Source organism: Odocoileus virginianus, chromosome 16 (genome assembly GCF_023699985.2).
Source record: "Odocoileus virginianus isolate 20LAN1187 ecotype Illinois chromosome 16, Ovbor_1.2, whole genome shotgun sequence".
NCBI classification, from domain to species: domain Eukaryota; kingdom Metazoa; phylum Chordata; class Mammalia; order Artiodactyla; family Cervidae; genus Odocoileus; species Odocoileus virginianus.
In genome coordinates, this window is record NC_069689.1 from 489,157 (window position 1) to 558,786 (window position 69,630).

The following is a 69,630-nucleotide window of genomic DNA, read 5'->3' on the forward strand; positions in this document are numbered from 1 at the left end:
GGAGCTGGCCAAGGTCTCCACCCTGAGTGACCCTGATGGATCCAGGGACTCGTCCTTGGAGCAAAATCCTCCTCTGGGGACAAGGAGGATGATGGGACAGTGAGGAGAGAGGGACTGGATGTCTACCGCCCTCTCAGGCCTGCTGTAGGAGAAGGGAGGGGTTTTTCCCAGGAAGCTGAAGGAGGCGAGCCGGGGGGATGATCCTTCCAAGCCCCTAGCAGAGACCTCAGTATAGAGCAATGGCCTCCCTGGGGAAGGGGCTCCATGTCACCTCCCAGCAGCCCTACGGCCCTTCTCATTGGAGAGGTTTCCTATAACCAGTCTCCTGGAGTCTGGTGCCAGCTGGAACCCCTGCTCTGATGGAAAGCTCACTGCCCATCAAGAAAGTGAAAGTGTTAGTTGCTCAGTCCTGTCCTACTCTTTGCAACCCCGTGGACTGTAACTCACCAGGCTCCTCTGTCCATAATCACATTCTCCAGGCAAGAATACTGGAGTGGCCATTCCCCTCTCCAGGGGATCTTCCCGGCCCGGGGATCAAACCCAGGTCTCCTGCATTGCAGGAAGATTCTTTACCATCTGAACAACCAGGGAAGTCCATCAAGGCCTCCCTTCAAAGTCGCAGAGGTCCACCTTCTAAGGGTAAGGGTCCCAGGGCAGGAGGCAAAGCAGGACCCAGGACATTGAGGATATAGGAGGCTGGAAAGACCCCACAACCCTGCCTCTCTCAAGATTTAAAATGCCCAAGAAGCTGGAGGGTCCCATCCAAGTGTCTGTCCTTTGCTGGGGTGAGCATACCCTCCCTGACCCTTAGCACACGGCCTGGTTTTGCCACATAAAGGGTGGTCTCCCGGGGGCCTTTCCAGCATCACCCTTCTCGAGAGCCCATCAATGCCCCATCCGCTCAAGTCTGGGCATTGTCTACGGGAAAGCCCCCTGTAAGGGCCAGTTGTCCCAGTCACAAGCTGACTGGCTCTTCTGCCCAGAGAGAGCTAACAGGTGGGGCAGGGAGCCGGGGAGCCACAGCAGGCACCCCAGAGGGGCAAGGAAAATCAGGATGGGGACACAAGGGGGCAGAGTCCTAGCAGGTCCTAGGCTTGCACTCCCTGGAGGGACCAGTGACTCACAGGCCCGGACAGGGGGCATTTCCTCCCGGAGCCGAAACCAGACAAGGAAATGCGGGAGGGAGAAACACTCCATCCGGGAGGCAGGCTTTATTCTGAAGGTGTACGGCCAGGTCCGCATTGTGAGTCACTCAGACCCCTCCCGCTGCCTCATGCTGACGCTGATGTCTGAGTCTGGCCCAGGTCCTGATACAATGGTTTGTACATTATAAATAGGGTGCCCCGCCCACCACCACCCCGACCGCCTCCTCCCCCACCACCCCTACCCCCTCACCATCACCGTAGTTCAACTGCCATCACCTTTGGCAAGGACCATATTAAGAGCTTCAAATCAAAAGTCTCCTCCCTCTTCCAGGGGCTTTCATCACATTGACATTGTCAGTAAGGGCAGGCCTCCTGGGCACCCCCCCCCATCCCTGCTCTAGCCACCCCAGCTCTTCCTCAGCCTCATCTCTTCCTCTCACCCATCTTGGTTCCTCTATTCCCTCTGCCTGGAATTCACCTGCCACCCCCTGCTGTGCCCAGTTATTACTGATTACTAATAATAACTGCTTTGCCCTGTTATTACCATCTTCGAGTTTCAACCCATGTCACTTCCTCCAGGAAGCCTTCCCTGGCCTCCCAAAGCAAGTCACATTCTCCATGACATGTGCGCTGGCACCACGCGTCCCTCTCGCCAGCCCTTGTCAGAGCTGCATGTATTCTGTGAGGTTTAGTTGCATGGTAAGTGGTGAGTGCCTGCCTCCCCTGCTAGATGGGAAGTGGGTCTAGGTTGGCCTCCATCACCTCCACAGCCTGTGGTACAGCGCTAGGCACACAGTGGACACTGAATAAACAGGTACTGAATGAATGGATTCCCAGCCATTGGGAGGTCCCATGGTGTGTCTGCAGCCCCTCCCCTCCCACCTACACCCAACCCCGCCCCACAAGGACCCAGGTCCTCTCTGACCCTTCTCATCTGCAATCCCAGAAACTTCTTTTTTCTTTTTCTTTTTTTCCTAATGATTTTATTTATTTATTTATTTATTTATTTATGGCTGTGCTGGGTCTTTGCTCCTCTGCAGACTTTCTCTAGCTGTGGCGAACAGGGTCCACTCTAATTGTGGGGCGCAGGCTTCTTATTGCAGCGGCTTCTCTTGTTGCAGAGCACAGGCTCTCAGGTATGCAGGCTTCAGTAGTTGCCTCTCTAGGATCTAGAGGGGCCTTTGGCGAGTTCCTCGATTTTCCTGGGACCATTTCCTCTCCTCAGTCCTATCCAACTCTTTTCGACCCCATAGACTGTAGCCCTCCAGGCTCCTCTGTCCATGGGACTTCCCAGGCAAGAATACTGGAGCGGGTTGCCATTTCCTTCTCCCGGAGCCTTCTAGTGGTTGGGCTCTGTGGTGGGGACGGAGCAGACAGCCCACCCCTAGGCCCCAAGATCAAGGCCAAACTAAAGACCCCTGTAAATTTCCCAACAGGCACCAGGGACAGCCTCAGTGACACCAATTACCCTGATCCAGTCCCTCAGAGGATCCCTCCTCCTTGAGTTTGCATATGACGGCTGATTCACACTCAGAGCCTATGGCCCTCAGAGACTGTCTAACCTCCATCTAGAACCAGATATGCAGACAGGGTCAGGGCCCAGCCCAAGGTCACACAGCAAGGCTGCCACAGAGTTGCACCCAGAATCCAGGGCGCCAGCTCCAGCTTAGGGTTCTCCCATGCTATAATAAACGCGGTTATTTTTAGGAAGCTAATTAGCAAGTCAAGTATGACTCCTGCTAATAATAATGCCACCTTTATGCTTTTCAGTCTCTGCCTCACCTCATTTGCTCCTGCGACGCCAGGTGGGCAGGAAAGTAGGGGCTGATCTCATGAGAAAGGCACGGTCCAGAAAGAGGAAGTGACTGGTCCTCCAGCCCATCCCGCAAGCCCAGCTCAGTAATGCTCCCAGAAGGACATGGTGTCCCAACATGTCCCGTCCCCTGCTCCTAGCAGCCTCCTCTCTGTGTCAGCTGCAACCACAACCCTCGTTTCTTTCAGCTCTCAGGTGGGCTCCAAGCCTGGTATCCACTGGTGTTGTGTCCCCTGCAAATCTCTAACACACGTCAGGGATAGTTCATGGGCAGTCTCACTGTGCAGCCTGGGCTAGCTCTCAACTTGGAACCCCAGATAGAGAGAAGGACAGTTTTGCCCCCCAAAGGGGCTAGGGTTGGGTTCAGTGGCCCCACCTCCTGCCCACTGCCCCTTCTCCTGCAGAAGTTCCCGCAACATCTGGTGGCATGAGACAGGACCGGATAAACGCAAACATGAGGTCAGATCCTCGGTTTCTTCCTGAGCCCTTCCCAGAGGAGGGAGGTGTTTCCCACCAGGATGCAGCTGGGTCATGCTGTCTGGGATATGGATTGGAGGGCAGGGTGTGCCTGTCTCTCAGATGAGCAACTGAGGCATAGGTGACTGCTGTCAGCATCACGAGCCCGTCACCAAAGGGGTGGCGGGATAAGACCAAGAAAATACTCAGGCCAGTTCCCAGGAACCAGTCATGGGTCCTCCACCCAGACTGACTGGGGGAACTCTGCAGTCAGGAGCGCTTCGCAGAAAGGGGGCACTGTTGAGTTCAAGGGCCACAAGGAGGGAGATGGTGCAAAGGCGTGAAAAGAGGACAGGCTCAGTGACTCTCCTCTCAGACTAATGCCACTGGCCTGCATCCCACCTGAGCCAGAGAGGCAGCCTGCAGGGGAGAATGTGGGGTCCCCGACACGTGGTAACTGTCCCAGGCACTGCCCCCCATCATGCAGTCCCTTCACTGACCGACAGATCAGGCAACTGGTCACCCTGCTGAGCCCGCCAGGAGGGGCAGCTCATCGGGAGGGGGACAGGGGCCATCCAGGTGAGGAGGGAGGAGGGGCCTCCAGGGTGGCCCACAGCCCAGGGGTGATGGGTGAGTCTCCTCTCCTCCATCACCTAGAGGGATGAGGTGGGCACCCTGAATCCAGTGCCAGACCCTGTCCCCATTGTCGCCACCCCCAGGGAGCTGTGTCAGCTGAGGGCAGGGGTGATGTTGTCACAGCAAGAGCAAGGCCACCGGTGAACAAAGGTGGGGTGAGGTTTCATGTGCAGGAGTCATCCCTAAGGTGGCAGCTAGTACCATGGGCCACGTGGCTGAAGGAGGAGGCTCAAGATCACCTCCCCCTGAGTGTCCAATCAGTGTTCCTGGTCACATACTTGGGAGCAGGATCAGCACAGGCCCCTCCTGGCCACAGCTCAGGGCATGCATCAGCCTTCCCACAAAATCCCAGGGCCCAGGGCCTAGGGCTGGCCTCTCCCCATGGACAAGATCTCTGAGTTGCCTCTCAGCCCCGATGGCCGGGGCTATCCACCACCCCCCTCTAGGGCAGGAGGGGGAAACTACAGTAATGGGAGCTGAGAATGGGTCCTGCCCAGGCCAAAGGCAGGTGGCACCGATGGGGGAGCATGGCAGCCTGTGGCAGATGCCATGCCCCCATGAGGGAGGCACCAAGGAGCGGGACGGGCAGCAGGACAGGTGCAGGATCCCTGAGGTCGGACCTGTCACACGGCATCAGGGAAGGAGCTGCCAGGCCCAATGAAGGTTAGGAGCCTCAGGGAAGCAGTGGCTTTTCAGCTGAGTGAGCAAGAAACATTGGCTAAAGTAGAGTCGGTGTCCCACTTTCCCGGCACAAGCTAGGGAGGGCTGCCCACTGCCTGCAGGGCCTAGCACTGGGAGTGCAGAGAACCAGAGTAGGCAGGGGAGGGTCAGGGTCCTGGAGAGGTGGGGGCAGACAGTGACAGACCCTCTTCCCCGCTCCTCGCTGCATTTTCCCCACCACTGCAAGAGGAAATTGGGGTGTGTGGGGTAGGAAGGGAGGGGCTGGTGCTGGACAGGAGCCCTGGTGTCTGGGGCACAGGGAAGGCCAGCTGCCTGCATCTCCTCACTCCGCTAGAGCTCTGTGTGTGTGTGTTAGTTGCTCAATCATGTCCAACTCTTAGTGACCCCATGGACTGTAGCCTGTCAGGCTCCTCTGTCCATGGAATTCTCCAGGCAAGAATACTGGAGGGGGTTGCCATTCCCTTCTCCAGGGGATCTTCCCTACCCAGGGTTCAAACCTGGGTCTTCTGCACTGCAGGCAGATTCTTTACCAACTGAACCACTGGGGCTGTGGGATGCTTCAAGTCCTGGGATGTAAGCAGGGAGGAGACATTCTCTCTGGAGCCAGGTCCTGGGAGTGTCCCAGGGGCAGCATCAAACTTAGGCTGAGGTGAGAAGGGCCCTTGCCTTGGAACCCGCACTCCAGAAGAATACACTCTGGCCCTCTTCTGGCCTCACTCCCCAAGAGAAGGGGAGAAAGTCCATGAGCCAAGGGGACTCAACTCTGATGGAGGGGTCTTGCTCCTTCTCCCAGTGCAGGACCCCAGAGTTCCCTGCCCCACAGTCTGCATGGACATTTCCCCAAGGACAGCTGTTGCCAGGTGTGGTGGATGGACTGTGGACCAACAGCCTGGGGAGGTGACCTGTGAGGCCCAGGTTGGGGCCAGGGGTGGGGCTGGGGTTGGCTATCCCAGTGCTGCCACATTCCAGCACTGGACTCCACGAGTCCAAGAATTCTGAATGCAACCTGGCCTTCCAGGTGATGAGGAAGATGTGTTTGCCAGTGTAGGAGGCAGGAGGATATTCTGTTTAGCAGTTTGTCTACTTGATTATGGCTTCTCTGCTGGCTCACCAGTAGAAAATCTGCCTGCAATGCCGAAGTCGCAGGAGATGCAGGTTCGATCCCTGGGTTGAGAAGATTCCCTGGAGGAAGTCATGGCAACCCACTCCAGTATTCTCGCCTGGAAAACTCCATGGACAGAGGAGCCTGGCGGGCTACGTCCATGGGGTCACAGAGCATCAGACCTGACTTAGCGACTCAACAATGAACAATGAAGCTTGATTATAACTTAAATATCTAGACATCTGTTCTCTAGACCTCCATCTGTATTTCTGCCCTGAGCTTCACATATGTCAGGGGTGAGCCTGTCAGGGGTGCTTCAGGCAACACTTCCTCATTCTTGCTCTGAAGCTTGTGGCCTCCTTCCTAAGGGAGGCCCCGAAAGGGACATGAACTCTAAAACCCAGGGTGAACCCTAAGCTCCCACGAGCAGGGCCAAGTCCTAAAGCTCCACTCCCCATTTCCTGGCACCTAGCAGCCAACCGTGGAGGATCGTCCCAAGAAATTGGGGCCCTGGGGGAAAGGAAGCAGGATTTTCTGAGCACCCTCCGTGAGCCAGGCTCTGGAACTATCTCCCCTAATCCTCACCAACACTTTGGGGACAGTGTCATCGTGAGCACCCCTCTATAGCAGGTGAGGAAACAAAGGTCCAGAGCACTCACAGTCCTGGCCCAAGGTCACATGGGTGGCCACAAAACTTCACCCCTGAGCCCAGAACCTGCACTCTGTACTCAAGCAGGTAGAGAAGTGGGGAGCATTTCTGACTGGCGCATTTGTGGGGCGCTAGGGCTAAGCAGAGAGCAGGTTGCTAGGAGTCACAACTGGGAGTCTGGTCCAGCCTCCATGTGTGGACCCCAAGTTCTGGCCATCAGGGGTCAATGCTGAGTCCCCAGTGGGATGCCCTGGGAACTGAAGAGTGTCCACGAAGCTGGCCGTGTGCCGAGTATCCCCTTGGAGCCTTTCTCAGGCCCTGAGCACCTTTCACCAGGGTAGGAGGAACTCTCTTGTGTCTGTGAGAGCCACAGGAACCCAAGCACCCGGGAAAGCAGCACCCTAGATAGGAGGGGGAGATTAAGAATGTACGCTGTCAAAAGGGAGCATGAGGCCGGCCACATGCAGATAATGCAGGACAGATAACCCCCTGGCCAGGCCTCTCCACATCACATCAGTGGCCTCACCACTCCCTATGAGGCCGGCTTAGCTTCGTCACAGTGTCACCCCTCAGCCTCCCCACCTGCTGAGTGGGGAGGACAGCGCCCTCTCTGTGGGGTCTTCATGAATCGTCTCCGAGTATGGCACCTATTCACACACAGGTGAAAAGTGTGTATGTGTGCATGTAGTGTGAGCCCCGTGTGGGGATTCATTTAAAGGTAGGTTAATACAAACAGGGTTAGTTAATACCAACAGGGTTAGTTCCTGTTCCCTGAAGTTAAAAGTAGTTTAGATTTTCAGAAAAGAAGAAGTTGGTGGATTCCTAAGAAAGCTTGGGCCAGAGGGGAAATATCCACCCCCGAGCCAATGGGCAGCTCTGAAGATTAAGTAGGTGAGGTCCAGGTGCGCCCAGAAAGAGAAGAGATGACAAAGCAGCTCTTCCCCTTCCCCCAGCCCTCGTCAGCCCCCACCACACCCCCAGACAGCCAGCCTCCCTGCACTTTTGGCCTGGGCCCTAGAGAGGTAAAGAATCCGCCTGCAATGCGGGAGACCTGAGTTCAATCCCTGGCTCAGGAAGATCTGCTGGAGAAGGAAATGGCAACCCATTCCGGGCAGTATTCTTGCCTGGAAAATTCCATGGACAGAGGAGCCTGGTATAGACAGAGGAGCCTGGTGGGCTATAGTCCATGGGGTCGCAAGGGTCGGACATGACTGAGTGACTAAACCACCCTGGAGAGGGCAGTGAGCCCCTGGAGGCTACCCCAGGCCAGGGGCACCAGGTAGATCCAGGGCCGGTGGGCATTTCTGGTTGGGCCACACTCAGCAGAGACTCCTGGGCATCACAGGGTCTCGATGCTGGCTCCTGGTCGGCTGGTCTCTGCAGTCAGGCCTCGGCCTCTCTCCCCGGCAGTGCCTCTGGCCCTGCCTCCCAGATGTCACAGGCTCTCCTGCCTCCAGCTGTTGGTTAAGGCTGCCCTCGCACCCCACCCACCCCGTTTCCATCACTGGTTGTGTAGGCTTGCTCCCACTGGAAGCCCTTCTGTTGGGGGAGCCCTCTGAGGTTCACCAGCTTTAGGTATGAGGTCAGGGCCAGGCTGGGAGCAGGGCTTGAACCTGCATGTTAAGGAAATCTTTTCAAAAGGCACCCCCACGCTTGCTTTCACGAGGTTTCCTTTATGTTCTTACCACAGTGGAAACAACCATCACGTTTTCTGTAAAGGATGTCAACACTTCCCTCTGCACGTGCCTTTGTTCCTCTCTAGGTTCTGTCCACGTTGCCCTCCCGTAACCCCCTCAGGTCACATTCCTCTCCTCCCTCCTCAGGATGGGAACCAGAAGGAAGCAGGACCATGGCACCTCAGACCTGCCCCAGAGAGGCTCTGGGGACTTGTCGGCCTCTGCCTTGTCTCACCTGCATCTCAGCCTCCCCCACCTCCTGCTGCTGCCTCTTGGCATCAAACCCACTGCTCAAGTCTTTCCCATCCTACCGGAACCCTCTCTCAATAGCTCACTCACCCCAACCTCCAGCCTCTGCCTGGCAGCTCTTGAAAGCAAAGTCTCCGCTTACCCCTTCCATCGCCAATCACCTCCCACCTCTTAACTCGAGACCTAACTCCCACTCAACACTCCACCAAGGTCACTGGCAGCGTCCCGATTGTTATTCTGTGCCCCAACTCTGCCCACATCTCTGACTGTGTTCCTCAGCATTGTTCCACGCTTCTGATCACTCCTCTCTCTTGAAACATGGGCCCTCTTGACTCCTGAGACACACACCTAGACCTCCTCCTGCCTCTCTGATCGCTGCCCCTACCGGCCTCTTCTCAGTGCTCCCCCCTGCTCCTCCCAATGCCACCTTTAAATGAGTCCCCACCCAGGGCTCTGTCCTGGGCCTTTTCCTCTCTCTGCCTCCCACGCCCACCCCGAGGAGACAGCCCTCTTTCACCCTTAGCTTCCCCTCCTGCATCCTTAACACACTGCCCCTCCAGCCCCTCTCGGGAGCTCCAGACCAGATAATGTAAGTGCCAGCGGGACCCTGCCTCCCAGATGCCCCTCAGGCACTCACTGCTGGTCTTCTTCCCGACTCTTTCCCTTCCCTCTTTCTCCATCGTGGTTGGCCCAGATGCTGAAACCAACAACCACCTTTCACTTTCTCCCTCCTGACCTCCTCCTATCTCAAGACATCAAATGCCACGTATACTGCTGACACCCGGACACCCAGATGCTCATCCCACCATCCACCGTCCAGATCGCTCCCCAGTTGCCCACTCTATGCCCCGCTGGAGTCTAACAAACGTTCCAGGTGTTCCCACTCCTGCTTCTCTGCCAGAATGCCCCTCCCCCATGTCTCTGCAAGGCTCACTCCCTCACCCTCTTTCTGTCTTCATTCATATGTCACCTTCCTGATAAGGCTCGCCCTGACCACCCCATTTAAACCTTCAGAAGTCTTCTTGACCAGGACTGCCAATCGCTCTTATCGTTATTTAATTTTTTCCACAGTTCTCCCAGACTCTGTAATTAACATAGCTATTATGTGTATTGTGTATTGTCTGTCTCCACCTAAAGCTAAAACGAAAGCACTTAAAGAGCCGAGATTTTTGTCTGTGTTGGTGGCCGAGGCAATCCCAGTTCTTGGAACAGTGCCTGGCACCCACGGGACACTTGATCTTAATAAGGTGAGTGAATGAATGAATGAATGGATCTTGGACTCCTCCCCCTCCACAGTAGCCACACCCCACTCACCGTCAGATCTTGTTTCCACCCCCTAAAATCTTTCAGATCTACACCTGAGTCCCCATCCTCAAAGCCACTACTGTTCCCCCAGACCCTCCCTGCCTCTTGTCTGGGTTGTCCAGGCCACCATCCTGAGAGCCAGGATAGCAGAGCCATTCAGGCGTGGGCTCAGGAGCCAGACTGCCTGGGTTATTTCTCTGGCTCTGCTGGGTGAGTTTGGGCTAGTCCCCTAAACTCTATGCGTCCCATCCCCTCATTTGTAAAATAAGGATGACGATAACATTTCCTTCATGGGACTTGGAGTTGTCGAGAGGTTTAAAGGAGACAATGTGTACAAAGCCCATTATCAGTGGGAGTTACTGCTTTACAGTTGCCAGATCTTATTACCAGAAAAAGTCGATCAGCACCTGTTGAAAACTGTCCCTTAGCTCCTGGCAGTTTTCTGTTTCTTCTCTGAGCCTAGGGGCCCTCCCAAGCTGGTCTCCATCTCACTCACCAGAAACTACCCCTTCATTCCAGGCACATTGAACTCTCTTCACGAACATGAACACATCATACTGCTTTTGGCCCCTTGGCCTGAGCATGATTTTTCTCTGCACTTCAGTGACTTGTAATTTGCTTTATGACTTGACAAAATTCCCAGAGCTTTTTTGCACATTCATACATAGAAAGCATCCACATTTCTTTCATATCTGCATAGTATTCCATCATGGGGACATAACCTCGTCTGAGCAAGTCTCACGTTGATGGGTAGAGAGGGTGTTTCCGATCTTTAGCTCTCACAACCGTTGCGAATGATCTTGTGCATATGCCATATGTCTACAGGTGTCTCTGTGGGACAAAGTACCAGAGGTGGGAGGGCAGGGTCAAGGCCACTAGCCAGGTTACCTTTGTGTTACTGCTGCTTTCACACTATCCAGGTGTTCACAGCCTGGATGTGGACCTAGGACTGGGTGATTCCAAATTCACGCCCTCCCCTCTTTTGCAACCTGCCTGCCCTCAGAAGTAGGACCTGAGCTCATGAAGGGATCAGAGAAGCCAGCCCAGAGGAGCCAGCCTTGGCTGGAGCCACTCCACAGCTCAGGCAGCTCATGTGGGCAGGCAGCCTCCCACTGGCCCTCAGAGAGTCAGAGCTGAGTCAGCTGCCATCTGCCACGCCAGCTTCATGCAGGGCCCTCCCTGCACAACTGTGCAAGGGGTCCAGGAGGGTCCCAGCTCTTCCCCGACACTGCTGGCTTCAGGGAAGTTTCCAGTTCCTTGCCTGAGCCCTAGGGGTCCTTTCTGAGCTGTTCTGCTCACCCTCTGCCCTCCAGTGTCCACACACCCACTCCACTCCCGTCACTCATATGGAAACGCTTACAGTTCCAATAGGCCATTCTGCTCGCTACCTCTGTGCCTTTGACCACGCAGTTTCCCTCTGCTCCTTCTTTTTTTAGCTGACTCCACTTGTCCACAAAGGCAGAATTCAAGAACCACTTTGACCAGCCTAAGGTAGCACCTCATTGGTTTCCATTCTTTTTTATTAATTTTTGTTGGAGTACAGCTGCCTTATGATGTTGCTTTAGTTCCTACTACACGGCAAGATGAATCAGCTATACACCTCATTGGTTTTAAATGCCCCCACCTGGCCTCACTGCTGTCAGGGCTCTAGCCCCCCAGTGAGGGCTCACCCCCAAGGCACGATGCCATCCTGATCTCTGACTTCACAGGGCCACAGGCCCGGCTGTGGTAGCCCCAAGGGCTAATGCTTGGGCAGCTAAGCTGGCCCAGGGGGAGTTTCAGCCATGCTGAGTCCCTGGCGATGTCAAAATCCCCATCCCACATTGCCACAGCAGCAGGGCAGCCCCGAGGAAAAGCCAGTCCCTCAGAGGCCCTTTGCTCAAGAGCCAAAAATCGTCCCCAAAGCTCCACGGGAGCTCCGTGATGGGGAAGTAAGGCCTTGGGCGGGCAGGGTGGCAGGAGGCAGTTCGAGGACAGCATCTTCTGGACTTCCCCCCACCACTCATGTTTCTTCACAGCAGCCACTGGGACAGGCCCAGGGGCTGCCGTGGGACAAGGTCAAGAGATAGCGTCAGTCTCAGTGAGCTGAGCCCCCAGAGAGGAGAAATGAAGTGTGGGGGCGGGGAATGAGAGGGCACATGGCAGGCTTGAGAGACACGTGGTCCCTCCCATGCTTCAGAGCCGGCAGGTTGAGGAGCATGAGGGAAAGTCAAGGCAGGTCTGGGGTCTCTCTGCCGGTGCCCAGAGCCCTTAAAGGATGGACCCCAGCCCCGGAGAGACCCCAGAGAACCAAAGACATGGAAACAGCCCCAGATACCTCTCCCACAGAGCCACGAAGTTCCCTGACCAAGCCAAGGCCCCAAATGGGGACTATCTTTGATAAATCTGGGGCGTGAATTTCCCTCATGCTCCTCGACCTGCTGGCTCTGAAAGATGGGAGGGACCACGTGTCTGTCAAGCCCCCCACCTGCCCTCTCGTTCCCCTCCCCCGACTCTGAGCTCAGGTCACCGTGTGTGCTATGCTGAGTCGCTCAGTTGTGTCTCACTGTTTGTCATCCCATGGACTGTAGCCCACCAGGCTCCTCTGTCTATGGGCATTCTCCAGGCAAGAATACTAGAGTGGGTTGCCATGCTCTCCTCCAGGTCAGGTCACCATGGGAGATGCAAAATGTTGTTCCAAGCTCAGGCAGGGCCTGGGACTGCCAGTCCACCACCCCTGGGAACCCCAGTTAGGCTGGTCCCAGCTGTCTGCTCCCCATCAGCACCACCGCCGCTGGCTTTCCAGTGCCCTGAGTGTGCTGGTGGGGGAACCAGGGCCTCTCCTGCTGTCTGGGAGGACGGGGACTGCATCCCACCCTGTCCCCACTCCCCCACAACACCTGGTGTGGCCAGGGACTTACCGTGGGGACTGGTGAGTCACTGAGTGTGGAGTAAGGGAGTGAGCGCATTTTGACTTAACCCTATAAAGTATGAGTTCATTGAGCAAATATGCCCCCAGCCTTGTTTTGGGGACAGTTACTAGTTCCTGGAGGATCCAAAAGTGAAAGCAGGAGAAGCCATCAACACTGTCACATTGTCGGTCAGCCAGGCCCCACCCTAGCTCACCCCCACCCACTGGGGATGGGCCCAGCCAGGCCTCCGGTCTCCTCCCTCAGGCCGTGGGATCTGGTGGGGACAGGAAGGCAGGCTGACGGATGTGGCCTACAGATGGTGTTGGGCCCGTCCCCTACCCCCACCCCCAAGAACAAGATAGGCTTGACTAAGAGTCACCCCAACATCATCCAACCGACCCCTAAACCCAGGGTCTCAGGGGGCAAGTGAAACGGAACTGAAACTGGGGAGAGGAAAAACTGGTCAGAGCGGTCCCCAGGGACCTCTACTCTTCACCCCTCACTCACACAAATCTGATCAGCATCGCCTTCCCCTGGCCTGGGAAAAATCTTCGAAGCTTGGCCTCCTGCTCCCTGGGCTCCACTTTCAGGTTTCTGCCAACTCCTCTTCCCTCCTCCCAGCCTCACGCTACCCCAAGCCTCATCCCAGAAGAGTTAAGAGCACGTCAGACTGGGGGTCTGGCAATCTGGGCTCTGGTCTTCCCTCTGCAACTGCCTTCTAAGTAAATCATGTCCCCCCAGGCCTCAGTTTCCTCATCTGGCTTAGGCTGCTGACATGGGGCCGCTAAAGATGAGGGCTCAACACAAAGGGACAGGCTCTAGTGGGTGAAGCTCAGGCAAGGAAGGGAATTTTCAGATAAGCGGCACCGAGGCATTTGGCACCTGACCGTCACGCCTCCCAGGGGCAGGAGGGCTGGGAAGGGGGCCAGGGCAGGGACTGGGGGCCAGAGCATAAACGTCACATCTGAAGCCTGCCCTGCTTGTCCCTCGCAGGTTGGGCCCCCTGTTACTCCTTCACTCACCACCAGCTGCCACCGTTTTATGTCTGTGCTGTTTGGCTCTGCCAGAACAGCCAGAGGCCCAGTCCCCCTGCACCCCTTAGCCCAAGCACAGGTCTCGCACCAGCTAGGTGCTCAACAATATATGTGCTGAAAGAATAAAGGCAAAGAAAATAATAAGTGTTGGTGAGGAGGTGGAGAAATTGGAACCTCACATAGCTGGTAGGAATGTAAAATGGTATAACTTCTGTGGAAAACAGTTTGGGCAGCTTCTCAGAAGTTAAATATAGAATCACCATATGACTCCACAGTTCCACTCCCAGGTAGGTAGATCCCCAAAAGGATCAAAAACATATGTTCATACAAAAACTTGCACATCAATGTTCATACAGCATGATTCATAACAGCCAAAAAGTGGAAACAACGCAAGTGTCCATGAGCTAATGAATGGATAAATAAAATATGGCATATCCACACCATGGACTCGTATTCGACAATAAAGAAATGTGAAGAGCTGATACATACTACAACATGGATTAGTCTTGAAAACATTCTGCTAAGTGAGAGAAAATCAGCCACACAGCCCACATGTGTGGTTCCATTTGTGTGAAATGCTCAGAATGGGTAAATCCATAAAGACAGAGAGGCAATTAATGGTGGCAGGAGGAAGGGGAAGTGACTGGTCATAGGTACAGAATTTCTTTTGGGGTGACGGCATGTTTTGTAATTAGATAATGATGGTGGTCACAGCGATGTAAATATAGTGGTAAAGAATCTGCCTACCAATGCAGGAGACTCAGTTGGTTCCATCCCTGGGTCAGGAAGATCCCCAGGAGAAGGAAATGGTGACCCACTCCAGTATTCTTGCCTAGAGAGCCCCCTGGACAGAGGAAGCTGGTGGGTTACAGTACATGGGGTCAAAAGGGTTGGACACGACTGAAGCGACTTAGCACACACTAGATTGTGTACTTCGAAAGGGTTATTTTATCCCAATAAATAAATAAAGGCAAACAACCTCCCTAGGGACAAGTTGAAAGGCTGAACCCGTCTGGCTGGCTTGTTTGCTCATCTATTTGTGTCTGTCTGAAAAGCCCATTGCATAGGAGCCTTCTTTGTCCCAGGGAAGACCACACCCTCACACCAAACCCCTGCCCCCAGACTCAGCCTGCAAGGAGTAGTCAGGAGGAGAAGAGACCCAGAGGGCCTTGTTGGAGGGCGAAGCCCTCTCCTCGTGTCCCAGCTTCAGGGCAGGTGCCCTCCTGACAAAGGGCCTAGGGAACTGGCTGCAGTCTGGGCTCTGACATGGGTCCCAACTCCTCCTCCAGTTTCCCCACGAGGAGTCTGCCTCCCAGCATAGGATGAGGTGCGACAGAGCCTGAGGCTGGGACACCCTGCCGAAGTCCTCTCCTTTGGCTTGCGCTCCAGCAGCATATGGACCAGCAGTTGGGAGGCTCTTCCTCTGGTCTGGCTGCAGTATCCGGCTTGGAGACACTAGCGGGCAGAGGTTTCCACTGAGTCAGCCTGATTCAACCTTACTCAGCTTTGGGCCCCATGGAGGTCCTTGCGCTCAAATGCTCTCAGTATGGTGATGAAGCAGGATGTGGGCTCCCTCCAGCCCCCAAAGCAGCTGTTCCCTGAAATGGTCCTGGTGGGAAACAGCAAAAGGAGAAGGCCCATCCCCTCCCCACCTTCCTGTGACAGCCTTCCAACCAGAGCAGGGGAGCTGGGCCCCCACGCAACCTGTCTCTGTCCCTCAGAGGATACACTGAGGTGGTCCTCCCCATACTGAGCCTTTTAGAATGAATGGTCATGTTAGCTTCCTCTGATGTCCAAGCATCAGGTCTGAGCAGATGATGCGTGGGGAGCTCTGGTCCCTGGGGGCTGACCCAAGCCTGACCTCTTTCATTTTGCCAGAGTGATCCCCCACCTACCTATATGCTCACCTCTGCTATATGTATCCTATGTCAACCACAAGCCCAGCAAAGGAGCTTAATAAACAACTACACAATGAGTGAATTGAGATCAAATAAAACAGCCTGAAACTCCAGTTATTGTAGGGACAGGATTAATTGCCCTTTTTTTTTTTTTTTTTTTTTGCTTTGAAGTTTTGGTAAACCACTTACCTTCTCTGTGCTTGAGTTCCTTTAACTAATATAATGGATAGTAGCAACTTCATAGGGCTGGTTAATAGATTAACTAAAATGATTCATGTAAAACTTCTAGAACAGTCCCAAGCAAATGGCATACAGTCACTATTATCCCGTCTGTATTATTGCCCTCATAATCTTGCCCTTTGAAGACCAGCCAGGTGGTTGGCTGACCAACGCCTTTTGCTGACAAAGAGTGGAGATCTCTGGACCCCTGCTGGGTCAGCCCCCTGGAGGACCACTAGCTCCTGCCCCAGTGGTGACAGGCACCCCCTCCCAGGTGCCCAGCCCTGGCTCCTCCTGCTCCTCACAAGTCTACTGCATGAAGAGCCTGGACTTAGGTGCTCAGTAAGTGGGCAGCTCTGAACACACAGCCAGTATGTGCTGAGGTGGGGTAGGCAAAAACAGCTCCGGGGACCACCCTGAGCTCGCACGCAAGGGCAGGGCAGGCCTTCAGTCCCGGGGCTTCCTGCCTACACAATCCTCTCTCTTCTCACGTCATTGCTTCAACCCTGGGAGACCAGGAAGTCTGGGCATTTCAGGAAAGCCCTGGCCCGCCCAGGAAACCAAAGTACCTGGCCTTATCTGGCCCATTGTCCTGAAAGCATGGGAATAGAGGCCTTCTGCAACCATGACCCTCCCCATGACACTCGCCAGGGACATTCAGCCCCAGCTCTCCATGGGTGGGATACACGTTCAGTTAGCCTTCCTGCCTGCAGCCACCTCACCCTGGGCCTCCTGTGGTCTAGTTCTCCTCTGTTCCCAGTTCCCAGATGGGTCATAGAGCATCTCAGCAGGCCCACAGCGGAGGAGCACAAAGTGGGGAGGGTCTAGAACACCCTCTGGGCCAAGCATCAGCTCCACATGGCATCTTCCTGTTCCATCTCCTCTGCTCACCTCTCTCTCTTTCTCTCTCTATAGGTCTTGTTGGCCCAGTGATCCCCACTAAGTTCCCCAAATATCAGTGGGGGAGGGTCCCAGCCTAGGTCTTCAAGCTCCCAGTTGCCAGAGCCAGAGAGGCAGAAACAGTTGAGAAATTAGATGTGGGTCTACCCTGAGGCTGTAGTCACACAAAAAGAGAGCCTCACGACCGCCCCCCACCCTTATCTGAATATGGGAACAGGACCCCAAGGGGGAAGGTTCTATGAATGGGTGTGCACGTGCACAGGTGCGCATGTCTGCATGTGTGTACACGTGAGCAGGTAATGTGTGTGGCCCCATGTGCTTGTTATGTGTATACACAAGAGAAAAAGAAGCCTGCAGTTCCATCTTGCCCTGGTTGCCAGGGCACCTGACTCCTCTCATTACACGGACACTCTGCCTGTGTTTCTTCCCATGACCTGGGGTAGGAGTGAGGGTGTCAGGGGAGGTGAGTAAGCAGCAGGTGGAGTTCAGGAAAAGATGTATCACTGCTAAGATGTCAGCAGTCCCACACCTTCTCACTCACAGAGCCAGTCTGGGTCTTCCCCTAGGTCTGTGGTTTCTTCACATGGGAAATGGGTCTAAGGTCCCCAGTATGCTATCCAGGGCACAGGAGAGCTGCAGCTCTGGATTCCTTAGGTGGTGGGGGGGGGCGGAGAGCACCTCTGACAGGCCCCAGAACCAGGAGCAAAAGTCCTAAAACAGTCTCGACACTTTTTGTGAACACTGAGCGAGTCTCCCACCTGCTGGGAGATGAGGGGAGCCGTAGGGGGTGAGAAAACCTCAAATTTCTTCACTTGATCTTAGCCAAAAGGCCGAGAAGAGATATTTCTTTCAACAACTTCGCCTTGGCCAAGAGAAGCCTCTAGATCACACCCACCTCTGCTTCCTTGGGGGAGGGTGCTTGCGAGCGGTACGGGGGCTGGGGGAAGGCAAGAATCCTGGGTTCTAGGCCAGGCTCTGATGGGCCAGGTAGCTCTGGCTCCCTTCCTCTGGCCTCATCGGTTCATCTCACTGCTGGGGGAAGGGTATGCCCACACTGGCTATCTGCCTCTGAGGGCTAATGGAAGATGTCAGGCAAAAAAAGTCTTCAGAAATAAGACTCCGGGCACTACATGCAAATAACTGCTCCATGACCTGAACATTTCCTCCAAAATCGCTCCCCCAGAAACGGAAGGTGGCTGTGACATCCGCTGCCCCCACTTCCTGCACCTGGGACCCTGCTCAGCTCAAGTGGGGAAACCGTCATGGGCTAGCAGTGTCACCTGCACTCACTCTTGCCACCAGAAAGGCCCTCCCCTTTGTGGGGTCCCACAAACCCCATCCTTTACACTCAGACCAGGATGTGCCTCCAACCTCAGAGGGAGGGCTAGGTCCCAGCTGGGCATCAGGAGTCAGAGGATCCAGTCCCAACTCTGCCAAGTGCTCCAGATTGCCTTGAGTCCCTCCTTCCTCTGGGCCTCAGTGAGGAGCCCCACCTGCCCACTTGCAGCCCTGAGGAGCAGGCAGGGACCCCAGAAGCTCAGATCTGGAAGGCACCAGGGCTTCCCACAGACCATAGATATAGAAGGTCCATACAGGGGAGCAGGTGCCTGGCACTGAACATTCCTCCTGGCAGGGACAGAAGGGCAATAGCCCATACAGATGGGCTGCAATCTAAGAGGTGCAGCTCCCTCCCCCAGGGGCAGGACAAAATACCTGAAGTACCCATGCCTGCGAGGGAGGTAGCTGCCAGACCTGCCCTACCACCTTCCAGCCCCATCTCGTTCAACCAGCCCTTCCAAACGGCTCACCCCTTCCCACATGCCATGGTCTCTCATACCACTGGGTTTTACAGGTGGTGGTTCCACTGCCCAGAACACCCTCCCCTCCTCTGTGTCTGACCAACACCCCCTCAAGAACAGGAGAGTGAACAGAGCACAGAGTTGGGAGGTCCAAGGGTCCAGGGGTCCAGGGTCCCATCTGCTTGGGAGGGCAGAGCAGTAAGCAAACTCGCATCAGGCCTGACAGTGGGTAGGATGAGCTCAGGGTCCCCAGGGGCCAGGATAGACCTCAGCCAGGGAGACGGGGGCTGGTGGCTAGGGCAGACCTTGCAGACAGTCTGGGTTGTGGAGGAGCTAGCGGGCGCAGGGCCCAGCTTTGCTCGGTTGGCTGTGGAGGAGGCTGGAACTGCAGACTATTTTTAGGCTCCTGATGGATTGGAGAGCTAAGGATGCTACAGCCCTTGCTCTCTGGGAAAAGGCTAAAGTGGCCCCAGCTCAACCTGGAGCTCAAGGTCTCCCAAGCTTTCTCTTTTGTCCCTAGAGACCAGAAGCTGGAGCCAGGAAGTGGGCCGGAAGTATGCCCAGTATCCCCAGACATGCAAACACCCAGGAAGGATTTCCATATCATTTGCACGCTGCTCTGTTTCCTCTTCAGAAGGAACAGGAAGTTCCCTTTTAGAGGACCCTTGTTGGAGCAGGGCATTCACCCAAGTTCACCTCCAGCTGCACCTCCTGGGTATCAAGAAAGGCTGGAAAGGGTGATGAAGCTCTAAAATCGGAAAACACAGACAGGGGATTCTAGCAGGTTAGCAAATACGTTCCATCTAATCACTCAGTGGTGTCTCCCTGAAGAGCAATGTTGACAAGGCTTCATTCATTCAATCCGCAGATAACCATTTGCGTGTCTATTATATGCCAGACACTATTCTAGGTGATGGGGGGTTACTGTGAGCAAAAATGACGAAATGCCCTCACAAAGCATGTATGTATGCAGTGTGGCCCAAGAGAAATGTATTTGAGCCACACAGATAATTTCAAATATTCTAATAGCCAAATTAAATAGGAGTTAAAAGGAACAGGGAAGAAGGACTTTTATAATATATTTTATATAACCCAATACATCCAAAATGTTTTCACTGCCACGTGTAATCAACATAATAATTTATTAACAAGATAAATTATTTTTTTCATATTACATCTTCAAAATCCAGTATGTCTTTTTATCCTTCCAGTGCATTTCAATTCAGTCGAGTTACATTTCAAGGGCTTGTTCTAGAAGGCAGTTCTAGAGAAAATTGCTCATCTGAGCTCAGGAGAAAGGAAAGCCATGACTGATTAGGTGTCTGCTATGGACCTGGGTAGGACCCTTGCGCTGGATAAGGATGCGGGCCATGTGTTTGCCTTTGTGTTATTAACCCAACCCTGAGCACGTATGTGTTCATCTCTACCTAGCCCTTTTGAGCCCATTCATCTTGCCCAACCTGAGAAAACTGCCAGCCTGACTTCTGGGATTTTAATCAGGTGTGGGTCCAGCAGTTCTGGCATGGGCACCATCCTACAAAAAGATATCAGTACATCAACAAGGATCTCCTGGGTGTGAGTCTGTGCTTTTTCCTCTCGTATGGGCTGGCTCATGGCCACTGGTGACCCTGAGAATGTAGGTTTTGCTTTTGTTTTATTCTCCAAGGCCTCTTCCTCCCAGAGTTAAATAACATCAACAGAAGAGTGTTTCCTGAGCCTGAATTAGCCATTTCAGGCACACTTCACCAGCCCACACCCACAGACCTCCTGGCCAGACCCTAGCTGGGAAAGACCATCCCAGACTCTCCACTTGCTTTTCCAGACAGTGAGAAGCTAAAATTGGGCCGTGGAGGCAGCTGGAAATGCCTGAGGATTGGGTGTGTGTTGGGGGAGGTGGGGGCGGTCGGGGTGTGTGTGTCGGGCAGTGGTGAGCTTGGAGTGAGGGAGGCAGGGATACAGTGTGTGAAAAACTGGGTTTCAGATCCCCATCATCCTTATCATCATTATCATCATCACCCAACTACCCCTGCTCAAAACCCTTGGGAGACTCCCTAGAACCTACTGGATAAAGATCTAGGGCCTTGACCCCAGGAACTGATGTAGTAATCTAATCTCACTTCCAGAACCTCGCTCCTCTTTCATCTTATTCATTCATCTAACAAGAATGTATCATAGGGACTTTTCTAGGTGCTAGAAATGTAGCTGTGACTACAACTGACAATGTCCCTCTCTCTGTCTTCCTGGAGCTCACATTATTGCAACAAAGCCTATAGCACCCCAAGTTCTTGCACACGCCCAGGTCTTTGCAAATGCTCTTCCCTCTTCCATTCATCAGTGACCTTTCCACCATCTACCACCTCCAAGGTGCTCTCTGCTCTTTCCCTGACATCTCCCCCAAAATGTATTGGTTCTCCTCCCACCTTGGACCCTTGCAAGTACAGTCACCACCCAGCTCGGTATCTGCCTCCCCTACCAGGCTGCAAGGGCTTGAGGGCAGGACCTGCACCTCCCCTCCCCAGGACCCTGGGGCCTGATTCCAGGTGCCCTCCCCCTAAAGCTCCTTCTCCCCAGCTCAGGACTGAGCAGTAGAGACATGGAGGCCGAGTGGGGTCTAGGACTCCTCCGAGGTCATTCTGCAACCTCTGCCTGGGCCCTTCCTCCTCCTGGCATTCCATGGGAGGGACTGAGAGAAGAAAAGGCGCAGATTGTCTTCAGCAGAGGAAGGTGGAGGACCAAGGGGAGACGGGGATGGAGAAGATCAGGGCGCTTGGGGCTAAGACTGCTGAGAATTGTTACAGGGTTTCAAGCAGCAGAAAGATGAGAAGGCAGTAGCCTTGGCCCACAGGATGGTAGGACACTGATCACCCAGGCGAACTTCAGAGGGAGGCATAAAGGAGTCCCCCATCCCCTGCCGACTTTGCCAGGAAAGATGAGCTTTGGTTTTTCGGTCTTGCTCTCTCTTTTGTGCCCCTGGGGCGGGATGCACAAGACAGAAGGCAGAAGGACAAGCCTGGCTCCTGTCCCTGACCTGGCCCCCAAGAGGCTGGTGTTGCTGCCATGATACTGTGTGGATCTCCATGCTCCCAGGGCCCAACCCTATAGTCCTCCCACCCACCACCCCCAAGGCCCACTGTGTGGCTGGCCAGCCAGGGGGAAACAGGGCAGCAGCCCAGGGCCCAACCAGCCCCTCCCCACCAGCTCATTTACATGGGATTTACATGGGCTCATTTCATGCCTTGATGCACACGCCTTCCTGCCCGCCTAGCCTCTCCTGAGGTGCCTCCATAGAGACAAAGGAATGTGTTCTGTCCCTCAGGTCCCCTGCTGTAGGCCCACAGGGGAGCCAAGAGACTCACCACAGGAAAAGAGGGCACTTACTGGGGGTCCAGAGAGAGGGCAGGGACCTCCTAGAGGTTGCCTGGCAATCCAGGTGTGGTCAGGGCTTGAGACCTACCTTCCCCACTAGCCACTCCCAGAACCTACTGCTTCTGCCCTCTCCACCACCATCCAGGGCTTGAGGAAGGGTCAGTCCATGCTGCTGCCGCTGCAGCCCAGTTATGAGCTGGAAGAACTGACTGACCTAGTCATTGACTCTAAGCTCCTTCCAAAGGCCAAATTAGTCTTAGATCCCCTTACAGTGTGCAAGAAGGGACCTCTCAGAGGCGCTGTCCAGCCCCGTCCTCTTCCACACAAGGAGAATGAGGCTCGGGAAAGGCCAGGTCTGCCCAGGATCACAAAGGGTGATGGAGATCCCGGGTCTCTGCCCCCAGCCCAGAGTTCGCTGGGGTCGCCCAAACTCCTGGCCTGAGCACCTGGGGCCACCTTGCTAACTGTGGGAAGGCACGTGTGGGAGAGGGAAGAACCATGCAGAACCTCCGGCATGGGGCTGGCCCACGAGAGTGCAGCGCAGACAGAAGGGGAGGGGGCAGTTCCGGCCCTGTAGGGGTCTGTGAGCCAGCTGGAAGCTGGGCTCAGATTCAGAGAGGGGAACTGTCCCTAGCCTGCCACAGTCCCCTCTCCAGGAGTTACTGCTCAGCGAAATCTCCCAGCAAATCCCAAAAGGCCTGGATCGGACCTCCCTGGCAGTCTAGTGGTTAAGACTCTGTGCTCCCAATACAGGGAACACGGGTTCTATCCCTGGTGGGGGAAGATCCCACATGCTGCATGGCCAAAAAGAAATTTCCAGAAGCCTGGGTCCCTGCACGAGGGGCAGGAGGGAGGGGAACAAAGGGGAGGGAAGGGAAGAATGCCCGGGTCCCTCTCTGCACGCCCCCCCCAGGCCCCCACCCTCCATCCCTGGTCCTGTCATAGTTCTGTCCACCATCCCTGTGAACAGCCCCTAGCTCCCCTCCTCACCTCCCACCCCCACCTTGGGGGACCCCTTTTCACACATCCTTTGGGGTCTTAAAACCTATGGGCTTTATCTTAAAGGGAGTTCAAGAGTTTCTAAGGTACAAATCCCACCCCAGCACTGTCACTCTCCTGGGGGTTGAAGAGCCAAGCTCGCTTAGCACCCAAACATTGCCCACCAGTCCCTCCTTGCTGGAACCACCCCCCCGCACACACACTGACCCCTGCCTGCCTGCTGGCCCCGCCACCTCCCCTGCCCTCTTGCCTTCCGGCCCAGATACTTCCATCATCACAGGTTTATCCTACAGGGTCTTATTTGATCAGCTTTATCTCCCAGAATGGGCCCCTTGAAGGCAGGGAGGCCAGAGGCTGTTTCTAGCATGGCCAGGCCTCCACAGGGAAGTGGTCAGGGGGTGGAGGCTGGGAAGGAGGAAAGGCCCACTCTTGAGGTGAGGAAAGGTGGGGTGCAGGAGTGTCTGGGCTCCAGGTCCTTGCCTGGCAGGCAGAGCAGTGCTCGAGAGCTGTGGGTTTAAATCTCACTCCTGCCTCTCGCTAACCAGGAGCCCCTCAGTGCTAAGGTTCTCGGGAGAGGGGGTGAGGCTCACAGGGGCAGGAGGTGCTGAGTCACAAACAGGAGCCCCCACCCTTACCCCCTGACCAGAATGGCGTGGAAGGCAAGGAGCACGCACAGGTAAATAAATAGTTTGTTTATTAGTAATATGTTACATTATTAAAGTGCATTGAGAAGAGATGCAGGGGCCGAAGCTGGAAGGCCACCAGCCCCAGGCCCTGCCCCAGGCTGGCCAGACACAGCCAGAGAAGGGCCCAGCTCTCTGCTGAAATCCAAGGACAGGGCTGAGGGCAGAGCCGCCCACCTGGAGAGCTTGGCCCAGGCCGTCCCTACAGGAATTCACAGTTTAGCCTAAGTTATAACATGTCCTGAGCTGAAGGTGGGAGGCTAGGAGCATGGAAGCACAGCCCTTGGGGAAGGGGGCTGAGGGGAGGGGAGGGGACCCCCCCCGCCCCCCAACCCCCAATGCCAAGGGCAGAGTCCTAGAAACCTCCCCCTGAGGACCTGGCTCCTCCTTTGAAATGAACACGGTGAACCTAGGGCTCAGTTTTCTCCTTCATTCTCCCCTGTCTCCCTCATCCCACCCTCTCCAGCAACCACCCTGACCAGGGGCATGGACCAACGTCCCCTTCAGACTGGGCTCCCAGGGCAGAGCCAGCTCATGCTTCTCTCTTCAAACCCATGCCCATCCCTGGACTCTCATCCCATTCCCAGGAGCCGTAGACTCAAGCCCCCCCCCCACCCCCCCATGACCCATCCCTCCCCCAGCCCCTCCCTCCCCACCCTACCCCGCATGTAGTTTTGGTATTTCATACAGATGCAGTCAGAAGTAGCTATACATGAAAGAAGCCTAACATAAAAATAGAGCTTTTTCCGTCCTTCTGTCCGGAAAGCAAACATCCTTCAATAAACATGCAACGCAGCTGCCTAAAGAGACCCAGGGCTGGTGAGGAGGTCACAGAGGGCAGCCCCGGGCCTGCAGGAACACTAGCCTCCCCGAGTCCTGGCAGGAGGGAGAATGAGGGGGTGATCTGGGTCTAGAGAGTCCAGGAGGACTCGGGCCTCAGCCTTAAGGTCCAGAGATGGGGTCCCCCATTCCTCTTTTTAAACCCCACTCTCTGGCCCACAGGCTCTTAGGCCAAGAGCATCACTGCATTTCATCAGTTTGAGGAGGAGTTTTTAAAAATAATCTCCAAAAGATAAAGTCTTGGGTCATCAAGGCCCCAGCTTCAGAGTCAGAGCCTGCATTCTGTGGCCCGCAACACCCTCACCCCACGGGGGCCCAACAGCCGCCTGCGGCTGGCCATCTGCAGGCCCGGTGTCCCCCGTCAGGTTTACGCAGTCCCCCTGGGAAGAAGTGGTGGGCAAGGAGCTCACGGGCCCCGCCGGTTCTGGATGTGAGACTTTTCCAGTGCCTCGGGGCTGCAGAAGCCTGCAGCATACCCGGCCCCGTGAGGCTCTAATGGACCAGCAGGCCAAGCATGAGTGTGGGCAGGACACCCAGCCAGAGGCTGGTGGCCAGGGAGCAGGCGTGGCCCAGCAGCTGCGAGGTCATGGCGCTGTCCTCGCGTAGCAGCTCCCAGTGCTGAGCTTCGCGGAGGTAGGAGCCCTCCTGGGCCTCACAGTAGTAGTGGCCGTAGTGGAGGTCCGTGAGGTTCTCAATGAACAGGATGCAGTTGGGGCTCTGGTGGCCGGGCTCACAGCTCTGCTCCACACTGTTCTCGTGGCGCCAGGAGTAGGTGGCGTGGCGGGACTCCATGGGGCAGCTCAGGTAGTAGCGGGAGTTCTGGGCCAGGGAAACCTTCTGCAGCGGGGCCTGTTCTGAGAGGCGAGGGGAGGGAGCCGTGAGGAGCAGCCGAGGGCTCCTAGGCAGGCTGTGTCCTCCCACGCTGATAGGGCTACAAGGCCAAGGCTTCTAAAGGAACATGGGGAAACTAGCCCCCATCTCCTCCTTACTCTCACCTGCCTCCCTCACCCGACTCCTTGTAGAACCCCCACACCAAGGGGGCTCCCTCCACAGGATTGTCCTGCCCCATCTGTCTGGAGCCCCCAGGACCAGACTTGGCCTCCCTCAGACAGGGCAACTGGGGCACGAATGTACCACCCGCATTGGACTGTAGCCTCTGAGCTGGGCCAGATAGTTACCTGGCTTCGGGTTGGGGCACCCCTTGTGTGGCTCGACTGGATTGATGGACTGCAGCACTGGCCTGGAGTTGGAAGGAAGAGAGAGGCTAAGAAAACAGGAGGCCACAGGCCTGGCCCCTTCCCTGTTCTCACCCCCGACCAGTAGCAGCAGTGGTGCCCACCCGGAGGAGGGTCTGGCCAGAAGGGACGCCGCCCATCAAGCACCACTGCTGTGTCCACTTTCTCCTAGGAGCAGGGGGCCCGGCCAACATACTCTTGGGAGCTGTAGATGGAGACACAGCGGTCCTGGTACCAGCCGCAGTAGGGGTCGCGGGCCATGAGGCAGCCATGACAGCCCCCGGTGTAGACTTCACACAGGTCCAGGGGTACCTGGCTCACCTCCCACTGGGAGTTCACATACAGTTTCCGCTGGAAGGAAAAACATGACCAGTCAGGCCAGGGATCCCAACTGAGTTCTAAGCCCCCAGACTGAGGTCCAGCTGCCTGGCAGGCCCGGGGGCCCAGAGACCCTGAAAAGAACATGCAAGTCACACGCAGAAGGGCTCTGTCCTCAGCTGGCGGTCACGTCGGCCCCACAGGGCGGGTTGAGAATGGGGAGGCTCACCCGGTCAGCGTCCAGCGACATGGCCTGGATGGCGGCCGCCCGGCGGAAGGGCTGGATCTCCAAGATGTTGAAGACAAGGCCGTGCTCCCGCTCCCCCGGCTCCACCACCTTGTGGATGGTGCCCTTGTCTGTGAGTGAAGGGCAGAGGGTCAGCAGGCGGGAGCCCCACCACAGAGCCAGGCAGCCTCCCCCTGGGCGGAGCTGACCAGGAAAGGCACGGGTGGGCAGGGCTGTAAGTCACGGCTCGGGCGAGCGTCAGAGGACGGGGTGGGGTGGGGGGAGGACAGCATGACTGGGGAGGGTCTTAAGGGCCCAAAGCTATCACAAGAAGTTTCCAAGGCTGGGCCAGGGAGGCCATCCCAGGAGGCTCTGGGTTCCCCAAGGCCACAAGGGGAAGCTGGAGCACGAAGAACAGAACCAGCAGTCCCACGTGCCCCAGCACTGCCAAGCCTCCAGCTACATGCATCAGTTACAGTACTTCATTTAACCCCACACTCCCCTGGGAGGCGGGTATCAACATCCCCACTTCAAAGAAAAGGAAATGAGGCTCACAAAGGCCAAGCAACTTGCTCAAGGTCACGCAACTGGTGACTGGAACCCAGAGCAGGCAGAACCAGACCCTTCCAACCTCTTCTGTTTCCTGGACTCTTTCGGGTGTGCTTTCTTTAAAATAAACTTTTTATTTTGGAGTAATTTCAGATGTACTGAAAAGTCACAAAGACAGTCCAGAATTCCCATATACCCTTCGCCCAGTCTCCCCAAAGGTTAGCATCTTGTATGACTGTGAGATTTGTCACAGCCGAGCAGTTGACACTGGTTTGTTATGATTAAGTCGACTGCAGACTTTATTGGGATTTCACGGGTTTTTCCGCTAATGTCCTTTGTCTGTTCCAGGATTCAATCCAGGATTCCATACTGCATATGCAGTCTTAGGGGATTTTTTTATTTTTCTAAAATCTTAGACCTGAAAAGGACCTTAGGTTCCACATAGGGGATCCCAAGGTCATATACTAGGCTGCCTGCCTCAGAGCCCAGAGCTCTCTTCATTCACTCCTGTCGGGGACTAACGGGCATCTTGACCCCTGAGTCCTCCCAATCCTACCTCCCCAGCTGTCCCAGTTTCTAGAATAGCCTACCTCCCTTTCCCTCCCTCCCAATTTCCCAGGGCATCACTTGCCCCAAAAAAGCAGTCAGATGATCAGATGACTGCCTGCCGGGGACATTACCTCTAAGTGTCCACGATCCCCTCTCTGCGGGTTCTGGGATGTGGTCCCTGGCTCCCTTAGCCTGACAGGCTCCCAGCGCAAGCACTACCTTCACACCCACACTGCCCTTCACCTCTTCCACACAGCCCGGTGACAACCTCTCATAGCTTCTTCCAGCTGTAAGAGGCTCCCATCCTCTGCAGAGGGCTCAGAAAGTCCTATTTCCCATCCAGCCCCAATCCTTCATGCTGCAAACTCCAAAACGGTACCTCTCTGATGGCCCTCACGGAGAACCGAGACAAATGCCCTCATCACTCAAGTGCATCGGCTTCCAGGTCTGCAGAAGGGGAGCCTACAGCTCCCTCAGCCCAGGACCAGCCTGCCTTGTCCTGGCTCCTGCTCCCAGTCCTACATCGTCACCCCGCCTACACCCCAGTGCTCCATCCTGCTGGCTGGTCACAATAGCCGGGCCATCCACTGCTGGAGCAGAGCAAGGACAGGGGTCAGTGAGTGGAGCCAGGGAGCAGAGCAAGGACAGGGGTCAGTGGGTGGAGCCAGGGAGCAGAGCAAGGACAGGGGTCAGTGGGTGGAGCCAGGGAGCAGAGCAAGGACAGGGGTCAGTGGGTGGAGCCAGGATGAATGGAGGAGTCAAGGGGCGGATCTCACAACTCAGAAGCCAAGCCTGTGAACGGGAAATTACTCTCCTCAAGACTCCTAAGAGCCAAAAAACCAATGAGGCCACCATGACCCTGAGAAAACCCCAAGGTGAAGCAACAGCAGGAAGTCACATGGGGCGGTATGTGCAACTGAGGGGGCTGCCTGAGGCCTAGACTACATGACCCCAGAGGTGTTAGGCACTGGGGGAGACACTGCTTTTCTGATGGTGCCACTACCCAGTCCTAAGGAAGGCCTACAGCACCCTCCCCTCAATACTGATCTCCATGCCTGCTCCCAGAGCATCTTCGCCCACAGTCTGGGACCAGGAAGTTGCACTAAAGCCACCGCAGGGCTGTCTTCTTCATGGCCAATGACCTTCTGGGATGCAGGCTCACCTTTCAGAATGTTTTATTCTGCTTCTGGGGCCAGCCAGACCCCACTCCCAGAGGGAGCCCCTCTAGGGAAAAGGAGGTGGCCCGGCAGTCCTCCGCAAGACCCTGCAAAGGCACTGCCATCTGGAGGCCCTTCCTCACATCTCACGAAATTCTTTGCATCCCACATCAGATGTTTCCTCTTACCTGCATAATCTCAAAGACAGTGAGAGGGACCAATTTCCTCACTCTGCCTGGCGGAGGCCCATAGGACACCTGGGACCAGGCCCTTCCACCTGACTTTCCACATCTCTTCCTACCATCCTCAGGAGTCAGAGTGCTGGACCAAGCTACACCCAGCTTTGCTCACACTCAACACATTTCTGCCTCTGAATCCAGGTATCTTCTAGCCTTCAATGCCCTCCTCCTTCTGCCCTACCTCCTCCAGGAAGCCCTCACTGCCTGACTCTTCCACAGCTACACATATTAACTCCTGACAGCTCTTAGCCACTCAGTTCTCCCTTCCAGGTATAGCTATACAATCAGATGTTAATGACATTATTCTTTATACTCATTTTTACCAAGTAGACTGGAAAAGGGGTCCCAGGTAGCCCCTTACCTGTGGTTAGGTAAAGCACATGGAAGGTCTCCCCATTGCTGGCATGCATGCGGTGGACAACCACTTTCTGGTAGTGGTACTTGGAGTGGAACAGTGGCGTCTTCAGAGGCCCCATGGGTTCCACCCTCTGCACCACCTCAGGGTGACTGTCGGCCACCTGGAAGGTCTCTGTGGGTATCGGCTGCCGGTCTGGCAGACACTGGGCAAGGAGAACAGGTCCAGATCAGTGGGGTGGCTGGGAGATGGGGTCGCGGGCTGGGCCATGGCGGGTGTCACTGCTCACCTTGCCAGGCCGTGGGTTGGGGAGGCTCGAGTGGTAGCCCTTGAGTGAGGAAGTGCAGAAGACCTTGTCAATGTCACCGAGGGAGTACACGCAGACAGCCGAGTAGTTCCTGGGGGGACAGACAGACCACCTCAGTGGGAGGCCCAGGACCACCCACCTCCACTCACTCAGGCCAGCCCCGCACCAGAGTACAACTACAGCCGTGTGACCAAGCCCCCTGGCCTTCGAGCTCCATGAGGGCAGGGACTCTCCTGGAGGCCAAGGCCAGTGCCTGAGTGTTAGCAAACACCACTGAAGGAAGGAAGGAGGCAGGACAGAAAGAGGGAGGGACAGAAGTTCAGCCTAATTTCCTTATTTTGCAATATAAAACCACAACCTGTATTCTGTCACGGAATCAGAGTTCAGAGGTCAACCCCAGGGCAAGAGGAATCCCAACACGTACATCCCTAGGATGCTAGTGGCCATGGAGGCCGGACCCCCGTCCTCCTCCCAGCCTGCTGGGTCCGTGCACACGGGAGCCCCAGAGCAGGGTCTTGGTTTCCTACCGTGCACCCACCTTCCCCCCACACACCCTGCACTTAGGCCTGCCTTGTTTTCAATCAATGAGAGTGATTAAGAGGTGTGAATTATCAGGCGCAGGCAATGCCTGAGCGGGTGTGATAGCACCCAGCATCCTGAGAGGCCTCAGCAGCCTTTTTCCCAGGGCCCAGCAGCCGCTCTGTGTACACAGCTGGCGGACACACAGGCCCAGGAGCTATAAGCATGCACACGGCACATGTGCACACAGCTGTCTGTACACCAGCACACACATCCCCCTGAGCCCTGTGTCCACCCAACCCAGGCCCGGCAACAGCCTCGTCCCCTGAGCCTGGAATCCCTGCACTTGCCATATCAGCCATCCCCTCGGCAGGGCCCAAGTGCTTTGACCCCCACTGGACACTCACCAGCCTAGCCCCAGGACAAGGGCCACTCACCAGGGGTTGGAAAAGACGCCATAGACCCTAGTGTCCTTCCAGTGGCCATTAGGGTCGGGGAGCAGGAAGACATCCTGGAGCCGGTTGAAGTTCTTATTGGTAGTGGCATCACTGCACACCAGCATGGCTTTCAGGAAGGTGTTCCACTTGGAGACCGACAGTGAACTCTCACCACCCTGGTCCCCCTGGAAATGAGGAGGGCAGGGGGACGGTCCCTCAGCACCTGCCTGGACTGCCCCACACACCCGGGGCACCTGATGCCAGGAAGGCTGGCACCCAAGCTTCTGAGGAGGAAAGGAGGCCCTGCAAGGGGGGGGACATGCCAAGGGGCGAGGCTGGGGTGCCCCACGACTCAGGCCAGGCTCCAGGTGGCAGGCTGGCTGACCCAGGGCTCAGGGCCCACACTGGGGACCTGCAGGGTGCGGGGGTCAGGTCCCCACCGAGCACACGGGCTCAGACGCACATCTGCCCAGACTTACACATTCACACTCACACACAACACAGACCTACACAACCCAGCATCTTCACGCCGGTGAAACACACAATGTCAACACACTCTTGTACCCCCGCATATGCTCATGCACACTCTCCATGAATACACGCCTGTGCACACCTTCACACACGCATGTGATCGCAACCATCACTACCCACTCACAGATGCACCCACCCTCCTGTGCACACCCTCTTCCTCCCACAGTCCCACAGACTCCCTCGCACACTTGCACACACACACTCACTCACTCCTGTTCAGGCACAGACACACTCGCATGCCCACGCTGCTCTGGCTCACCCTACACAGCTGGGCCACTCGGGACACGTTGAGAGGGGCCTCGGGATTCTTGTCAGGGTTGTCCTCCCGGAAGAAGTAGTAGATCTTGTCATCGTAGGCCTGGTCTTGGTGCACAATGGTGGCCTTGATGAACTGCGGGTCTGCCGGGGACAGACGTGAACGGGTGTGAGGAGCCTCTCAGAGGACCCAGCCCCCGAGTCTGCACAAACAAACCCACGTCCAGTCCCACCCAGAATAAACTTCAGAACACCAGGCCAACACCCCAAGGGGACTGAGACTCTGCACCCCCACCCCTCACCTGTTCTGCCCTCTCCTACAAAGATGTCATTGGCCCAGGAGCAATGACTTCATGCCGAGGGACCGGGAGGAGTCCCTGGGGGCCCCTATGTCACCTCTGCCTAATTGGTAGAGGAGGGAGTGGGAGTGGCCCCACATGAGCTCAGCAGAGGAACACGCTGTGGCTCCTGGGGACCCCGCACTGGGTCTGGGGCTTCCTCTGATTTGTCCGCAGAGGGTGTCAGGCCCATTCTGGGCCCACATCTTCACCTCTGCTACCCCCTGCTCCTGGCCAGGCCCGCCTCCTCGGCTCTCTCTTCTTAGGGCTGCACCCAGCTCCCGCTTTCCTGATGGCCTGTGGCCCCAGCAGCCCTCAGGGAGACCCCCCCAGAAACATGAGGACCCCAGGGCATTCACACACGCTCGTCGGCCCAGCCCAGCCCGGCCCGGCCCAGTGGGAGCCTGACTCACTCTGCATGACGGTGTCACTGGTGTACAGCTCAATCTCACCCCTGATGCGGCGGAACCTAGGGATTTTCCCGTTATATTCCTGCTTCCGGATGGTGGAGTACACCTCGTCCCCTGGACACAGTGGGAAGGCCACGGATAAGGGCACACAGCTCTTGGAAGCCCCTCCACGGGGCCTGTGCCAGGCACAGTGCTGACCACCCTCCCCCAGCCCAGGGCAGCTGCCCTCAGGGCACCCGCCTGCTCCAGCCACAGCCCTACCGTCAAACAGAACCAGGGAGTTCTCATCTGGGCTGAAGGGCGCATAACCTCTCCTCTCCCCAAGAAACTCTGCAGAGTCGTTCACCTGGGGAAAACCAAGGGGGTCAGAATGCCACGTGGTCCCATGGTCACTGCCTCCCACGGGTGCCAGCTGCTCAGCCAGGGTCCCCATCCTCCCAGGAACTCTGTACAAGGTGAGACCAGCCTCAGAGCGCCCCACCACCTGCTCCCACCATGGGGGGCAAAAGCCCACCCAGACAAGGGTGAGCTGATCAGCACACAGGGAGGGGCCTCCTCACCAGGATCCAGCAGCTGGGATGCCGAGCGTTGGTGCCACAGGCCAGCAGCCCCTCGTTCTGCTTCTCCAGGAGTGTGATGTAGTTCTCACAGTCCTGCCAGGAAAGGCAGAAGGCAAGAAGTTGGTTGGAGGCCCTGACAGGCCTAGCACCAGGACCCTCAGTCTTGGGAAAGAAGGCTTCAGAAATCTGAGCCCAGAAGGTATCTCTAAGGAGAGCCCAAGTGGGTGCAATTGACTCCCACCCCCCTAAAAACAGAGAAGGGGTTAGGGAAGGAGTGTCTCCCCTTCAGGCCAGGAACCCTAGGACAGGGCTGCCTCTCTCCTCCCGGAATGCGGCTCCCAAGACAGGGCTAGGCCTCCTTCCTCAGACTCTTAGGGACTTTTCCAAGGGGCCCAGCCTCCCCTCTGCAATCCCTCTTCCCCACTCACCTGCTTGTCCCGGCAGGACCCCTTGGTGGAGCCAATGTTCACCTGAGGAACAGGGAGGGGGGACATGAGTCTGCCTGCCAGGGGCAAGATGCCCCAACTGCTTTCCATGCATCCTCAGGATGGGCTCGTTCGACAGATGAGCAATTAGGGCTTCAAGAAGGGGAGTGATTTACCCAAGATCACACAGGCTACTCAGCCTGATACCCAGAGCCAAAGCCCAGAGCTCATGGGCCAGCCCAGAAATCTCACAAGACAGGGTCACGGGGTTTGGGAGGCCCACTTCCTGCTAGGCCTCCCTAGTCAGCGCTCCCTACCCGGCCAGGCGTGTTAGCTCCATGCCTGTCTCCACATCACTCCAACACCCAGGCCAGTCAGGACCACTTTCAGGGGTGTCTTTCCCCAGACACCACTTATGGGGTATCATGAGGGCTGACCAGTTCTGGAAGACATGCCAGCTCCCCCGGATTCCCTGAGGCCTCTCACCAAGGCCAGAGAGGAGATAAGATGGGGAAAGGGACTTCCCTAGTGGTCCAGTGATTAAGAATCCACAGGTCAATGCAGGGGACACAGGTTCAATCTCTGGTCTGGGAAGACCCCAAATGCCACAGAGCAACAAATTTTGTGTGCCTGTGTGTCACAACTACTAAGCCCATGCCCTAGAGCCAGTGCTCCAAAACAAGGGAAGCCGCTGCAATGAGAAGCCCGTGCACCGCCACAAAGGATAGCTCCCGCTTGCCTCAATGAGAGAAACCCCGCACGCAGCAACAAAAACCCAGCTCAGCCAAAACAATCCATCAATCAATCAATAAAAAGAAGACGGGGAAGAAAGAAGAGAGAAGGAGGCAGGAGAGGGTTCAGGCTCACCGTGCGCACAGAGGCGTTCCTGCCCTTGGAGAAGTCAAAGACATAGACTCTGTTGCGTCCGCCCACCCACACGGAGGAGCTGCCTGGCTCATGGAAAAGCACCGTGTGTGGCTCAGTTGAGCCGAAGTCCACATGGTCCTGCCCTGCATGGCCTAAGGAAGAGACAATAGGCAGAAAACGTTGAAGCTGGAAGATCCCGGTCTGCCCCCCACACACACCGCATCCACTGAGCTACGAGGGCTTGGAGCTGGCTATGGAGACACTGGACCCAGAGCTGTGAGTAGGAAACAAGAGGAGCCCTCTGGTAGGGGTTGGAAACCAGCTGTCCTCACCCCAAAGCCAAGGCCCCTACCCTACAATATGTGTGACCTCAGAGTGGGGACAGAATTTAAGGACCCCTGGGGAGAACCGACCCTACCCCCACACCCCCCCTGTACACACTCTGCTGCTCCCAAGAGGGCTGGGCTTGGGAAGGAGGACCAACTCTGCTCTGAGGCTCTCTGCTGCCTAGGACAGAGCAAACGGTCACCTCCACCTCCTGCAGGTAGCAAGGCCTCTAAGAACCCCACGGCCAGTTCAGGCTCCCAGGAATCACTTTGCTCGAAACCCTCTCCCCTCCTTCAGGAGACCCTCTCTGACCCTTCCCAGCCTAACCCATCCCCTGAGTGAGCAGGTCAGTAAGGATCAAGAGCCAGAAAGGAATCTTAATGTCCAGGTCCTCCCATTTTAGAGATGGAAAAACAAAGGTCCAGAGAGGGGCAGCCCAAACTCACATGGGCAGTAGCAGGCCAGGAACCAGAGCTTCTGCCCCCAAGCTGGACTCTGTGCCCTGGACTGCCCTGGCCTGGTTTCACAAGGATGCCAGCTCATTCCTGGGGAGGGATGACCAGCCCCCACTTCCCCACAACTCTGGGATGGGGGCCCTTCACAGAGCATAGCCTGGGACTTTAAGTAGAAGGGCTGATTGGGACAGTTTTGCCCAAAAAAGAAAACTTCTGCAGCCACTGCCTCCAGGGAGAAGATGTCTCATCTCCGGTGACATCGCTGAGGTCGTCCTGCTTGCAGGGCTAAATTACAGGAATGGGACAGCCTGCGGTGGCGCCCCCAGCAATCAGCCATAACTAGCACCAGCCCACCTCCGACCAGCCCGTGTCCTCAGCCTGATCACTGTTTATTCAGCTGCAGCAAACTCAAGGGCAGCAGGCAGTGACACCCAAGCAGGACACCCTCAGCCCAGACAGAAAAGAACTGCCCTGTCCTTGACTTTGCCCCCAGTCCCCTCTGTGCCATTTGAGCTATTCCTCCTGATTCTGCATTCAGCAGGGACAGAGCGCCCTACCCACCCTGCAACACCGCCCTCTCCACTTTCACCCCCTTTCCTTAAGATACATTCTTGCATGGCCAGGTCACGTGGGCAAGTGGGCTATTCTCAGACTCCACCTCAGCTGAAGCCCGGCTCACTGTATAGACGGCCTTCAGGGACACTCTAGCCCAAGGTCGCTCTGGAGGCAGGAGGCTGGCTCATCCAGACTGAGTGTTGGTAGACAGGAACGTTCATGAAGACGCCAGCACTGCGGGCCACAGAGAAGTGCTGAGCTCACGGCCCTTGGGTTCACCTGGCGAGGGCTCAGCCAGGGCTGGCAGGCTCCCCTTCCCCAGCAGTTGGGATAAAATTAGAGTGCTGGGGAGAGACACAGGTTTTCCTGACTCAGCGCCCTGGCTCCAGCTCCCCTTTCACCCACAGCCTGAGCAGCCGCCATCAGCCCCGCAGCCTAACCCGGAATTGAGACAGTCTGTAGCCCCAGCTCCCCACCTACTCCCTGAGACGGTCAGGCAGCCAGAAAAAGCTACATGTCTGGGCCTGAAGACGCGGGGCTGGAAGCTGAGATCTGAGGCCCTCAAGAGGCCAAAGGGGAGAAGCTCCAAGGTCACACTGGCCATCTCCAAACAGTCGCCTCAGCTCATGGCCACAGGCCTCAGAGGAGGGGTCTGCACAGCCGATGCTCAGCCCTAGTCGTGGAGGAAGGGGCGTGGGGGGGCCCTGAGGGAGCCTGTGTCTGGGGTCACAGGGCCATCCAAGTGAGGAGACACAGCCTGTCCTGGGCAGTCTAGTCTGACGGGAGAGCCGTGGCCTGGCCCTGAAGAGCAAGCCCTGCGGGGAGGCCTGGCCCTACCCTGGAGCCCAGTTGGAGGGGTGAAATAGCCACACCAAAGCAAGCCTCCATGGCGCTCAAGCAAAACTGGTACAGACCCCCAGGCTGCTCACCGAGTATCGCTGAGAACACACAGGAGGGTGAGGGCTGCACGGAGGTTGGGGGGCTGCTGGGTGCATATGGAGGTGCTGCTGGGTATAGCATGCCAGGACAGCCCTGCACAGATCTGCAAGTGTGAGCCCCGCTGTGCTCAAATCCTGGCTGTGGCTGTCGGGGTCAGGAGTGGGAGGGAGGCAGGAACTGCTCACCTCATCTTGCGGGAGAAACGGGAGCCCAGGAGCATTGCCTCCCTTGACCCCAAGGCCCCCGCCCCTCCCGCCCCTGCGCCTGGTGATGTGTACCAGGGGAGATGGCACCAGCTCGGCCCCAGGACGAGGCCTTGGCCCGTTCCCTACCCCAGCCCCAGCCCGGCTCCCGCACTGCCCGAGGCCCTCAAAGGGCCTGATTGTGCAGGGGAAGTGTCTGAGCGGCAGCAGCTAGATGAATACATGAAAGGAAGCTTTGTTCAGGTCACAGGAGCGGGGGCTGGGGGGCTCAGGGGCAGGAGGGCTGCCTGGAAGTGAAGGCAGCACCAAGTCTTGGCAGCCAGGATCTGTGGCCCCTTGGCACCAAGAGGGGAGGGGGTGGCATTCAAGGCTCCACCCCAGCAGGGGTGGAGCAAGGCCGGGGCCTGCTCCTAAAGAGTTTCAGTGTTGCATCCCTAAATATGTCTTCTTGCTTCCTTAGGAATCCAAAAGGATGGGGAAGGCAGACAGACCTATGCTAGATGGGTCAGAAACACAAGAAGAGAATTCTAGGCAGTGGAAACAGCCTGAGCAAAGGTGGGAAAGCTGACTGTGTGGTGGGTGAAGAGACCTAAAGAGAGGAGAAGGGGGAAAGGTGGGCTGAAGCCCCCAGTGTGGTGATGCGGGAAGGGCAAGGCAGGGGACCAAGGCTACACCAAACCCCTGCCCTTCAGTCTCCAGAGCTGCCTTCTTTTTCCAATGAGCGGAGCCAGGATCCACAGAGCCTCCTCTCCTCCAGAGTCCCCCCACCCCAGGTCGCCCTGTCTGACCAGCCCGTCCCCCCACTTCCTATCCTGGAAGTCTAAAAGGAGCACCGTCTGGCACCGTGTCTCCCCCCTCACTCCCCGGCCTGACGCATTAGTGGCTGACTAAGTGGTAGCTAAAAGCTCCCAGAATAACCAGGGGTTCAGGCAGGGGAGAGGGCTAGGGACACACGGGGTGGGCATGGCCCCAGAGGCAAGCCAGGCACAAGCCCCCTATCCCCATATGATTCTTTGCCAATCCTGGCTTCTTCTGGACCAAGAAAGGGCACACTCAGGCTGCCCTGTAACCAGCTAGACTCCGTGGCCCCCTGAGCCCCCACCTTCCTCACTAGGCCCAGCCCCAGACAGAAATGAGGCTCAAGAAGATGACCAGGTGTCAGGGGGGCAGTCCTCCCCCATCAGGCCCCCAGCCAGGCCATCCCTGGGGCTCTGATCCTGTGGGAACCAATCAGACCTGACCCCTCTGGTGGCCCCCACCCTCCCAGCACAATACCGGCAACCGACTGTCTGGGACAAGTGTGACCTTCCACGGAGGGGGTTTTCCTAAAGCGGGGCTGCCTGGTGGAGCATCATTCTTCCTCATCAGCGCTGGGTGCTGTCACCCCCTGGTCCTCAGCATCCCCACATCCTCACTGCCTGTGAGAGAGGGCTGCTCAGGGGAGGCAGGAGAGGTAGCCAGAATGGGGGGCGGTGTCATTATCTGTGGAGGGAGCAACAAGGGATGGGCCCCACAGTCTGGTCTGGACAAGGACAGCCTTCCAAGCTGACCCACTGGCCCGACAGGCCTTGAATGCTAACCTCAAGGAGCCCTTTGAGAGCAGGCATCAGGGCGGGCTCTGAGAATGGCAGGAATGCGGTATCCAGCAGGGAGTGCCTGCAGCAGGCAGCCAGGGAGGCCCGGGCATGGGCACGGGGCAGGAGCCAGGCCACCCTCCGACTGGAGGCCCAACCACAGCTGTCAGGAGCCTCCTCCCATAGTCAGGCCCCACCCTGGATCACCAGACCCACCTCACACCCTCGCCAGAGGAAGAAGAGGGAAGGCCCACGCGGGGACCAGGAATTAGCCCTCGGGCTCGCCATCCTGTGGGAACCCACAGGTCAAGGAGAAGGGAAGGGAACAGTGGCTGACCTGAGGGGGCCCAGAGGCCAGAGAGACCATGCTGCTGGCCCAGGTTTCTGGAGCTCAGCACCCTGCTCCAGCCCAGGACCACAGCCCGGACTTCCATGAGAGCGTCCTGATCTTCAAAAGCCATCCGTCCCCTTTTCTCGGCTTCCCTGGGTCATCTCCTGCTCTCTACCCTACAATTCCTTGCTGGCCAAGGGAAAAGTCACTGACCTGGTAACTGGAAGGATCAGCCACCCACCATCCTTCCAGGTAGGACTCTGACCTCCAGGGGCTTTCAGCAATCAAAGCCTTAAACTCGAAGGAATGACCGTGGAACTCTGTGTCAGATCAATGGACGGAAACCTTTCCCCTGATGGAGGTGAGGGGCAAAGGAACAAATGTTTCATCATTGCCTCTTGCAGAATGGCAGGGAGGAGGGTCTGGGAAGCCGCTCCTTGTATCCAGAAGCCCAATTTCCGGGATGGCATGGGCCCGTGCTAAGGAAGGGTTGTGCTTGCTGTTGGAGTGCTGGCGACACTCGGCAGGGCAGGTCAGGGCTCCAGACAGCTGCCACAGCGTTGGTGTGCTGGGGCAGGTGGCAGCCCCCGAGGCGGTTCTCAGGGTCGTGGGAGGTGTGCCTCTCTTTATCAACCATGGGAACAGAGAGCGGTGTGCTGAGCCATGGGGAGGGTCTTCCCACCCACCAAGGTCAGCCGTGGGTGGGAGAGAAGCTGAATGCGAACTCAGCCCGGGTTCTCTCTGCTCCGGTGGCAGCCAGGCGGCTGGGTGGCCGTTACTGTGACCAGGGACTGGGCCTTCCTGAGTGTGGCTTCCTCCTCAGTGGATTGGACGGGCTGGTACTCGCTAAGGTCTAGGTTTTATGACCCACCGTGACTCTTGGAACAAAACACTCAGGGTTAAGCTTGGGGGCATTTGGGGGAAAGCGTGGGGTTGTGAGTGCTGGATAAGTCAGAGACGGCTTTCTGGAGGCACAGGCAACAGTGAAACCACATCCTCATCTGCCTCCACCAACTAGCTCACCAAATTCCCCCGACCACCCCGCAAAGAAGTCAGGACAGCACCTGCATGCCCATTTTACAGACAGGAAAACTAAGGGCCTTCCATGCCACCAAGGGCTGTGTGCTCTCTGCATTGCACCACTGTTCTCGAAGGACCAGAAGGCTTGACTTGCTGGAGAGATCAGCTGGGGCAAAGGCATGAGGGTAAGGAGGAGCGTGGAGAATAAGCTGAGTGTGTGCTGGGGGCAGGGCTGAACCAAGATAGATTTGGGGGCTCAGGGAAGGCTAGCACAGAGGCCCAGCCAGACAGGGAGAAGGCTCCAAGCCCAGGGGAGGCAGGAAGCCACGTCCTGTCCAGATTCTGCCCGGATTCCATGGGCCCTTCAGCTCAGCAGGTTCCAAAAGCCCCAGAGTGAGGCTGAAGTCAGGTGGTGGCTCTTTCAAAGGAGAGGACAGGCAGAGGTACTGGGCCTGCCCTTGGGCCCAGGGCCAGAGTAGGGGTCAGGGAGAGGGCAAAGGATGGCTAAACCACCCCGAATGGAAGGAGGCAGGCAGGACGGGGGGCCTTGAGAGACAGAAGGTTCCTTAGCTCAGCCTTAGCCTGGGCCAGAGGGGAAGAAGAGAGGGGTCAGAGAGCAAGGGCAGCCAGCCAGCATGGGCAGTTAGGGAGAGCTGGCAGGGGTCAGGCTGCCAGGGCTGCATTTCATCAGCAATCAGAGATGCCAAAGGGGGAGATGACGCAAACGATGATACCCCCACCTAACTGTTACACAGCATTTACTAAGTGCCGGGTGGTACTCAACTGTCAGATGTATTAACTCATTCAATCAGCACTGAACTCTTCGAAGGCAGCTTCTCTTATGCCTGTTCTATAGATGAGGGCAGCCAGACACAGAGAAGTTGAGTAACTTGCCCAAGATCACCCAGCTCACTGGTGGTGTGGCTGACACTCAGGCAGACTGAGTCTGAAATCTGTGTTTATAACACTGGGCTCCATAGGTGAGCCCTTGGAAGCCTCTAGGTCAGCCTCTCATACAAATGAGGAGACCGAGGACCAGAGAGGGTGGAACCTGGTCAGAGGCTACTTGGCCGATGAATGCCTGACCTCTATCCACGATGTCCTAAAGAGAGGGTGTATAAGCAAGCGTGGGTGTGCAGGCCTGAGGGAGGCAGGGACTAGGGACCTGGGGGTGTGGTGCCGCACTGCGTGCTGACTAGTACACAAGCATCCCATGATCTCTGCCTGGAATAGAAGCACAGTGCAGTGTGGGCAGGCTATAGCGAAGGGAGGGTGTGCTCAGAGACCCTTCTTTACTATCCAACCAGCCAGGCTCCCATCCAACCTGCACAGGTTAAAAAAAAACAAAAAACAAAAAGCACTGCTTCTACCTCCCAACTCAAGAACCCACCAAGGGTCCCAACTGCCTGTCGCAGCAGGGCCAACTCCTCCGCTGGGCAGTCAAGGCCCGCCCGTCTCCGCTCCTCTCTGCAATGGCTGCACGGCTGCATCCCACTTCTACCCCTTCGCTTGTGCTCTCCCTTCTCCGACCACCTTTCCCCTTCTCTCTGTGCACATGGTCTTACCTGGGCTTAAAGATCTAGCCTCAATCCCCCTCTTCCCCTGTCGGCTTCAGGAAGTGTCCCAGACTGCTCCAGGCCTCACAGTTCCGTCCTCCCTCTGACCTTGTTCTATACACCATCTGGCACACACCATCTTCTCTCGGATCACACTGCTTGGTGGAATTTCACCTGGACTGTGGGGTCCTGAAGGTGAAGCCCAGTCCCCCAGGGCCAATCCAAGGCCAGGACGGGCAAGTGCAGGCAGCTGAGGGTGTTGCGTTAAAAAGGAGCAGGACCAGGGTAGGCCAAACCCCAAGGTCGGACTCAGAGACACCTTAGGACAGGCTCCTGGGCCACCGACAGGGTACCAGCCTTTCCCGGTGACCTTCCTCCCTCACTAGGCTGGCAAAGAGCCCCGGGCCCAGAAGACAAGGATACAAGCAGCAATCTATGCCACATTCTGCCCCACTCCACGTCCCTGTTCCTCTGTCTAGCCTGGCTCTTCCTCCTCCACCAGGCAGTCGTCCCCAGTTGCACCACCCCACACTGGCCCTTCCTGCTCTCACCTCCTGTCCCAGTCCTTGGCTGTACCAGGCTCCTGACCTCCCCAGGTGCCCTCTCTAGTCACAGGCCGCAGACCCACCTCTCCAGGTACCAGCAGGCCCTTCAAGGGCAAACCCGGAGCCTCTCCTCTGCCCTCACCGGAAAAGGAACTGAACACAGACCAAGGCACAGAGTAGGGACTGGCTGCCCTCCTTCGTGAGGGCCACCCCCAGGGGTGCTGGGTTAGAGCCCCACCCCTGACTGGCAGAAGGAGGGCAGAGACGCGGCAGGCTCAGCCTAATCCCGGGCAGCCGTGATGATTAAACCCTGATTAGTCCATGCCGTGACACAGATCAACCTGCCCTCAGGACCTGAGGCCCAGCTGCCCCGAGGAAAAGACCAGAAAAGTGCGTGGAGCTGGCCCAAATCCAAGGTCCTGAAGGGAGGAGGTCAAGCTGCTGGGGCTCCTGGGAGAGCACTGGGGCAGGGAGAGTCTGGGTCCAGCTGAACTGGAAATGGGCTCGGGGAGCCATAAGCCTGGGGACAGAGCATGAAGACAGACAGACAAGTGGAGGGAGGCCAAGGGCTGAGGCCAAGGACAGTCTTGGGAGGAAGACAACGCCCTGCTCCCGGCTCTGCCCGTCTCATTGGGTGATGCTGGGCCAGTCCCTGGCTTCTCTGGCCTCAGTTTCCCCATCTGTGGAATAAGTGGTTAGCCCAGCTGACCTCTGACGTTTGTTTTCTGACATCAGGCTGTGTGAGTTAGAGTCAGCCAAGAAGGCTCCTTGGAGGAAGTGAGATCCAACCAATAGAAAGAAGGAAGGGGGGGTGAGTTGGGTGCTTGGAGGAATGGCCAGCAGGGCAATGGCCTTGAGGCAGGAAAACATGGAGTGTGGGGAATGGTGAGGGAAGACCTGTGGCCAGGGTGGGGTGGGGGTACAATAAAGGGCTTGGAGGCTGACTGGCCATCGGGAACAAGAAAGGGATGGATGAAACGTCCCTCACAGCCTGGGCTGGCTAGGAAAGGGAGAAGCCCAAGTCTTCTGACATTTGGGGGCTACAGTCACTGCTCTAGGAGGAGCCCCCCTCCTCCCCCACCCTTGGAGATAGGTGGCTTCCGGGGCAGCCAGGCCTGGCCAAAAAAGGAAACTAAGAAAGGAGGAACCAGAGCTGTCAACTAGAGCAGAGGAAGCACGGTCAGCCCCTTGTGACACAGCTAGACTGCCCAGCAGTGGCACTGGGGGTGGAGGATAGGACGTCAGCTGGGGCCTGAGGTGTCAACTCGGGGGCCACCCACTCCCACCACTGCCACTTGCAGGCCACTGGGTCCCACCACGTAGGCTGAGCCCCGGCTTCCCACCTGCACATTAGGGGTGCTGGCCCAGCCTTCTTCCGAGAAGTGTGTCCTGCTTTCCCTGCTTCTCCCAAGTGCCCAGCCTGGGTAGTGATCCACCCCGGGTAAGGAGGTGAAGGTTCCTGGAAGTGAAAGCTGGGCAGAGGAAGGCCATCTGCACCTCCCACACCAGCAGGGCCTGGCTGATGCTGGGCAAGCTCCTCAGCCCATGAAGCATCTCTGCTGAGGACTGGGCATCCTCACCCAGAGAACACCCGTGGTCAGGAGTCAGCAGGAAGGCTCTGGGGTCCCTGAACCCTGCCCCAGCTTCCCATCAGGGAGCTAGCACACAGGGAGGTCTTCCCTGCCCGCCATGGTCCTTCCTTCCTACTGCTGGGCTGGCTGTGGAAGGCCAGGTGCCTAGCTCAGACACCCTCCTCCTACAAGAAACCCTCCTGGAGCCCCCAGCCCAGGCTGACTCAGTGTTGCCCACACAGCTCCTTGCCTCTCCTTCGTCCTAGTTGCAAATTCTGGGGTCTGAAATTCTGTCACACCAGGGTACTGCCTCCTGTCCCTCCCCTCTCAAGCTGGCTCCTATTCCACACACCATCCTGAGCTGTCACCTCTTCCAGGAAGCCTCCTCTGATTGTGCAGGCTGGATTAGGTACCTCTTTGACCCCCACAGCTGCCCTCTGTGACAGGCCCTGACACGTTGCATTGTAACTGCAGGTTGACTTGCTTGTCTGTCTTCTCATCAACACAGAAATGCCTATGCACTCATCTAGTTTCTCATCCCTGGTTCCCTAGGCCCAGGACCAGCACAAGGTTGGCCCCAGCAAACGATAAATGCCAAAAATATCGAATTACTATGCCCACCCCCGGAGTCACAAACCAAATGAGCCATTTCCTCCAGCTGATCAGCCATCAACTTATGAGAGAAAATGCTAGGAAAGAACAGAAAACTAAAGGAGTTCCCCTGACTTCCCAGGTTTTGGTTTCTCCTTACTGCTTGGGTTTGAAGAGACCACTATAGCCTCCACCTGCCCCGGAAAGGCAAGGGATTAGTGTTCTGATAATGATGTGCTCAGTCGCTTCAGTCATATCCAACTCTTTGCAACCCTATGGACTGTAGCCTGCCAGGCTCTCTGCCATGGGATTTTCCAGCCAAGTATACTGGGTGGGTTGCCACACCCTCCCGCAGGAGATCTTCCACGACCCAGGGACTGAACCTACAGTCCAAAAGAGTCAGACACGATTTAGCGACAAATACCACTACCTGCTTTGGAAATTTGAGGAAACTGAGGCTCAGAAAAAGTCAAGGGGTGGGGGGGTGGCGCGGGAAATCAAGCACTTGCCCAGAGGCACATAGAAACTCATCAGAGCTGGGTGCAGAACCAGGCTTCCAACTTCCCATCTCTTTCTCCCCAATCATGGTCATCTTGGGCTGGTGCCAGATCTCTCACATCCCAGCCTGCTCTTAGAATTTTCATTATTCAGGAAAGGGGGACCACAGAGGTAGCAGGAAACTCCCGGTGACATCACCAAGCATCTCTCCCAGCTTAGAAACTCCCCTTCCTCCTGGGACTTGCCCCCCCTACCCCCCCTGTTCTGCAGGGGGAGTTCACCTTGAAGGTGATGAATACATCTGAGTCCCCAAAGGGGCAAGGATTTCCACTGGAAATGGTGATGCTTGGGGAGCCCCAGCTGTGACCTCATCCCCTTAAAGGAGGTGACAACAACCCCCCACCCTGGGGAGTGGCCCCATAATGGCTCCCCCAGCAGCTGCCGAGTCAACAATAACATCCTGTTTTTTAACTGGACAAGGGAGATGGCAGAACCAGATGGATAAGTGGAGACTGTGCTCTGCTTCTTGCTGTGGACAAGCTGGCTCACCTCCGACCTTGGAGATCAGGGTCTTCGGGTCTTCTCCATCTCCAACCAGGGATGGAATGGGAGAGGGGTACACAAGCATGCCCACCTCCTGCCTTCACCTGCAAATCATTCCCCTCCAGCCCCTGCTGCACAAAGTCACACCCTTGACTGGCCCCTGTGTCAGTGACAGCTCTAGGGGGAAAAACTCCAGAGTCCTGACAAGCTCTGAGGATCAGAGACAGGTACAGAGCTCAAGGGCACCTGGCAGGTCAGTACTAGCATATCCCTTCTTCTGTCCAGAGCTGCTCTGGGCCAACCTTTATCAGGCTGGAGAGGCATCAACCCCCCTGACAAGAGCAGGCCAGGACTTTTCCAGAACTCCCTTATTTAATCATCCCCTAGGACTTGGAGGTTCAAGTAGCAGGAAATAAATGACAAAGAAAGATCCCTCTAAATCCATTCCAGTCCTCACACCTGTCCTGGCTTATAATTAAAACCCCAGTTTAGGCCTCGCGGAAAAGCAGCTCCAAAACCACCTTTATCCTTGGTCTAGTCGTTCCTGGAGGCTGCCGTCCCCATCCCTTCACCCCACTGGTATACAGGACGTAGGCCTCCAGCAAGGCTGGGAGGGTCCTCCTCTCACCCTACTCCTGGGTTCGCCTTGCCCTAGCCCATTCCTGTCCGACTGCCATGTGTCACTCCACGGGAAATAGGAGGCAGCTGTCAGCTAGGCATACCATTACCAGCTGGTGGTCCTGGGGGACAGGTGGATGGCAGGGTTTGTCTGGCCTGTGGGGTGCCTGGCACCAGTGAAGAAGACCACAGATTGCCCTTGGCCAAGAAAGGTGAGGGGCTGGCAGACCCAAGTGGGGGTCAATAGTGCATTACCCAGCAGAGGGCACGGCCACTGTGGCTACAATAGTGAACTGCGTGCAGCAGAGACAGCACTTTGGAAAGTGGGTAAGAGGACAGAAATCAGTTTTAAATAGCCTCAGGGTGGGAACTAAGTGCCCGAGATGGGAAGGCAGCATTAAGTGCTAAAAGGTGGGTGTGCATTAAGTATGTGTGTGAAAGGGTATCTTGGGAAGACTGGGGGATGGGGAAAAGCAGAGCCAAAGGCAAGGGGTTCGGCACAAGGGGAGCCTTCAGAACACTCAGGCAGAGGGAGATTTCCGAACACTCAGATGTGGCCATCATCCCCTTCAAAGTGCACAGATGCCGTGCTGTCCAAGACAGCTAAGCGGACCGAGGAAAGACAAGGATGCTGAGAAGGAAGAGAGAGCCCAGGTTGGAGCTGGTATGACTGAGGGGCGTGTCGGGGTCTACCTTGAGTGGATGGTCAGGGGTCCAGATGCCCCGCTCCACTTGCAGCAAGAATATCTTTGTCTGGGTAGCAGAGCTGGCCCAGGAGTACCCTCTTTATGGCCAAGAAACGGCCTAAATCTTTCTCCACTTCCTAACTCAGAACAAGCTCTGGTCCCTGCCAGATCAGAGCCTCCTCTCTGCACTGTGAGCTCACACAATGCACAGTGACCTTGGGCGAGTCACATTCCCTCCACTGCAGCAGCAGTTCAGGCCACTTGCTTTTGGAGTGGGTTTTTCTTTTTTCTCTCTCTCTCTCTGCTAAGAATACCTGCCCCAGATAATGCTCAGGCTCTGGCAATCCCTGCAAACCGCCTCAGGCATCAAAGAGCTCCCGGAGGGGCCAAATCTACCAGCCCCCCAACCCCCACTGTCGGTCCACCACTACCGCAGGGGGGCCGCGCAGACGCCAAACACGGGGACACAGCCCAGTGGCAGGGGGGTGGGGAAGCATTTTTGTGCATTGCAGAGGAGGGGAGCTCAGCCCCTCGAGGCAGAAAACCCCTCAAACCACCCAGCTGGTTTTCCAACCCACGTACAGTGGTCTAAACTGAGGCGCCCCTGGGGGAGACTCCGGTCCCCCAAGTTCACATAACCACGAGGGCCTAAAAGCTGCACTCCTTCCCCAAATCCTCTGCCTGGGGGTCCCAATGGCCGCGCCCCACCCATCGGGCACTGCCCCCACGCTGGCGCCGAGCCCTGTGACAACTGCCACGTGCGGACAAGGGGGGAGCGGCTGGTCCCGGCATTGCAGAGGCAGCGCCCGGGTGCCCGAAGCCTCCGCACCGCACCTTGTCCGGGCTCTCCACAGGGTGCCCACCCCTTTACCCGGCCCGCGCTTGGGGCCGGGGCGGGGGGCGGGGGCAGGCAGCGGGGTCTTTGTTCCCGCAGCCCGAGCGCAGCGGCGGCGGCAGAGGATCCGCGCCCCCTTGCCGGCCCCACTGGCTCCCCGCACGCAGCTAGAGCCCGCAGCTCTGGAAGACAGAGTCGGGTGGAGGTCCCGGCGGGAGAAAGGATCCCCCGCACAGAGGCCCGGGCGCTGGAGGGCAAGGAGTGCCCAGGGCCGAGAAGAGGGCCCTCTCCGTCCCCCTGCACCCGACCGCTGCGGCTCCCGGCTGCGGGCGGACTTGGAGCGACTTAGCCGGGCTCCGGCCCCCGCCGCTCGCTCGCCGCAGCGTTACATCCTGCTCCTGTGTGGCCGCGCGCACATTCACACACTCACCCGGACCCACACGCTCCCGGCGGGGACAGCCCGGGACCCACAGAGCCGCGCGCACGCACTCGTTTTGGTGCCGCACACTCCGCACCCGCCCCGCGCGGCACTGGCTCCCGCGCCCCGCAGCTCGCGCGGCGCCACCTACCTTTCCAGACAGCGGAGATGCGGGGTCCGCTCTTCGGGTGGCCTTGAGAGGCGGCGGCCGTCCAGACCAGCTGCAGCAGCAGCCGCAGCGGGAACCTGGACCGAGCCAGAGGGCTGGAAACGCGGGCTCGCGGGGCGCCGAGGGCGGTGCATCTGGACGGAGGCGGTGTCATCCCCGGAGCGGAGCGACGGCGGAGAGCAGCCAGACTGAGCCAGCGCCCGAGCGTGAGCTGAAGCCAGTGCGAGGAGGCGGAGTCAAACGCCTGACCCCACCCCGCCCCTCCCCCGCCCCTCGTCTCTAGGCTAGCCAAGCGGGATGTAAGTGCCCCCCTCTCCCCCTCGCCCCAGGGAAACCTACACCACCTCTTTCTGGGCAACTCCACCGGCAGGCAGAACCCGGGTGGGCAGCGAGCAAGACAGACTTACGGTCTTCTGTGATGAGCTCCAGGTTCTGTCCCCTCTCCGGGCCTTAGAGTCACTCCCCCCAAAGCATAAAGGGATTGGCCTAGCCTAGAAGTCAGGAAGGACCTCTCCTGAGGGCTCCGACAGCCTCGCTAATGGTCAGCTAAGTGTTTGGACCCTGAAGGATGTGGTTCTCAGAGGCGGGCTGGCCTGTACACAGCTCCTCTGAGCCTATAAGCAGAAGCAAGAAGCTTTTCCCTAAGCAAGAGGGCGGGGTTTGTGCAGAGGGTCAATAATCTGTGGGGAGCACTCAGAACCCCATCCTTGCTCTGCTGTGAGAACACGGAATTTTCGTCTTGGCCTGGCTCCCTCCCCTCCCCTCTCTTCCCTTCCCTAGCCAGCAGGCTTCTGGGCTGCCTCCCCCCCAGCCAGCTGGTGTATGCTCAGAAAATCCAAACTCATTTCCATGTGAGTGGAGGGGGATATAATTAAGAAGGCCCCTTCCCCAAGTAGAAAGAGAAGGAAGCATCTTGCATGCCCAGGACTCACTGCTGGGGAAACAAAGTCAGATCAGCTTTAAGGGATCTCTGCCCACAGAATGCACAGGGTTCAGCCGAGCAGGCAACCTGATGACCTGGTGGTGACCCCCTGCAGGTCTGACCACATCCCTCTGCAGTCATCTGAACTGCCCAGGCAGCTCTGCCATCAGCTCATCTTTTCCAAGCCTCACGTCTGCCCTTTGTAAAGGAGTCTCGTCTCCCTCAAAGCCAGTCAGGACCCAGACCCTCCACCTCTGCTTCAGCCCAACCTAACCGTGCTAAGTCACTTCAGTTGTGTCCAACTCTTTGCGACCCTATGGACTATAGCCCACCAGGCTCCTCTGTCCATGGAGATTCTCCAGGCCAAAATGCTGGAGTGGGTTGCTGTCCTCCAGGGGATCTTCCTGACTTAAGGATCAAACTTGAGTCTCTTATGTCTCCTGCATTGGCAGGTGGGTTCTTTTACCATTAGCGCCACCTGGGAAGCCCCACCTACTGCTTACTGAACGTCTGTCCTCAGGTGGACTGCCCGGAGAGAAGACAGGTTGAGGAAGAAGTAGCAGAGGTGCACTGGGGCCCCCAAGACCCACACACCTAGTTGGACTTGATTCACATACTACAGACCACCAAAGACAGGGAACAGACTGCCCTGGCCCCAGCCCCAGCTCCAACCCTCTGCCCAGCCCCACAGCCCCAGGGAAAGGTTATCACTAGGAAGTTCTGCCTTACCATTCCATATTTTGTTTCCAGTTATCCTCTCCTTCTTCCCTAAATGCCCCTAAGACACCCCAGCAGGCCAAAAGATGAAATCAAGATGCCTCCAGGGATAGTGCAGAACTAGGTTCCTGGCCCACCGCGTAAGGCCAACAGATTCATGATGCCCAGAGGTACACAGTCCCAAAGAGACAGAGGCTGTGGACAGTTGAACAGCCCACCCGCCCCAGTCCTATACTCAAGCCTGCGGCCCTGAAGCCAGCAGCATGTCCTGGCCCAGGCTGACCTCCAACACTGACACTCTGTTCCCAGCCCAGGGCCCCATCAGCTGAGATGCATGGCCCCAGTGTCTGCCCTCTCTGCAAAGATAAGCAAATTAAAAAATCGCCTGCCCTGCCTGTAAGAACTGAGAATTCAGAACTGATAACACTGCCCACATGCACAGCAACTCACAACACAACCCACTTCCACCTACACTCTCCCAGCCAGTCCTACATTCTCTGCTCTCTCCTTTAGTAAGGGAGAGAGCACAACCCTATATTAGAGAAGGAAACTGAGGCAGAGGAAGGGAGAGGGATCTGCCCAAACTCAGCTGATGGAACCAAGCTAGGGACCAAGGTCATCTGACTCCAATAGCAATCGCCCATGCTGAGGTTACTATGTGCCGCGCATGTTTCATAGTCTCATTTGAATTCATTTCATCTTCACAGTCTTAAGAGGTAGGTATTATTATTTGGCTCCTTTTGCAAACATGGAAACCAGGGTAAAGAGAAGGGAAGAGGTGTGCCCAAGGTCACACAGCTCATTAGAGGAGGGCTGGGATGGCAGCCCAGGCAGTCTCTCTGGGACCCACACTCCTACCTTCTCTATCATAACGCTCTCAGTACAGTTCACCCTTCTGCGGCTGCCTCTGGTGCATGGCTGGACCTAAACAATCCTCAGAACGACCCGGACAGGGCCCAGGTTACCAGGTGCTCAAGAGGAGGGCCAGTCAGGGGCTGGGCTCAGCCTTCCAAGCAATAGGGCAGCAGATGGAAACTGGGGTGGGTGCCAGGGAATTTTTTTCCAGGCTGGGGTGGGGGTGATGGGGTAGTGCCGAAGACTGTCCCACCTCCTGTCAAAGGGGGAGCCCTCTGGCTAGGCTCCTCCATGCTCATCTCAGCACCTGCTTCACCACCAATGGACACCCCGGGCCAACCAACCTAGGGGCAAAGGGCCAGCACCAGATGGCAGCCCACAACTGGTTGGCTACAGGCAGCCAGGGGAGGTGAGAACTGAGCCTGTAAAAGTGATTTGGGGCAGTAGCTCTAGCAGGGGAGTGCAGCTAGACTCTGGGCATGAAGGGGAAGAGGTACCCAGGGTGGGGAAAGCAGAGGGCCAGGGTCTGGCATGGTAGTGAAGGGAAGTCAAATCAGAATTGTACAGGTGACAGGAGCCTGCCTTCCTCACTGGGGCCCAAGGCTGGCTTTTGGGCCTGGACCAAGGATGGTCACAGCTGGTGATGGGAAATGGACCAGCAGAGGAAGCAACAGATGTGGATGCTGACGTGTCTGAGGCAGAGGCATATTCCTCCTGCCTTCCCTCTCCCTACAGCTCCTCCTTGGGGGAGTCGGGGAAGGAGGCTAGGAGAAAGAAATGAGGCAGGGGCTTCTGTCGAGGAGAAAACTACCTTGAAGTAGTCCTCCCTGTGGATGAAGCGCCAAATCGAAGAAGACCCCTTGCAGAATCAGAGAAACGGACACACACAGATGTGAGGTTCAGAGCTCCAAAGCCGCAAGAGGCCCTGGAAGCCTTCTGACCAAGACCTTTCAGGGCCTTACTCAGAGCATTCCTCACACCCCAAGCTTCCTCTGACCCCTCCCCAACCCTGAGTCCATGACTACATCTGGTCTTCAAAGAAATGACCCACCCCTAACAAGAGGTTGGTGGGAGGTATGAGGATGGCGGGATAAGGAGCCCAAGCCCACAACAGCCCCTTCAAGAGGCTCAGAGCTTGGTGCCCAGCCAGGACCTACAGCTACTAGTAATAGCAACTCTTCCTGTCCCCCCATCACCACCAGCACCCACTGCAGGGGCTGAGAGACCAGGGTGATCTGTCAACAGGGCAGCTGCTACTCAGCTTTAGCCCTGAGGCCACAGGAAAGTACACTCCGTGAAACGGGCAGTTAGTTTTCAAGAGAAGCTAAAAATGAGTTTTTGTTGAAACTCCCAGTTTTAAAATAATTCACAAGTCAGATATTTATAGTCATGTAACCGTCTGGGAATTCCAACTTACTGTGTGCTCATGGTATATAGGCCCATGACTGTATCACAGCTGTAGGCATGGTCACAACAGCCTCAGCCATCACTGGACGTGGCCCAACTGTTGGTAGCCCATGTCAGGGCTCAGGGCTGGACAAGGTGAGGCAGAGGAAGCCCTCCTCAGCTCATGCAGACTCTGATACCACACCTCATGCTTCCCTCAGTGGTCTTCCCACACCTACCCTTCTGATAGGATGTTTCCCTCAAATGCCTACCCCTCTCCTCCTACCCAAGGCTGTCTCTTCCTTCTAGGCCAGCTCAGAATCACCCTAAATGGAGAAGTTCTCAGAATTTCCACCACCTTTCTTAGCCCTTAGCCTCAACCCTTCCCAGCAGCTTTCCATTCTTGCATCTCTGTTCCCTATCCTAGTCATTCTTGACGCATTTTTATATGACTGGTCCTACCTTATACTGCTCAGATCAGAGTCTGGCCAGTCAAGTTGAGAGAAAAAAATTAGAAATCTACAGGGGGACATTCAGCGACAAACAAGAGTGGGGAGAAGACAGACAACTTTTCTCCTTCTGTCACGGCACTCGTGCTAAGTCATGTCCGACTCTTTGTGACCCTATGGACTGTAACCTGCTAGGCTCCTCTGTCCATGGGATTTCCCAGGCAAGAACACTAGAGTGGCTTGACATTTCCTTCTCCAGGGGATCTTCCCAACCCAGGGATCAAACCCATGTCTCCTGAATTGCAGGAAGGTTCTTTACCACTGAGCCACCAGGGAAGCCCCGCCAGGGCACTTAGGTCACCTCAAAACATGATAGGTGTCCCCCATGGCTTCGAGGGGCAGCCCAGCATTCCTAGCCCCCAAACTCTGCCCATATGGCATTGGGCTTGTGGTTAGAGTGCCACCTGGTGGCCATTTCAGAACAGAACGGACTCTTAGCAGAGACTAAATGTTGACCCTTGAACAACATGGGTTGGAACTGCACGGGTCCATTCACACGTGGATATTTTTTAATAGAAAATACTACAGTGTTACACAGTCCAATCCCCGGTTGGTTAAATCCTCACATGCAGAAGAGCAGAGTCAGAGGGCAGACCTTAAGTCATACATGGATTTTCGACTGCAGTGGGTCAACACCACTAACCCCGCTTGTTTATGGGGCAACTCTACATGCTCCCAAGCCTTCCTGGAGACAGACTCCTCCCTCTGCTCCACCCTACTTCTCCCCTCCCCTCCCCTCAGATCCATCTCTGAGCATTCATTCTCGGTGCCCAAGGCCTGAGGCAGAGCAGGATCTTGTGGGAGTCATGTGGAACCCATCAAGACTAACACAGTCTCCTGACCAGATATGGCTGGGAGGCCAATGATCAAGTCCCAGCTTGGCCACTGACTCACATTAAGCAAGACCCTATCCCAGGCCAGGCCTCTATTTCTTTGTTTACAAAATGAGAAAGAGAGGCTAAACCAGCAGCTCTTCTGGTCTATCTGATCTAGACCAGAGTAGACAAAGCTTCCTCATTCTATATTCTCCATTTGCTTCTTGTTTGTAGGCTTAAATAAGTGAAAGTGAAAGTGAAGTTGCTCAGTCGTGTATGACTCTTTGTGACCCCATGGACTGTAGCCTACCAGGCTCCTCTGTCCATTGGATTTTCTAGTCAGGAATACTGGAGTGGGTTGCCATTTCCTTCTCCAGAGGATCTTCCCGACCCAGGGATTAAACCTGGGTCTCCCACATTGTAGGCAGATGCTTTACCATCTGAGCTACCAGGGAAGTCCTTAGGCTGAAATAAACATGCTTTTAAATCTCTGGAGGATAGGAGGCGTCCCAGGACCCTTCCAGTTCTGATGTGATCCTTGTGCTTGCTAGGGCCACCTGAGTGAGGAAAAGAAATGCATGCAAACATGTGATTTCCCACATTCACTTCCTTTCCTGGATACCCCAATTCTTGGGATCAGAAGTAACCCTCAGAGGTCGTTCAGTCCAACCTGGGAGCCCCTCCAACAGCCCTTTTGGATGTCATGTAGCATCTGCTTACATCCAGTGAGGATGTGCTTACCCCCAAGGCAGCCTCACCCATCTCGTTAGCTCTGACAAACAAAGGCTTCTTCCCTAGTGGAAGACTCCTATCAGTCCTAAACCTGTCCTCTAAGGCCTCTGTCCTCACAGACCACATCTAATCACTCTTCCTGGAACAGAGCCCTTCAGAGATTTCAACATAGAGGTCATGTCCCCTGAAATCTTTTTTTTTTTCAGGGTAAATAACTCCACTTTCAACTCCGTCCCTCGTGGGGCTTTGCTGGTCTCTCTAATCCTGGTTGGTCCCTAGGACATCATCAACCACACATTTAACAAACGTCTACTGAGATCGTCCTAGGCAGTCTGGTTTGTGACCATCTCCTTCAGAGATTGGGGTGCAGATCAGAACACAGCACCTAGAAGAGAGATGGAGGAGTCAAGGAATGGAAAGATTTCTCCACTCCTATCACAGCCCCTCCAGAGGCACCGCCTTGCTGGGCCAAGACACTGGGTTGCTAAATCTTGTTGATCTTAGCTTAGGGTGGTCCTTGGACCAATTCCCATCCGTTAGGTAGTTAGAATAGGGAAAGAGTCCAAAATAGCGGTGGCTAAAAGACCTGGAAGGGAAAGCCCGTGAAAATAGAACAAAGGAAGGTCCAAGGAACGGAGTGAGAACCTCAGGTAAAACAACGCTCCTGCCTAAGCCCAATTTACGTAAGACAGGCCCAGGGACAGAGAAACATATAAAAAGAAGAGCGAAAGCCCTCTTCTCCCCTTTTTCTCTCTCTCTCCCACACGATGGGGCGCTCTTCTCTTCGCGTCTTTAGATCAACGTGCCCTCATGCCTCGAAGATGGATTTTCCTGCTATTATCTAACTAGAGCTGTTAACACTGAGCTGTAACACTGATTTATTTAAGAGCTATAACACGGTCCGTTCGAGACCTGAGAGCTATAACACGGTCTGTCCTCCGAGAGCTGTGACCCGCCAAGGGGCTTTAATGTCCGTCACTCCAAATTTTTGTTGTGACGAGACAGAGAACCGAGGAGCATACACTCGCATGACACATCCATCAGCAGTGGCTTTCTGAGAGACTGGTTGAGAAAGATTGAGTCTGGATCTGGGTCCAAGAGGGGTTAGAAAGGAGACCCCATCATGCAGAAGAGTAAGTGGTTTTCTGGTCCCCCCGCCCCCACAGGACCTCAGAGTGTCCCTATTTCTATCCCTCTTGTCAGGGGTGCCTCATTATCAGGATCTTGACTTCATCGGTCATCTAGAACATTCACCAGTCCAGCTCTGACTGCATTGGCATGTCTGGCATACATGTTGTCAATGTCCACTTACATATGTTGAGGGAAAATGTCAAACAGGACACAACTGAGGCTCCAAGATGTTAGGTTCTCCGTGGAAAAGAGACCTACACTTCAGTCAGTCTGACTTAGAAGCCTGATTTCCCTCCAGGACTCAGGCTGCCACTTCCAGGAAGGATAAGTAGTAAGCAGACCCTTCAGGCCCTTTGAGTGGCTTCCGGCCTGCCAGGCAGGCATGAGGCCCCAGGTGCGTGAATTGATGGAATCACGTGGACACAATCCTGCCCAAGTTCTAGCACGGCCCGTTTCCCAGCACAGTCATGTCCAGTTAACAGGAAACACTCATTTGTAAATGGGGATAATAAGGTCTACTTTTCAGAGTTGTTGTGAGGATCAACTGAGATGGCATATGTGAGTGCCTAGCTCAGTGACTGGCACAGAGAGGGTGCTTGATAAATGAGCACTGTTGCCCTGTATTGCTGTGAGCTGCTTTTGCCAAGGTGGAGTAGGACAGTGCCTGGGCCTCCGCAAAAGGCATTTCAGGCATACAGGAGGCAGAATTCTGTTACCAGCAACTGCAGAGTCTATAGGAGCCAAAATATGGCCGGCCCCAGGGGAGCCAGGGGCACAGCCAAGCTGATCCAACCCCAAGCTAGGGCCAGAGCGGGGTTGGAGAGGCTGGGTAAGCAGACAGAGGGAGGCCTAAATACCACTCCCCACCCCCCATCCTCAACACACATTCACTGCCAAAGGCTGTGGCAGAGGCTACGAGAGGCCACCTCAGGGTAGGACTCAGAGTTTGGTCAGGGGCCCAGGCCATATGGGGCTGAGGCAAGGAGCAGAACCGGGGCCCATGTGCCCAGCAAGCTGTGCCAGCCCAGCCCATGCCAGCCCAGCCAAATTTGAGTTATATCAGGAGAAGGGATCTGTTCAGAAAACTCACCCATCTCTGCATATTTGCATATTCTATTTTGGGGTCGCTTCCTTTTTTTTCCCCTTCGCTTCCTAGAAAAGTTCCCGTGATCAATTCCAACTTCACCTCTGCTGAACTGCAAACGCTCACTCTCTTTCCCGTCTTCCCTCCAACCACCCTCTCCCTGGTCAGATACTCCAGGGTTCTCTGTCCTCCCTGCCTCCACTGCCCCCACCTAGCCAGGCCTCAACCCCTGCAACTGGGCTCTGTGCCAAGGCCACCATGGCTCAAGCAGTCAAGTCCAAGGTCAGCCCCTGGGTCACCACATTGCTCAGTGGTACTTCAGACCCCCTGACCATGCCCCTTGGGTCCAGTTCTTTCCAGCTTCTGTCCAGCTCTGATGACTCCTGCTCTAGCCTTCCCAGAAGCAGCCCATCTCCTCCTTCCTCCTTCCCGGTCCCACGTCCATCAGTCACTATTTGCTATAAAAGTCTAACTCCTTAGTGGGTGTCCCTTTTCCGGCCTTTCCTTGAAAAGCTGAATGTCATTCTCTCTTGACACAGGCCCATTCAATTCAAAACTTCCTGATCATTATCTCCAGCCTAGAAGCCTCCAGCTGTCTCCCAGACACCCCCACCTGGCTGTCTCACGGCCCCTCCAGCTCAGTATATCCTAAGTGGTCTTGTTTGCGGAATCCCAAGCCCAGTGCCTCACTCCTGTGGCACCACCCTCTCTACCCACTCACATCCTGTCTGCCCCCAAGATCTGGTCTTTCACATCTCACATCCCTCGCCTCCTCCCAGCCCCCTGCTGCAACTCTAGTCGAGGCCCCCACCGTGTCCCATTTGCAGGCAGCGAGCCTCCTAGCTGGCCTCCCACTCCCAGTCTCACTTCCCACAAATCCAGCCTCCACGCAGCTGTCAGATTCTCACACGAGTCTGGTCCTCCACTGCCCTGCCTAGAGTCATCCACGGGCTGCTCTCTGCCTTCAGAATGAAGCCTTAGTTCCTCAGCCTGATGAGACCCCACCCCCACCCCACATCCCGCTTTACTCTCAGAAGCCATGGGCCACAGTGGGAAGGTTGCCAGCTTTGGAGTAAGTGGACCTGAGCTTCCAAGGCTGATCTGCCCACTGCACCACCATGACACTGGGGACAGGTAACCTCTCCACCTTGGTGCCCCCATCTGATAAATGCAGCTAATCATAATATACTCACCTTTGCCAAGATGAGCTCCCGCCCCACCCACTCTTCTCCACACCTGCCATACTGCCCATCGCACAGTCAGCTCTAAGTGGATCACAGCTTCCTCACTGGTCTCCCCTGCCCAAGCTCGCTCCACTCTCCATCTCTTCAAACACAGCAACCAGCGGCCTTTCTAAAATGGAAACCCAGCTGTCCCTGCCGATGCAGATTCTCCTGTGACTTCCCACTGCCCCTAGGATAAGTCCTCACTCCTTACAAGGCTGTGAGTGCTCCAGCCTCTGCCTACCTTGAAGTCCACCCTCACACCCAGGGCTCCAGCTGTGTCCTCTCTGCTCCCGGCCCACTCTGCATGTACATCTTCCGGCCCAATTCCTCCTCACCTGCTGAAGGCGTCATGTCAGATGCCACCTTCTTCAGGCAGCTGTCCCTCCTCACACACACACACACCCGACCCTAACCCAACCAACCGAGCTCCCTTTCCTATGAGCCCAAGCCCACAGGACCGGCCTGGCCTATTCTCATCAGACTTAGTGCAAACATGTTTGTCTGTCTTACCAATGGCATGGCTCTGTGAGAGCAAGGCCCTCATCATGTTTAACTTGCACAGAGTAGAAACTAAATGAATGTTTGTTGAAAGGATAAAGGGGACAATAGCGAGGAAGCAGTCCTTGGTCCTTGGAAAGCCCCAGGCTCAGTGGGGGCACTTATCAGACTCAAAATATATTATTTAAAACATGGCTACAGGAAGCAAAGCCAACATACCCAGACCCTGGAGGAAAGAGCTGACAAACAAGGGAAAGGGAAACTGTGGGGACAGTTCAATTCTGGGAAGCAGTATAACTGGGATTTGGGAGTCAGTTCCAGGGACAGGGCAAGGCAACCCAAGTGTTCTGTAGCATAATGGCCGGGGGTGTTAAGGAGACCTAGCGCAGTCCCTGGGGGCCGAGGGCAAGTTGCCACAGGACGGAAACCAGCTCAAGGCGGGCTGTATTCTGGGGATGGGAAGGGCTGTGTCAGCCCCATTTGACCAGACAAGCCTGGAGGATGGAACTGGCCTTTGTTTTCATCGCAAACAAGCCAGACACATCAGGTTCAAAGACAGAGCTTCCTGGTCTTTGCTCCCGACCACAAAGAGGCAGTTGGGTTCCAGGCAGACCACTGAGGCACGAAGAGGTCTGGCACCAAAAAGCCTGGTGAATTCTGAGTCCTTTCAGCCAATGCAAACACCCCTCAACATTAGCTCTTGGATGGAGGGAAACGTGGAGACTTCCCGTTTTCTGTAAGGAAAAAACAATGTTCAGACCACATGCGAGCAGTGGAGCCTCCCAAGGACCTCTCCGTACAGTGTCAGAGACGAAGCCATCGGGAAAGAGGACTTGTGAGGGGCCAAATCCAGGGAACAGGTCCAAGGGCAAGTGGACTCCCTGTGTGTGCTCAGTCTCTCAACTGTGTCCGACTCCTTGTGACCCCACGAACTGTAGGCCACCAGGCTCCTCTGCCCAAGAAATTCTCCAGGCAAGAATACTGGAATGGGTTGCCATTTCCTACTCCAGGGGATCTTCCCAACCCAGGGATCAAACCCGCTTCTCCTGCATTGGCAGGTGGATTCTTGACCACTGCACCACCTGGGAAGCCCAGCTCTCCTGAACTGAAACCCAGCTCACAGAGCAGGGGAAGCAGGCTTGCTCTGTGTGGTCCCTTGAGAAACAGAAAGGGAGCTAAGAGGTAAATGCTCTGAGGAAGCAAGGACAGAGTAGGCAGTCCTAATCAGGGGTAAATCTTTTGTCCCAGGAGGAGACAAGCAGAAGATGAATGACGTAAGCACGGAGGCTGCGGATGAAATCTCTGCCAAAGGCACATGGCAGGAGCAGACCTCTGAGCAACTTCCCACCGAAACACCAGCTGAAGGGAAGGATTTTTTCCTGACAGAGTATCCAAAGCACATGAAACTCACTCGCTCAATTTGGACATGTCTGCGACGCACCAGGGAATGCGGTGCCAAGGGGAACGAGCGCTCAGGCAGATGGAGCAGCAGCTTGGGAGTCGGTGCCCTCTCTGCAACATGAAAGCTGGGCCCTGTGGGTGTCGGTGTTGTTGTTTAGTATTGTTATTTAACTGCTCTTGTATTTATGCCTTCAGGACAGAGAAGCAGGCCCTGCCTCCTGGCACGGCTCTGAGACCTGGATCCTGGCATCATTACAGAGCGGGCGTCAGAGTGCCTGGTGAGACTAGGCCACGGCAGGGACAAGGAATCTTTCACAAGCCTTTGGGAGAGGGGGCAATGGCAGGGAAGCGGGGGTGAGCTTCCACCCAGCCACTCCTCAGACAGGCCATCTCAGGAGCATAAGGCTCTTCTGGCCACAGCCGTAACACAGCAGCCACCCTGGAGACTGGGCAGCAGTCCCTTGGAGGAGGCCACACCCAGAGCACCAAAGGGCCCGGAGGCTATCATTGGAAACGTCTGCCAAAACACCAGTGTGGGCATCACACGGCATCTTGGGACACGGATCTCAGCTTCTCCAGCCGGGGCCCAAAAGCAGGGGTCAGCTGATGCTGTGGCACCAGAACCCACACACCATACTTGCCCCCCACCACCTCTACCCACTCAGATCAGCCAAAAAGGCCACACACTGGACAAAGCAGAAGGTCGACTATCAGGTGTATTGGGGAGAGTAGAGATGGGGCACCTTCAAGAGTGCTTCCCATGGGCAGCCGCCTTGGCAGTTTGCTGGGGGTTCAGGAGGAGCAGGGAGTTCACGGGGCTCCTCCAGCAAAGATGAGCTCCAGGGCCGCCTGGATGTCCCCCCCGGTGGCCTGCAGGGCCCGCAGGCTCAGCTCATCGTCCTGGATGCCCATGTCCCTCAGCTGCTGCAGCTGGGGCTGCCACTGGCTCTGCAGAAAGACAGGACAGGCAGGAGCGGTCAGTAAGGATCCGACAGAGACTTGTTCACCTCTAGCAGAAGGAGGTGTGTTCCTCCAGGAAAGCTGCTGACATGAGGTTCCGTACAACACAGCACATTGAGGAGGTCCGCGGACTGTCGAGGAGGTCTATGGAGAGGCCTGAGGGTTTAGGGAACAAATTAAAAGTTTTTCCAATAAAAGGGGAAATGTATCATAAAGATCAAAGAGAAAAAGCATAAAGTATTCAATGTCTAAATTTCAAAAGATTACTTTCTTTCTCTGCTGTATCTATAGACACACACACACTTTTAAATTAACTTTGTTGTTTTAGTATGATACACAGTGCCTGGTGGCTCAGTTGGTAAAGAATCCACCTGCACTACAGGAGGCTGCCTGCAATGCAGGAGACCCGGGTTCGATTCCTGGGTTGGGAAGATCCCCTGGAGAAGGAAATAGCAACTTACTCCAGTATTCTTGCCTGGGATATCCCATGGACAGAGGAGCCTGATGGGCTACACTCCGTAAGGTTGCAAGAGTCGGACACAACTGAGCAACCAAACCACACTATGAAAAGTGTCACACTCATCTACTCATCTCCCCCATTCCTGATAACATACTTTATTTTCTTTGAGGAAATACTTACCCTTTTCTTATATCTCTCCTTTTTTTCTAACATATTAAGGTATCATAGGAAGCACTTGTGGATGTCCTGAAATGTACCACAACAGGGCAGTTTCCAGTCTTTGCCATTATAGAAACACTGCAGTGACTGGTTCTGTACCAATGTCACTCTCTGCATGCACATACATCTCCGGGGTAAATTCCGAGCAATGGGGCTGCAAGGAATTACAGGCCACCTGTACTTCCTTTTTGGTGAACAGTCTGTTACTATCCTTTGCCTGCTTTTCTAAGGAGCTGTTGGTCCTAAATCACTAGAACTTCAATTCAGGGAGGTTTTGCCCTTTGTCTGATCTGCATTACAGATTTCTTTCCCAGTTTGTGATCAGTTTTCAGACTTTGCTTCCTCTTTTTGTATGTTGGTTTGGTTTGCTTTGCAGAAATTTTCACATTTATGAATTCAAACTATATGTTACTCTTTATACAATGGTTCCTTGATTTTTTGACTTTCATCTATGAAAGGCCTTCTCTATGGATTTAAAGAAATTTAGTATTTTCAATATCTCTGTCTCATGAAAGAGGAAGTGCACACCTTAGGGAAAAGGATGTGTTTATACTGTGGGAAAGAAGGCAGTGAAGATGAAATGCAAATTCAAAGAAGCAGGTAAGCAAAGGTGAGGATGTGGAGAGTTGTTAGAAAACCACAGAAACCAACTCAAGTTCAGTTTACAGGCCAGGTGGAGACATAAAAGCTTCTGAGCTGAAGAGCAGAGCGAAGAGGCATCAGGCTGCAGATGACGAAGGAACCAAAAAGACCAACTGTCTCCAGGTCCTGCTCCTGCTCCCCTCACTATCCAGCAGAGCCACGTGGGGCAGTGAGAACCACACGGGCCGGACCCTGTCCCTGTCACTTGATGGCTTCATGACCGTGGTCCACTTCCAGAAATGATGTTCATGCCCCAGGCTTAGGAGCAAAGGAAAGAGAGTGAAGCAAACAGTTTGTGCACAGAGGCGTGTAATAAAATGTGCACCCCCTGGGTCATGCACTTAGCTGCTAGCTAAGCTTCCGTGTTCCATGAGGCAGGGGAGATCGTACCGCTCACTGGTGACCGCAGGACAAGCCTCATCTCCTTACACAGGCACTCAAGGCCCTCACACTCAGGCGTCTGCTCTCCCTTACTCTGGCTCCATCTCAGGATCTCTCATCATGGATATTGCCTTCTGCTCTTGCCAATTTGCCATGTGTACCTCCACATTCGCTCAAACAGGTAGCTGCCTCTGCTGGGACACCACATCCCCTCAACCAAACATCCCCTTCTCTGCCTGGCTAACCTCTAATGAATTCTTTGACACCACCAAGTGGTAGATACACCACCACTTTCTCAGAGAAGTTTTACTTGACCTCAAGCCTGGGCCAGCTTCTCACTCTGTTGTTCCCTCAGTTCAGTGACTGTCTGGCACCCCTCCATGGCAGGAAGGAGGACTGGCTCATCACTATCCCAGGAGCTGGACAAACCTGGACCAGACATGCTCAAGGCTGAGTCAATGCTCACAGGATGGACAAGTGACTCCTCAAGTGAAACAGCCACTGAAATACCCAAGCCGGTGGTCAGTGGAACCAGGCCATGGGCACTGGGTGCAGGAGTGGAAGCTGCAGGGACAATACCGCCCTTGCTGCGAGCACCCTCTCCTGTCACGCTGTCACACCCCAGCTGTTCCTGCAGCAAAGCAGGCCAAGTGGGAAGGGCCTCAGAGAGCAGAGAAAATCTCAGTGTCCAAAATACCAAAGAAGCCATGTGAACATCAGAAGGGGGAAGACTGACCTGAAGGCTGGGCTGCCCGGAGGCCTGCAGGGCGTGCTGCAGGGCTTGGCTGAAGAGATCGTTGGTGATGGGCGTCCCTGACTGGACGCTGGAGGACATTGGGGAGGTCCCTGAGGAGTGGCCCTAGAGACAGACCACAGTCAGTGCCACCCTCAGAGCCACCCCAGTCTCCCAGCACACACCCACTGCTGTCACATCACCCCAGGGTGCCCTGGGTGCCTCACCACTGCCTCCCAGCAGGGGCCAGCATGAGACAGCCACACAGAGCTACCTAAAAGCTCTCTATGTGGGCACAAAGGGTTCTGTACTCTTTTGCTCCAGGGAGATGGAATGGGACCCCTGACCGAGCCTAGGACCCACACTGGGAGAGGAGAAATGGCCCTGCTGACTGGAGTGACCATCACCAGGAATGCTTAAGCCTGTGATGCATGCTTGGCCACTTTCAGGAATAAGTAAGGACTATTCATTATTGACAGGAGGTTCTTCCAACTGCTGAGAAGAGTCAGTCAGGCCTGGGATGAGCCCCAGACTTCTGAGCCTAAAGGCAGGTGAAGGGAGGTCACCTGAGCTGCAGTGGGAAACCCACTGGGGCTCCAGGTAGAGCTCAGATCAAAGCAGATGGAGCACAAGAATCAGCAAAGGTAAACCCACTCTACCACTGGGCCCTTCTCCCTGGGGGCCCAACCTGGACCTTCCCACCCCTTCTCTCCATACCTGGGTACCAGGAGTCGGTGTGTGAGAGCTGCTCTCCGGGGTGCTGGCCAGGGCCAGGGCGGTGGCCAGCTCGCTCTGGGTGATAGGCCGGGGCCCGGCAGCTCCACTGTACCCCAGGGAAGCTGGGCGAGAGCTGGGGGTGCTGCTTGAGGGCGTGGACCTGGCACTCTGGACAAGGGAGGTGCCCACATCAGGGCGGCAGCCCTGAGTGGTTCTCAGAAGAACCCCACCCCTGCTCCAGGAACAGTTCTTGGGGAGACTCCCCAGGCTGCCAGATTCACAGCAATAGAGTGACACACCTGGGCCCCCACAGGGCCTCTGACCAGCCCCTGCTGGGCATGCCAGGTCCCGGGAAGGGTGCCTCCCAGCACCAGCTCCCCCAGATGGCAGGCAGCCCGGTCACTTACTGGGTGAAAGTCGTCCTCATCATCAGAGAGCCCGTCAAACAGGAAGCCACCTGGAGGAGGGAGGACAGATTTCAGGAGGAGGAATAGGAAGGCACAGGCGCTGCTCCAGCATCTCGGCGCTAGTTACTCCAAATTCATGTTCTCATCTCTCCCCTGGAAAATTACAGGACAGATGCTCTCCCTGACTCAAACCCAGAGTTCCCAAGGAACACCCTCTGCCAGCACTATACATAGCTGCGAGTAAAGCAAAGCCCTGGGCCACTGCCCACTCCCCAGAGGGCCCGCGTCCCCCTGTCCTGGGGCTCACCTGGCATGTCCCGGTAGGCGCTGGAGGGCATGCCCCGGGAAGAGGAGTCGGCCCCCGGCAGTGGGGTGCTGCCTGCTACCGAGTGCAGGACCAAGACAATGGCATTGACCAGGGCAGGGTGAGCAGGCACCAACCTGAGACGGAGCAGGAAGAAACTCAAGGGTGACTAAGAAGGAAGGAGCATCTGTGGGTTTGGCAGGAATTCTGGGCACCCCTCGTAACAGTCAAGTCACCCCTGCTTGTCCTTAAATTTCCCTGGCTATAGCACCTCCCTCCAGGCGGCTTGTCTTCCTGCTGCTCTGCCTTCAGCATCAGCAGGCCTTCACCCTGGGGCCCCTGCAGATGCTTCACTCTCCTCTCTGGCAATGCATGATGGGACACACACAGCCCAGAGGCTCAGGGGTAGTCTCCTGTCTCGACTCCCAACACCACTTCATCGGGCAGTCTCTGACTGGTCCCCACCCTTCCAAGGGTTTGGCTGTTTTCTTCACTTGAAAATAAAGGGACACAACCTCTACTTTCCCTCCCAACTCTAAAATTTTGGGACGTATGCACCTATTTCTTTCCCAGCTTAAAATCCTTCACAGGCTCCCTAATATCTACTGAATGAGATCTAAACTGAGCCTGGCCTGCAAAGCCACCTCCCTCAGGACCCTGCTTCATCCCCACCTCTGCCTGCCCCTGCCCTTGGCCTTTGTCCTCACCTCCCAACCCTGCACCCCCTCCTCCAGCCCTGGCTCCTCCCCACCTCCTGACACATTTATAGGGCAGATTTGGGGGATGGGCTCCAAGAGCAGAATCCAGGGCAACCATTAGGCTTCTGGCCCGACCATGAGGAGAGAAAAGATGCCCTTAGTAAGATGGGCATACTTACGTATCAAGCATGTTGGGATCAGCAAAGACAGAGAAGAGGTCCTTGTCCTGGAGAACCCCTGAAGGAGAAAAGGAAATGTAGCCAGATCCAGTGGGGAGGCCTTGGAGCAACCAGCTTAACAGGGATCCTCATGGAAAGTGGGGGAAACAACGTGCCAGGAGCACAGCCCACGTGCTCTCCATTTCACTCCTACTGCCCCCCCGCACGGAGGTTACATACTGTGTACAGCACCCCAGCCTCTTTTCCCCGTGTCTCTAGGTTCTCTCCTTGTCCATCAAGGTGTGCAGGAAGTCTTCCCTGACTGCTGTGGTTCGGGCTAACTGCTGCCCTCACATGTCTTCCTCACAGTCTCATTTCTGGTGTGTGTTAGGCCACGATTTCTCTGTGCGGCTGCAGCCCTTGGAGGGCTGGGTATATGGAACACATCTGGATTACTCCCCCTCCTGCCACAAGACCAGTGAATCTTCGCATGATGTGTCAAAGCTTCTTTAAGGTAATTGCCTCCTCCTGGCTTCTCCTTCTTCAACAGTTCCTATTTCCTTTAGTTTAGCCTTGCACTTACCAAGAGCAATGGGGTCACTGCTGAGGCCTGGGGTGGCCACAATGATCTGATCCAGAGATTCCTTATTGCTGAGCATCTTAAAGACCTGTAGGAGAAATGGGGAGGGCTGAACATTCCCACTAGCTCGGTGCACTCAGAAATACCCACACACAGCTGAAGTACTTCCTTCCTCTAAGTGCTTGCACACACACCACCACAATGGAACAATAGCCCCAGGAAAGAGATGAACCTCTTTTTTTTCCTCTGAGATCATGGCTTACTGGAGGGGAAACAACATAAAAGCAAGATCACAATAAGCCTTCAATCTATGGTCCTTTCCCCCATTTCGAGTTCTAATGCTTACACAATAAAAGCTCTTATTATAAGCCCAATAACAAAGGTTTCTCTAGATTCCAAAAGTCCTTTTCAATCTCCAGACAACTATCATTTTGCATTTATATATATTGGGAAGTTTGCAGCTGTCTTCATCTTGCTTATCAACTCTCCTATGGAAAGTCATCAGTGCATTTTCCGAGTGAGGGGATCCTGGGAAGGAGCGGTGGGCAAGCAGTTCAGTCCAAGTCAAAGAATGAGGCTTAGCAGAAACAGCATACGGATCCTTTGACTGGAACTATACTCATTCCATGAGGCTAATGTCAGGAGAGGCTGTATCACTATCATTAGAGGCAATCAACAATGCCTAGCTGAGAGCCTCTTTGGGGGAAGACAGGGTTCTACTGGGACCCACAGACATGGCGAAACCTCCCCATGGAACTCTGGGGAGCCATAGCAACCAGCTTCCAGCTCCCTCTCTGCACCACCCCTCTCCAGCAGGCCTGCCAAGAGTCTCGAAGGGGGCGCAGCACACACTCACCGCCTCCCTGTAGGAGGAGCTGCCATGCAGGGCCGTGTGCAGCACTCGGAACTCCCTCAGAGCAGCCACCTTATCGACAGGTTCTGGGGACGAGACACTCAGTCACCCTGTGACCAGGGCCTCACCCCCGCCACAGACGCAGCGCATCGCCTCAGCCAGAGTCCAGGTGCGGGTTCTCTTCCCTCCTCACCCCACTAAGAATGGGCACCCAATCAAAAAAAGCTATGCCACAGACATGAAAACGGCACTCTCTTTTTAAGCCTCTTCAGTAGATAAACAAATTCAAGTTCTAGCAGAGGAGACTCTTAGGAAAGAGATTGTTCTGATCAATGTCCCACTGCAGGAATTCTAGACTTTTCACACTTGGAAAGGAGGAGGGTATAATGAACTCAGTAGACTTTTGTGCAGTGATTTAAAATAAGTGCTGCAAGCCATCTGAACAATATGGAGCCATGTTGACACAATATGTTAAGAGAAAGAAATAGAACATAAATTGTACGGGTGTTCTCTAGTAAAACTTTATGAGAAGTCAGTGTGCATGTGGGCCAAGGCTGGAAGGGAACAAGCCAAGGTGACAGGATTGGGGGGAACTGTTTTCTCCTGGGTATTTTCTTTCAGGCCTCTGTAATATTATTTTGACTAAAAAAAAAACCAAAGAAACAAATATAAGAAGGACCAAGATAACACTGTACCTCTAGACTTCTGAACAAACTCTCATCACATGTCCAAAAACAAGCATGTCACTAGGACTCAAAGTTCCTTTTTGATCTTTGGACGTTATGACTCATACATATGGGAAAGTCTAGCAGTTGTCTTAGTTTTACTTGGTCACTTTACTATTTAGGACATCCACCCATTTCATAGATAATTGAGGACATCAGCCCATTTCATAGAAATTTCAGTAAAAGAAGGGGAGTAGGCAGGAAGTCCACCCTGGATCACACTTTTAAAAGTGTGGTGACCCTCAACCCAGGAAGGCTGCTTGTGATTATATGGCCTTGCACTGCTCAACTCCAAAGGCATGATTCCCAAAGCAAGGAGAATGGCACCCCTGGTGTTCTGTGTGGCAACCACACCCTTACCTATCGTTCTAATCATGAGGGTTGTCTCTTTTGAAAAATATTCACCTGAAGTAAGTTACCTGGCTTATTCGTTAAATAAATTTGTGCTAAGCATGTACTCCACGCTTTTGTAGTGAATCTTGTTTTGTGCAAGGCACAGGAATGCAAAAAGTAAAGAGTTCCTGCCATCAAGGAACTCTTAAGACAGTAAGGGAAATGAGACAGAATCACACACACACACACACAATTACAAAATACCATGCTGAGGGCTTCAACAACAGAGACATGGACCGCAGTGAGGGCATTAGGCACATGGAGGCCGAAAGCACTACTGACTGGAAGGACCACACCTCCCAGGAGAGAATGTTTGAGAGGAGTGTTGAAGGTAGAACAGATGGTGACTGGGGGAAAAGGTATTGCAGGCCTAAATGAGAACAAGCACAAAGGCTTGGGAGAATGAGGTGCTTTGAAGGAACACTAAGCTGCTTCTGCGCTGGAGCCCAGGGTACATACCCCTGCTCCAACAGCAGGCCTAAGTGAGATCCTAAAGCGATTTGTAACCTTCTGCAGAGAACCACCAAAGGGATCCAGGTGGGAAGGAAGCAACTGACACTTTCTCCTCCTACAGGATCTAATCTGGTGGAAGATAAAGAAATGTGCTTCCTCTTGAAAGAACACTCAAGGATAAAGTATCTAAAATGCCGTCACAAAAATTTCTTTTCAAATCTAAAAGTTTATTTTCACCTCTGAATAAAAAGTCCGTTTGTTTCAAAAATAAATTTCCAGAGGATAAAAAGGACTCGAAATCTTAAGCCCATAATCAGCTAAAGAGTTGTCTCTTTAACGTCTCTGAGCTAATCTCATCCTTTGGAAGTGGGAGGCAGCCAGCCCAGTGGAAAGAATACTCTTGAGCCAGGAAAACCTGGATTCACATCCCAGCTCTTGCATTCATTTTTCTAAGCAGATGACCTTGAATGAATACCTTTCTAATCCTCCTTTCCTTCATGTATAAAATGCGAATACTGTTACCTGACCGGCTGAGCCACTTGATTAAATGAGATATCGAACCGCAACAATCTGGCTGGAAGAAGCAACAAATGCTCCTTTCCGTCTGTCAATCCCCTCCAGCCAAAGACCAGAGGGGCACACCTGCAGCTGTGCCAGGGGTGTTAACTGCTCATACAGAGGGATGCGAACCACCAGAACCACAGGGCATCTCAACAGCAGCACGCTAAAAGGGACTCAGAGAATCTGGGCTTTAGTTAGGGGACTCGGTGCGGGAAGTTTAAAGAAGCAGGGTTTTGTTGTGGATTGGAGGCTGTCAGGAAGTGGGGGTGATTTTATGATTAGGTATCTTAATAATTCTTATCTAGAAGGAAGGAAAACTAGAGCAAGATGAAAGCTGAAATTGGTGAAGAAACAGCAGTCACTCCTAATAGGCAGGATAGAGGGTTATTTGGTCATTTCTGTGGTTGGTCAATGTGCAGATTTATGGCTGTTCAGAAATGAGAAGAAATCTTAGTTTTTATCTGGATCCATTATGGCCCCAGAGTGAGTGGCCTTGTAGATGCTGGTGACCTGTAAAATTGTTCACAATTCAAGGCCTAGCTGAAGGCCAGGCCAGCCCCTGGATACCATAGACTGCCTTTCTCTTTCTCACTTCCCATCAGGTACAAAGGAAGATCTTTTTGTCCTTTATGTTTAGAATTGAAAAGAGGGAGAATTTCAAGCTGATAACCAGTCACAGCAATTGTGAACATTATTAAAATATGTCAAACTGCCCATTTTTAACAAAGCTAATCTCTTACACAGCTTAGCTTTATCCTCAGGGAGGCTTTTAAAACACAGATGTGAAATTTAAATTATGAATTCCAAGCAGCACCTTTTATCAATAAGTCAGAAAGGCATGAGAGGCTTTGTATGTTTCCTCCAAGAGCTACTTTCACACCATTCGAATATTCTCAAACTCCAGGAAAATAAATTAGCAGGAGTGAGGTGACTGAACAAATCACCCGCCTGAAGTCGGTTGTGGGAAGATCTGTGAACATGAGAACACACTGTAACATTTAGAGGAGGGCAAGGAGTTTTCAGCTTCTTTCTAATGAGAACAAAAATAACCAAAAAATACAAGGTTCACTGAGAAATAAACTGTTGCCCTAAAGGAATTTAAATAGATACATACTCTCCATGCCACTAAAACAATGGGTAATGAACTTAAAAGTGCCTTCTGTTAGTGGCCGCTGGCAGCAAGAAGATCAAAATTACACTGTTCATCAATGTGTCCAATCCAATAAATAATGAAGATATCCTTTATTATCATCTCAGTAAATCTCCCCTATGTTCCACCCAGGCCCTTGCCTCAAGGACACACAGACCCTCCTTCCCTTGCAGACATTTCAGAAGCTCTGCCTGTCTAAGAGCCAACACTCACCCGGTTTCTGATCAGGCTCAGGCCAGGACTTGCGCAGAACATGGACTGTGGATCCAGGTTGAATGCCATAAAAGTCAAGGGTCTGATCATCTTTTAGCTTCCGGCCACAGTATATCAGATCTGGGGGGAAGAAAAAAAAAAGAATGGTTCATTTATATTTTTCTCCTCATAACAATTTAAATGACTTCTGTCCCCTAAGAACCTTATCTTGATTGGACAGATAGCTAGAGAATGATATATGCTTTAAAAAGTATTCTTAATAAATACATTTTGCCAGCCTGGATGGAAGTGGGGCCTGGGGAAAATGAATACATGTATATGTATGGCTGATTCCTTTCACTGTTCACCTGGAACTACCACAACAATGTTCATGGACTATACCCCGATACAAAATAAATAAAGTTTGAAAATAAAAAAACAAATACATTTTAATAACAATTGTTACAAGCGTAAACTGAAAATACAGAATCTATGCATAGGAAAACTCTAGACCCTAACATCATGGAGACTGCACCATTTAAATGAATGGGAAAATGTAACAATAAAAAAGAAGGAACCCCATGTTTTTATGACTAAAAACACTTTTTTTGCCAGCTTATACCATTTTGCCTGTTTACATGCCATTGCATTAATAATATATGGCTTCCCAGGTAGCACTAGTGGTAAAGAACCCACCTGCCAGTACAGAAGACTTA

The 69,630-nt window shown here is 55.0% G+C and overlaps 2 protein-coding genes across 4 annotated transcripts in view; both read right to left on the reverse strand.

Moving 5' to 3' along the window:
* Window positions 1-24,155: 24,155 nt before the first annotated feature.
* Window positions 24,156-47,780, reverse strand: SEMA7A (semaphorin 7A (JohnMiltonHagen blood group)). The gene is made up of 15 exons (XM_020873565.2): window positions 47,460-47,780; window positions 47,035-47,263; window positions 33,619-33,770; window positions 32,755-32,796; window positions 32,327-32,419; window positions 32,028-32,112; window positions 31,770-31,880; window positions 31,023-31,162; window positions 30,233-30,417; window positions 29,259-29,367; window positions 28,976-29,174; window positions 26,124-26,251; window positions 25,773-25,927; window positions 25,520-25,581; window positions 24,156-25,195 (listed from the first exon to the last, which is right to left on the reverse strand). The coding sequence occupies exons 2-15, from the start codon at window positions 47,204-47,206 to the stop codon at window positions 24,834-24,836; spliced, it is 1,995 nt and encodes a 664-aa protein (XP_020729224.2). The 5' UTR covers window positions 47,207-47,263; window positions 47,460-47,780; the 3' UTR covers window positions 24,156-24,833.
* Window positions 47,781-59,026: 11,246 nt separating this feature from the next.
* The window catches only part of LOC110124867 (ubiquitin-like protein 7), a 13,174-nt gene continuing 2,570 nt past the window's right edge, over window positions 59,027-69,630 (reverse strand). For 2 of the 3 annotated variants that reach the window (XM_020873568.2, XM_020873569.2), the window contains exons 3-11: window positions 68,936-69,055; window positions 65,444-65,526; window positions 64,591-64,675; window positions 64,029-64,086; window positions 63,155-63,288; window positions 62,848-62,897; window positions 62,441-62,608; window positions 61,727-61,849; window positions 59,027-59,276 (exon numbers count right to left, since the gene is read on the reverse strand). In XM_020873568.2, the coding sequence (XP_020729227.1) occupies window positions 59,139-59,276; window positions 61,727-61,849; window positions 62,441-62,608; window positions 62,848-62,897; window positions 63,155-63,288; window positions 64,029-64,086; window positions 64,591-64,675; window positions 65,444-65,526; window positions 68,936-69,055 (959 nt within the window). In that variant the 3' untranslated portion in view covers window positions 59,027-59,138. The other variant, XM_020873571.2, reaches the window with a different exon arrangement.

What these genes read in the sequence shown, in the direction of transcription:
- SEMA7A (XM_020873565.2), bottom strand. Translation starts at nt 47,206, where the DNA reads ATGACACCGCCTCCGTCCAGATGCACCGCCCTCGGCGCCCCGCGAGCC. An exon ending in CCAACCCACGGCCTGGCAAG is followed by an intron (nt 29,175 to 29,258) that starts GTGAGCAGTGAC and finishes CTCCTTGCCCAG; the next exon opens with TGTCTGCCAGACCGGCAGCC. An exon ending in TGTGCTTTACCTAACCACAG is followed by an intron (nt 26,252 to 28,975) that starts GTAAGGGGCTAC and finishes CTTCACTCACAG; the next exon opens with ACAAGGGCACCATCCACAAG.